This window comes from Equus caballus, chromosome 2, assembly GCF_041296265.1.
Source record: "Equus caballus isolate H_3958 breed thoroughbred chromosome 2, TB-T2T, whole genome shotgun sequence".
NCBI lineage: Eukaryota > Metazoa > Chordata > Mammalia > Perissodactyla > Equidae > Equus > Equus caballus.
Genome location: NC_091685.1, coordinates 107,275,232 through 107,347,320, shown reverse-complemented (window position 1 = coordinate 107,347,320; position 72,089 = coordinate 107,275,232). Strand labels below are relative to the sequence as shown.

Genomic DNA, 72,089 nt, shown 5'->3' with positions numbered 1-72,089 from the left:
GAGAAAATGCACAAAAGAGATCCATCCCAACAACCGTATGTGAAACATGAATATTCATGTACACACGTCTTAGGTCATGGCAAATTAGGGAGAATGAGAGACGTGCAGCATGCATTAGGAGGTCACCACTAAGTATGCTAGGTGATACATCATGTGGAATAAAAATTATTAAATCTAATTCATAACAAGTAAAAGTTCTCATATTGTTTGATTTATCTGATATTAGTCATTATAAGAGAAACTTTGTATATCACAAAGGTTTATCAAGGAGTAAACTAGGTATTTAAAATGTCTATTTGAGGCCTCTATATCTATCATGTTAGCCTTCCTAGTTTTAGAGATTACCACGTGGGTTTATGCTTAAACAGAGGCTTAGCTTCTCAGCACATACACCTTTCCTGCTTTGGTAAAGAAACGGAGCCAGTCAGGCAAATCTGTGATTCTGAATTCACTTCCATGGCAATAGAACACGTTCCCTTCAATACAGGATAGTGAGGTAATACTATGACGAGGCAAAAACAGCATAGCAAGGAAGCAAGTTAAACCTGGATACAAATCTTTCAATAAGACAACTAACATAAAGGAAAAAAAAAGGACTGAAGCAGAAAATTGTTTCTTGTTCTTTTTGTTTTCCTGGAACTATCTTTATGGTACCTTGACAGAAAAAAACTGGTTCCAATTTCTGCTAACTAATGAAATAACCAAGAGTGGCACCAGAAAATATAAATGATCCAAATCATTCTACAAAACACAAAGAAAATGAAAGGTCTTTTATCAGGAAACATAAATATGCTGAATTTTTCACAATCACAATGTACAGTTTCTCTCTTTAAAAAGATAGTCATTCGGTGACAGCCCAGTGGCGCAGCGGTTAAGTTCGCATGTTCCACTTCAGTGGCCCAGGGTTTGCTGTTTCGGATCCCCAGAGCAGACATGGCGCCGCTTGGCAAGTCATGCTATAGCAGGTGTCCCACATATAAAGTAGAGGAAGATGGGCACAGATGTTAGCTCAGGGCCAGTCTTCCTCAGTAAAAAGAGAAGGATTGGCAGCAGATGTTAGCTCAGGGCTAATCTTCCTCAAAAAAAAAAAAATTTAAAATAAATAAATAAATAAAACGATAGTCATTCTATGTAACCACTTGTCACTTTTGAATGTAATGGAAGGTGTTATAGACCAAAGGCGCTCCCCTCTCCAGAAACAACACGGTAATCTGAACAGTATGGCAGGTCACTTGGACATCTGTGAGTCTATGCATCCTTACAGGGGAAAGAATCCATCAGAGCCAGTCAAAATGTTTTGTCTTGTTAACTCAGACTTGAACTGAGTACACTGAATCAATGCATACATTTTACGATATCTTGAATTTTGGAAATTATGCTTTGGTTACTTAAAGAGGCAAATGAATTTTTCCCACTTGGGTAAGGATGTATTTACTTTGCCTGACTTAGATCAGAGCTTATTGGCATCATAATTATAAACATCAGTAAATAGCATTCATACTTATAGTGCATTTTTACTAGAATTTCCTCAAATAATTGTGTTTATGGAATTTGGCAGATTGACATATTTCCCTTTCCAACCCTCTTCTACCTCTAGCACGCTGAAAAGATCTGAAATATAAAAACCTAGTACTTCAAGCACACAGTTCCATTAATTCAGTGTTTGTACTGTATACAAAGCTGGAAAATATTTTTCCTTCATGCAACTAAATATCTGTCATTGAGCACATCAGTCCCAATTTAGGATTAGCATATGGAGGTGACTTTCCTTCATATTTCTTCAGTTCTAGTACAGACTCTGATGGTCAACCTTCTAAACTAAAAAAAATCTACATCTTAGTCAAAAGCAGCCTCAGATGAAGCAGAGCCACACTGCTCAATACAGAACACTCTGAAACTCCCACGGGAGGTCGGGGAGAATATGGAGAGAGGGTAATATTTGCTCTACCACCATCTCTAACTCTCTCAATGACTTTTTTTTTTTAGGTAAATATTACACACAATGAAATGCCCAGATCTCAAGTACACAATTAAATAAATTTTGGAAAATGCATAGACCCACGCAACCAACACCACAATTAAAATATAGAACATGTCCCTCAACCCCAAACAGTTCCCGAGGAACCATTCCAGTCAATCCCTATGCCCCCATAGGCAACCACTGTTCTGATTTCTAACATCATATATTAATCCTGTCCATTCATGAACACTTTCCTATGTCTGGCTTCTTCTGTTCAGAACAATGTTTTTGAGATTCATCCATACAGTTTCATGTAATCATAGTTTGTTCTCTTTTTGTGAAGCTTGGTGGACATTCCACATGTACTTGGTATTCTGCAGTTGTTGAATGGAAAGAAAACACCCAGGGAGAAGTGAAAGAAAGAGAAAGAGAGAGGGAGAGGAGAAGAGGAGGAGAAGGAGAGGAGAAGAAACTGGCAGAAGGAGAGAGAGGAAGAAAGAGAGAGGGAGAAGAGGAAGAGAAGAGGAGAAACTGGCATACTAATATTAAAGTGGTAGACAGGAGGATAAGATTTATAAAGAAAATATGGCAGCATTTGGAAAGGGAGAGAAGAATCTAAAGTAGGAAAGAATTTTAAAGAATGATCAATGTTGTAATATGCTATAAATAGATAAGGAAGGTAAGGACTGAAAAGTATCCATTACATTTGGCAGTTCAGCAGGTACTAGAAACCTTGGTGTGAGTAATTTCAATGGTCAGATGAAGGCGAAAGCGAAACAATCAGTGAGTCATGAAGTAGTAAATGGGACGTGATAAAGTTTAGATAACCTTTTTGATAAGCTAGGATATGAAGAAGAGAGAATTGGAGCAATGGGTAAATGGAAAACCAGGGTAGAGAGAGAAGTTTCTAATACGAAACCGTGGGTGTATAGTTGAGGGGTGGAACCCTAAGCTCTAGGGTTGATGGTACAAGATCCCAGAAGAGAGGAATCTCAGCTGGAAAGAGGTAAGGTGTAAGGAATGAAGCTGATATCTGTTGATTGTCTGCTGGATTCCAAGCACTCAGTTATGTATATAAATGTATTATCTTATTTAATCATTCCCATCAAATTGGCATTATCCTCAATTTAATTGGTATTATCCTCAATTTGAACATGAGGATACTTTTTAGACTAGAAATAATTCACACACAGTTGCTCAGCTAGGAAGTTGCAGGGCCTTGTTTCAAATTTTGTCTGCATGGTGCAAAAACATATGGTCCACCCTGCACTGCCCTTTCCTCTAAAACAGGAGAAAAGCATCAAGACAGATGCATGTGGAAGAGTGATTATAGGCAGAAAAGAGGAGGGGTGAACATGGGGATATGAAACTCTGAGAAAATTACTGACAGGGGTTGGAGTGGTGATGGAATGGGACCTTCAGGGTAATAATGAAAGCTAGGATACTGCCTCTAGTTTTCTGAGTTCAGACCAGAATCTTGGCAGTTTGGAATGTAGCTAAGGAGAACAACAGGAAATCTGAAGTGATTCCAAATCTTATCATTTTAAGATATTTTCCCCTTGCATTAAGAAACTAAAACGTAGGGGTGGAAAATGTAGAATATTATATACCAAAAATCTCAATAAAACTCGGAAATAAGTCAGCTATCAGAAAAAAGAAATAATGTTTGAAAGGAGACTGCTGTAGGCAAAGCAAGGGCTAGCGACCCACTCATGAAATATTATTTGAACAACAGTCAATAGGTAAATCGGGGACGTGGCTAGATAATTCAGGGGCATCTGAAAGAGCCCCAGTGCTACCTGAGAGTGAACAGCCCAATGAGGAATAGAGGTTAACGTGTGTGAGACACTCCCAGTGGTTCCCCTCTTTTACCAGCAGAGGAAGGAACTTGGATGTGGCCAGGGGAGCTAAGTAACTGATCTATTAGAGTTTGGCCTCCTGACTTATATTGTTAGGCTGCTACAGACTGAGGGAAATACCTCACAGGGTCATACTACTTCAAGGATGAGGGATCTCATAGTGTACCTGGGGAAGTATAAATAAGTAAGGGATAAAAAGAGGAAGCAGTGCTGACAATTCACAGGAATTAGAAAAGAGAGAATACATACCATAAGGGTGTGAAAGAGCTGAAAAAGTTTACAGGTGTAGTTCTATATCAAGGCTCCCAAACTTTCCTAAAGGCTTTCTGACGTTCTTAACATCCTATCCCTACTCTTTCAGAGTTCCCAGCCTCCCAGGGTCTTCAGATCCTCAATATTAAAAGAGCACCCTAGTTTTCCCTTGTATGCCCAACTTCTTAAAATTACTTAAGACAAAAGTCTAACAGATATGACAGCAGTCAAGAGGAATGAAATGGAAAAGAGGAGTATCCCCAGGAGTAGAGAGCACGGCCTTTGATAGGAGAGAATGGAAGAAAGATATTGGGAGGACTATGAGGAGATGAAAGTGAATGTGTGTCCATATTATACAACAAATTTAAGTTGATGAACATGTGTCCCAGGGCCTACATTAAAAATAGAATAAAGAAGACATCATTACAGCTATATACAAAGGGGTTATAAGAGATGGGATGCCTACACAAACTAAGGGAATAGGAATTAAAGGGACAAGATTAAATATATATACTCAGTAATCTCTGCATCTTGCAGCTTTGTGCGTGAATACAGTTCTACTTTCATCAAATTACAAACTATGGAAAATACTATAATAAGTGCATTAGACTCTAACAAGCTTGGTACTGAAATTGTGGACTCTCTCAGCATGTCAGAGTGGCTATAAAGCAGGAAGTCTTGCTTTAAAAGGGAAGGCTAATAACCAATTTGTGCCGCAAGCAAGACACAGGGAGAAAATGCTCTGTAATCACAATCAATTCAGTGCTCGCCCATAATGACAAATTGGAATAAAGGGGCCAGATCCCACATGGATAAATGCAGATGCCAAAACCCAACAAGCTGCAAAGTCTGAGCTATGTTAATTTGAGCTACGTTAATACAGACAGGCAAGTTACTGGACTAGAATAGTGGCAGCCCTAAGATTTTTATATACAAAGGGCTTAAAAGATTGAATCTGGAATCTTGAAGTAGAGTTTATATAACAAGCACATTGGACTTAGAGGATATGTTTATGTGGCGTGGTTTCTTTGGCTAATTGGAATTGAGTTGAAACCTCTTTCTAATCCACCTTTTTATTTTTTTTGCAAGAAAGATTGGCCCTGAGCTAACACCTGTTTCCAATCTTCCTCTTTTTGCCTGAGGAAGATTGTTGCTGTGCTAGCATCTGTGCCAATCTTCCTCTATTTCACGTGGGATGCTGCCACAGCGTGGCTTGACAAGCAGTGCTAGGTCCGTGCCCAGGATCCGAACCTGTGAGCCCTGGGCTGCTGAAGCAGAGCATGTGAACTTAACCACTATGCCACCAGGCTGGCCCCTCTAAACCACCTTTACATATAACTACAGAACTGGAAATAGTATCAGCAAAATACTATTATTTAGTAAATACAATGAGCGTCAACTTTTAATCATCCACATCCACTTTCCCCACTCAACAAAAGAAAGGTTTCAGGCCTCAAGTTCCAAATACTTACTGGCTTCATCACTTTTCTGAGATAGGATCTAGACTATGCTTACATATTAAGCATTAAATGGTCCATTGCATGATATGCTTGAAACTAACATTAGAGCCCTATGATAATGTCTCAGCAACACTGTCAGAAAGAGCAATTATTTGTAATCCCTATGTTTAACAGAAAAATTTTTTTTTCTGTGATGTTGTCTAAAACCTATTAACTGTCAGTGATACCACTAGGATTTATTCGTCAGTAGCACTGAATTAAGAAACATTTGTAACCACTGTTTAGCTAACATCTTGCTGTAACTCCGTATGATTCAAGGAAGAGTAACAGTAACAGAAACCTGTATAACATGTGAAATTCAAAGGCCCACATCATCAATGGTGGTTGCCAAGGCCCAAGTGAGTTAATGCTCCAGGGAGTAGCATCAAATCACAGATGCTTAGCATCCCTGAAAATTGCTGTGGTAGCCAGCCCACAAGGTAGACCAAATGATCCTCAACTCCTGGTATTCACACTGTGTATGGTCCCCTTCCACACCATGTCATGGCAGGCCTGTAACACCAACAGAATACTAAAGAAGTGCAGGTGCGTTACTTCCAAGGCTAGATCATAAAAGACATTAGAGTTTCTGCCTTGGTCTCTCTTGGATAACTCACTCTGGAAGAAGTCAGCCTCCAAGACCTGGAAATGCTCAAGCAAGCCTGTGGTAAGGCCTCCATAGGAAAGAACTGAGGTCTCCCACCAGCAAACAGTTTAGACTTATAAGCCACGTTAGTGAACCACCTTGAAAGCAGATTCTCCAGCTCCAGTAAAGTCTTTAAATGACAGCAGCCTAGGCTGGCATCTCAAATACTACCTCATGAGAGACACCTGAGTTAGAACTGCCTGGCTAAACGCTCCCAAATTCGTGACCCAGAGAAACTGAGAGAGGGGGAAAAAAACACGTTGTTTTAAGCCATTTGTTTTATGGCAATTTGTTACACAATAATCAATAACTAATACAAGTGGGTTTTATCCTTTCCAACCTGACAATCCTACAGTCTGAGTTAAGTGATCCTCCTCTGTATTTCCCCAGTATCCCATGTTTATATCTGTTGTGTCATTTACCAACTTCTGTTGTAAATGTTTACTTATATGCCCCCTCTCTAAATTGTAGGCACCTTGAAGGTAGGCACTGGATTGCCCCAGAGCAAAGAATTTCAGGTGCACAATAAATGCTTGATGAATGTATTTGTTGCCTACAAGAAGATTACTCTGTTGGATGAAGTATGGAAAAATAATGAACAATACTTGGTACCAAGTCAGGTACTGAATGCCAGGGAAGACATAAATGTTGACAAAGCAGCAAGAACAAGTAAAATTAATACTTGAGGCTGGTCGCAGTTTCAGGAATGGTCTCACTATAGCAATAAGCTTCAAAGAGCAGCTACAGATGCTAATTCAAGGACAAATTCATTTTGAACTCAGTCGGAAAGTGCCTAGCACTTAAAAATGGACTCAAAATAAAGGTTAACTGAATGAACACTTATTGAACAAATGAAATAAGTTGATCTCAAAAGGTTTTTGGGCCCACCTCAGACTGCAGTATTTGTTGAAGCATAGCATGCTAAAATGAAGGACGACATATAGAACATTTACATTTCACATGAAATGCATTTATTAAAAACAACAACAATTGCTCAGAAGGGCAGGTGCCTATTATAGCAGCACTATCATTAAGCATCTGTCTGCTGAACCACCATATCCCCAAAACCAGGCATCGTGCCTGGCGCAGAGTAGGTGCACAAAAAGATTTGTGGAATGACTCAAAGAACATGGAAATGTTTTCAATTTCTTTCACTTGGCTTCTTCCATGTGATTGGAAGGAAATTACATCCAGGCTTCCAGAATACCAGGCTAATTCCATAAGCACTATAGTGTCAGGCTTGGGCCTCAGGATTATCATTTACACATCTCTGATCACAGTCCTATCTGAATGTCCAATCTAATGTCAACCTAATATCATCCTGTCTATGATCACATCTTGCTTTGAGAATCTAAGATACATGACTTACAACAGGGAAAACAGATTTTATACCTCTCAGAAATGACTGTCTTTCCAAAGGGCTACATGAAACCCTCAGGCACCTCTGCATGTGACTCCAGGCATCCAGGCCAGATGTGTCTGGCATTGTGAAGCCGAATGCCTCCTCAGTGCCATCCTCTGGCATTTCTCCCAGAATCAGACATGTCCAAAACAGGATGACCATGAAAGGAGACACTTTAAATGACAGTTTCATTTATTTTACTATCTCTGAATCCCTCACTGGGGATACAAGCTGATAAATCAACACATAAGTGATTCTTTTTTACTTTAATTGCCAGACTCCTAAGAAGACTTGTTCATTTCTCTCTATGGCACCTAGTCTCTCCAGCACTCAAAAAAACCTGTACAAAAATGAATATTTTTCCATCACTCATAGCTGTTGCAATATTGAGAACCATAAATACTAACATGCTCACTTAGTTCCCAAATTCATGATAATACTATTGTACCAAATTATCATTCTATGTAATGCTCTCAAAACTTCCCCTGTGTATTACATAAAATAAGAATCTAGTCTGATATCCTGTTTTTAAACATGGGGACTTTTGTCTAAAGATTTCAAAGCATGTTACAATGGAGGTTAAGTGATTTCTTGAAGGCTACCCAACAAGTCAGCAGATTAGCTCCAAATTACCTAACTCTAAATTCTACTTTTTTTCAAAGCACAATTCTGGGATTTGTTATAATAGCACTAGAGGAACTGTATGATATACTCATTAGTCAATGATTCATTCTTATCCATTCTTATTAAAAAAATGACCACACACAATCTCACCTCCTCCACCAAAAACAGAAAGTTATTTCTTTTCAGCAAAAAGGCAAAAGAATTAGTCTAAACCCACTAGAGAGCAAGTATCATCTGGCCTCATACAAAAAAGAATGTGTTACATTAGAAAAATAAAGTCTTGAACAAAAAGCCAAATCTAAGTGGACTTGCTTCCTTCTAGGCTGAGAGAGTTCCTATGTTTGAGTCCAGTATACTCATAAGTATGGCTGTTTGGTCCTCTCAGTTGCCTTGATACATAACTAAAGGATTTAATTTGAAATTACTATCAGTAAAACTTGGAGCCATAGACACATGAAATTATGTTTTCTTATTTCTAATTTCTGAGAAGAATTCTCTACTTTACTCATTCCATATAATTTTCCCCAAAATAATAACTTTTAGCATGAATTATACTATTATACTTGGTCTTTTTTTTTTTTTTTTTGAGGAAGATTAGCCCTGAGCTAACTACTGCCAATCCTCCTCTGTTTGCTGAGGAAGACTGGCCTTGAGCTAACATCCATGCCCATCTTCCTCTACTTTATACGTGGGACGCCTACCACAGCATGGCTTTTGCCAAGCAGTGCCATGTCCACACCCGGGATCCGAACCGGCAAACCCCAGACCACCAAGAAGCGAAACGTGCACACTTAACCACTGCGCCACCGGGCCAGCCCCTATACTTGGTCTTGGAAAATACAAAGTTGTTACCAATCTGGATGAGTAACTCTTCCAGATTTTAAATGACAATTTTGAAACTTATTCTCTAACAAAGAATATGATAGAGCCAGCTGATTACAAAGATCTGGATTACCTGGTAAAACTGCATTCAAAAGACAGATTGCAACTCTGAACATCTTAGACCAAAAAAAGTCCTTCTGGCCATCCCTGAAATTTGAGCTTTCAAATCAACCTATTCAAAAGGAACCCAGTTCATGTACTTGATCAAAATGTCAAGATAAACTTGCAGCAACAGACAAGAAAGCCCTAGAATAAGATGAATACTCAAAATTTCTAAGCACTACAATTTCTTGAATTTTCCAACAGTCTCAGACTCAGTCAACAACTTTTGTCAATCAATTATAAAAAATAGGGAGCATATATCCAAATATAAATAAAATTTTGTCATCTGGATATTCCCCATTACATGGAAAGAAGATGTACTCTATACACACACCTGAAATATAATTCTTATTGGCAGTAAATACAGCAAAAGTCTTTCTTGGACAGTTTTGAGGGTTTGATACAAATTCCAATGGGAATGTTAAAAATATGTTAGTGCTAATGTTACTTACATCTACAATGTGTCACTTTAAATTAGCAGTAGCTAATGTGTTTTGTTCCCAAAACTTCTCAAGTGTACATTTAAAAAATGGTATAAAAACATAATGGCAAACTGAAATGAAATGACTAACAGAAAATGTGATGATATCTTAAAATTCTTATAAAGCTAAATAAAGCATCCAGGAATTCAAGAGAAATGTATAGTTTTGAACTAGAATGACTCAAGTTATTAAGTCTTTATAGAGTGGTCTATCCAAGCTACAGTGAGTTCATGAAACTTAAGTTTTCCACTGAAGCACTTTTTTCAAAAATAAATTTAAAGGCAACAGCAAAAAATTGTTAGGATAGTTTTCATCTAAAAACAAATGTTCCATTTTTTAATATTTGTATCAATTAGCTTTTACTTTCATACAAAATTACCCCAAAACTTAATGGCTTGAAATAACAAACATCTTTATTTGTTATGATTCTGTGGGTTGGCTGAGCAGATCTTCTGGTCTACACCAGCTTGGCTAGCACTGAATAATCTACAGTGGGTCACTCACACGTCTGAAGGTTGGCAGGCTCGTTGATCTAGGGAGATCAGATCTAGGACAGCTTGTCTCTGCTCCATGTGGTATTTCACCCTCCAGTAGGACATTCTGGGTTTCTTTATTCAGCACTCTCAGGGTTCCAAAGAACAGCAACATAGAGTAAGCTCCAACATGCAAGTGCTCCTGAAACCTCTGCTTGAATCAAATTTCTGAGTGTTCTGTTAACTAACATAAGTTACATTATCAAGCCTACAATCCAGGGTGGAGAGAGTAGACTCCATCTTGTGACTTCTTTTTTTCAACTAACCACAATGTCTTCAACTTCAAGTATCAACAGCCTTATTTAGGATTTAAGATACAGGGAAATTTTTCTTATTCCAATGTTAATGTTGCTTCTCCACTTCTGAACTGATGCTATAACCTTTCTTCTTGTTTCATTTAGTCTTCATTTCTTTTCTTTCCCAACCTTCCACAGAATAGAGATGTACTTTGGGGAGTGAAGAGAGCAGCTCACCAGGTATGGGAAATATCAAGATTAATGCGAAAAAAGACAGGACTGTTATATATCCCTTTATTTATATCTCAAGGCAAAAAAAAAAAAAAATCTAGAAATTTCTAATTTGCTTTATGTCCCATGGATGTGACCTAAGTGTAGGTCTGGTATTCAGAAAAAAATGATACTGGTAGTTGAAATTAACAAAACAGATCAAATCTGAGATCTAGGGTGAGCAATTTATTTTTATCTCAAATAATGAAACATAGGTTTTTTCTTAACTTTACAAAAAATATATGTTATCCATAATATGGGAAGCTAAGGTAATCCAACTTAAAAAAAATACTATTTAGAGGCAATAACTCAAGAGCCAACGTCAAACCTAATCAGCTTGCTCTCTAGCATTATTAAAGTAATGAAAATTTAGTTTTCATAAAGAACATCTAATATGATGGCAACCATTTTGTTTAACACAATCTGATCAAGAACACTTCATCATGGGTAAGTGACAAGAAAGAGTTTCATTACCATCTTAATGGCAATTAAATAACCACTGACATCATTGATAGGAAATGTCTTTCAGCACCATTTCAGATTTCTTAAAATAGCAGGAAACGTGATTTTGTTATTGTAGTGTTAATGCAGTTAGAGTGTATAATAGTCTCATAAAAGTAAAAACAGAGCTTGAGATCCAATGACAATCACCATCACTTTTTTGTTTAAAAATAGTAACTATATGCATTTGATCAAACCCCCAACCAGACTTTTAAGACATCTTTTTCTTATCAGTGAAACCATTTTTACTCCATCATAGAATTGATTATTCCAACCTAATAATAAAGGCAGTCAGCAGTGGGATTTAAAGTAGAACTGTGCATGTGGAAGTAAGAATAATTCATAAGTTTTTCCACTGGTATCTTAAAATATCACACTTCTTATGTTTGCCTTTAAACCCACTCCTAGTCTTTTTCTCTTATTTGATCAATGCATAATAGAATCTTCATGAAATGCTTTTACCTTAAAAACCCAAAATGCAAAATAACATATAATTTTGTGATATTTCATTTAACGCAGTAATTGTTTCCATATTTTTTGGCTCTTTCTGGCTAGTGTCAAACTGTTTTGATTATTAGCTGATGAAAATGAGGAAATTTTTTTCCCCTCTACACTGCTGTTCAGCTTTCACTTAATAGCAGTTATTTCCTCTTATATCACAGCTTGCAAGTACTGCTTAACCATTTAATTCACGTGCCTCAGATTTCTAACTTTACTGCAAAGTAATCCTATGTGGAAGCTTATCTCTACTCCTAGAAAAAATTTTATCCATTGGCAGCTATGGTGTCTTCCAGAATTTAAAGAAAAATGGACCACCATGATTGCAAAAAATATTATGGTGCCCTCATTCTCTTACAAATGTAAAAATCCGTAGACAAAGGAGTGGATGGTACATTGTAATTACTCTTCCTAAAGTACGGCAGAGTATTTGCCAGTCTTAAAATTTTTTCCTCACCCAAAGAATCAAATAAGTTAAATATGACCAGAAATAGTTGAGATCTTTGTTTACTTATTTATTTGTATTTGGTTTTGTCCCAAAAGTTTAGAACAATAAGCACAGAAAATTTTACGACATCTCAGGTAGGCTTCAAATTCCTTAGGAGGTTAATCAGAGTTGAGAATTTTTTTAAACTTCTACAAAAGCCAGATCAAGACTATAACTTACAAAAGCACTCAATGCAAGAAGGAAAACAGCCAAGAAGATACCGCAAATCTCATCTGGATCTAAATTTCACTCTCAAGTGCCTGTGACAGAACCACCTTTTCTGTGTCTATCCCCAGCAATTAACCTTCTATTCCCTTTCTTGCTTCCCTCACCTCAAAAGATAATAGCACTGAAAATCAATTTTAAATGAAAACTCAAAAGAAATTACTACAACCATCCCAGCTTCTTGATTAAGACACCCCATTCACATATACACACACACTTTACTGAAAGTTGGGGCCACTGAGGCTCACTCTTTAAAAGAAAAGGTTCCATTCTTATCAGCCAAACCTGATTACATGAAGGTATGGCTGGCCAATTTATGCCTGCTCTGGCCTTAATCTGGAAGAGACAATATTTAGGCTCTTGGCTGCTTCCAAAGTGATCTCCAAGTTTTTGACAGATCATTATTCCTACTTTTTTCCTCAAAGCAGGTTTAGAATTCTGCATTCAATACTGCCACCACCTGCATTCCAGGGCATCCTTTGACCTGGGAATGTTCCAGAGTCAGAGTAGTTAGCCAATGCCCATGGAAGACAAAAATCTACTGTTCACAAATTTGAACAGCTTGTGAGGAGTACAAATATTAGGGCAAATTCCATGGAGCATCCACCTCAGGGGCACATTCCATCAAGAGAAGCCAAGGAAAAAGGCTGGTAGAGGAAAATTAAAGGCTCTCATCTCATTCTAACACTAAACCCTATCTACTCGCACAGTTTCTTGTGCCAATGTACAATGTCAGTTGGATATAGATTGCACGTTTTAATTCCATTTTGAGCTATGTGCTGAATGAATTCCACTAATATCTTATTGTGGATAAATACGGTAAAATGGAATCATAAAAAGTGTCATCCCTTTTCACCTAACTTATTTCCAGTACAAAGGGGAAAATAAATATCATTATGGGGAAAGAAATGATAAGAAAGAAAAAGCAAACATTTATTTAATATGCAAAGAATAAAGAAGACACTTAAGCATTGAATGACCCCTAAAAAGACTTCTCTGAAAGTACAATCCACAAAGTCTGAGAAAACCAAGCTCAAATAGTTATTTCAGATATGGAACTTTTAAAATAACGTTTAAGTGATGGTATCTTCATTCTTTCTTAATGTTCATGTGTACTCTGAAAGGGAAGTTAAATATTGTGATTTTTCAATGTTGTTTTGATCCAAAGAGTTCAATTTACCGAACTTCCCCTGAAAAGTATCTGTTGTCCCACTTTCCTGAGAATAATTTGGTGTGTGTGAGGAACTGGAAGGGATTATAAGAAAACCACAAGACATAGTTCTCTTCTGGCTATTATTATTATTTGGCAACAGAACTTGAGCCTGAAAGGTTTATTTCCGTAAAGTTCAAAACACATCTTGTGTGCACTATGTAATTATCATATTATATGTTATATGTTTTACCTCCTTGAGGGAAATTTGCTCTTCTAATTTGGTTCCCAGATGGCATAATTCCCTAGGTCTATTGTGTGTGTGTGTGTGTGTTTACAAATTCATCTTAAAGCATATGTGTGATAGATGTGACAGTCCTCCAGACAAGCCCTCAGCTGGCTCTCAAGCAGGACAAGTCAAAAGTCACACTGGTTGGCCCTCAGCAGTTTTGGTATTCATGTCCAAACTTCTGTCTTCAATATTCACATAATCTTCAGCCAGTTTCTTGCAGCTTGCCTTGTTGGGCCACACGGCAATGCTACCATCTAGTGGAGCTTTTCTATCCTTTGGTGAGCATACTGCAATCTAACCCTATCAAGGAAGTCCCCACTTGTGGCTGGGTAAGTGGCCTTCTCCCAAGAACCTCCTTCCCAAAAACATTCCTTCCTATGGCAACTGCCACCCATTGATCTGTTAAGAAACTCCAACATTAGACTCATTTTTTGGAAAGTCAGCCATTAAAGAATGTATCATTATTTCCCATAGATTGTAATTTAAATATATGTAATACCTAGGAAGGAAAATTGTTCAATACCCACAATTTTCTCAAATTAACAGATTTTTTTAATGTAATCGTCAATTGAGAAGTCATTTAAGTGTAAAAGTATAGTTATACTCAGAATATAATCTGAAGAGTATACACCAAAATATTGACAATGATTACCTCTGAAGGGTACAGATGAAAGCAAAGGGAGCAAGATGTGGTGTTTTTCTTGGTTTTGCAGATTTTCTGCATTGAGCATGTACTTTTGAAATTAGACAAATAAATGTTATTCTTTGTTTATATACTAGCCAGGCAGAATTAATCAGGAACCAAGTTTTCAAGGTGATAAGGAGCAATAGCCTTTTATTACAGACAAGGAACCGAAAGCTTAGAGAATTTAAATGACTTTTCTAAGGTAACTGTGATGGTTAATTTTATGTGTCAACTTGACTGAGCCATGGGATGCCCAGACAGCTAGTTAAACATTATTTCTGAATATGTCTGTCAGGACGTTTCTAGAAAAGAGATTAGCATTTGAACTGGTGGACTGAGTAAAGCAGATGGCCCTCTCCAATGCTGGTGGTCTGATTAGAGCAAAATGCAGAGGAAGGTTGAATTTGCTCTGTGCCTGACTGCTGAGCTAGGACATGGATCTTCTCCTGCCCTCAGTGCTCCTGGTTCTCAAGCTTTCTGACTCGGACTGGAATCTACACCATCAGCTCTCCAGCTCTGAGGCCTTCTACTACACCACTGGCTTCCCTGGATGTCCTGCTTGCAGATGGCAAATCGTGGGACTTCTCATCCACCATAATCATGTAAGCCAATACCTTATAATACATATCTTTCTAGATATATGTATATATATCCTATTAATTCTGTTTCCCAGAATCAGAGAACCCTGACTAATATAGTAACACAAACAGTCATTGGCAGAATCCCAGTTTCTCAGCTTCAGTTGCAGTACTTAAGCCACTATATCATGACGCCTCTCCTCCGCCTCTTCTCTGGTTGGACTTCTTATAAAGCCTCTTTCCACAGTGCTCGTCTCACACTTATTGTGATTTTTCCTATGAACAAAAATTTAAAGTCAGGTATTTTTGTATGAAAGTGGAACTGATGCGGGGTCAGTGAGCCGAGGAGTGGAAAGAAAGATTTCTTAGGCTCTTAAGATCTGGCAGTAGTGCTCTTTTATTTAGAGAATAGAATAGCATGGGGACAGGACCCATGGGCAGTCAGAGCTTCTGCTGCTGCCGCTTCTGCTGCCCCCGCTGGCATGGGGACAAGACCCATAGGCAGGCAGAGCCGCTGCTGCTGCCCCCGCTGGCATGGGGACAGCACCCATGGTCAGGCAGAGCTGGTGCATGGGGACAGGACCCACGGGCAGTCAGAGCTCCTGATGCTGCCCCGAGTTGAAGGTTAGGGCTAATTTTATAAGGCATGGGTATGTGAGTCATCTCTTTACAAGACAAAGGAAAGAACATGAAAAAAAGTTAAAATGGTATCAGTGCAGGTGGGGTCTGGTCATTGGGTGATCCCATGACTTTTAGACAAGAATCAAATCAGATTAAGTAAAGGTTAGAAAGGTTAGAAGCCACCCTCCTAAATCAGTTACATGAGATTTCCAGACAGCAACCAACTTAAGTTCTTGCCTTCCCCATTAAGAGTTTCCAGGGACAAGGTCATCTCTCTTCTTCTTCCTGGTACAGAGAGGGAGGCACCTTTTACAGATAGAGATTTACCTTACAAATGTAAATGTGTCCCAACAAGGGCAAGTTCCATTCCTCAGAGCCTCCTTCCCTGTCACAGTTTATCAAAAGCAATCAGCCCCAAACAATCCCAATGGCAAAGAGACATATCCTGGGGTGGCCAATTTCAGGTCCCTACAAGGTCATCCCCCCTTCCTTCACAAATGCAAACGTCTCTCAAAAGGGCAAGCAAATTCCAGTCCTCGGAGCTTGCTTCTCATCTGCAATTTTAAAAGTAACCAGCCTAAAATCCTCATCAGAACATTGAGACTACAAGCAATGACATGTCTTCTGTGATGACATTCTACATAAGTGACAAGAATTGAGTACAATCTCATGCATAAATTAGTGTGCGACATCCAATTACCAGTTGATCAAAATACCCCTGACAAACTAATAATACTGGAATATTGACTAATATTTTCAGACTTTTTTATTAAAATAGTCTCAAGATGATATAACATAAGGATAATATATAAGATAAAATGTGAAAGCTCTAACAAAAACCTAAAAATCTTTCTGAAATATCAAAAAAGCAATAATTCTACCCTAACACTGACTTTGTAAAACCCATGAGATGTTCACTTTTGTTTCCCAGAGCCTCCCACCCTTGGCCTACTTGCAAATAAGCAGGATATAACCCAAAAACACTATTGACCAAATAAATATAGCAATTATTTCTATTCATTTTCAATTAAAAAAAATTCCTATCTAACTTTTATCACTACCCCTTGCTATCATTTGTTGAGTACTTACTACATTCTAGGTGCTTTGCAAACATCTCCAATTCTCAGAATAAACCTACAAGATGGGTGGTGTTACCATTTGCTTAACTAATGAAGAAGATGAGGCTCCAAGAGCTACTTGCCCAACTAACTCACACAGAGACACTTCCATTTCTGTCCTCATGAAGATTAAACATTTATGTCTGTAGTTGCATTTAAGTACTTTGTATGATAGGTGCTAACAAGTTATATCTAGGAGCATTTAAGTACTTTGTATGATAGGTGCTAACAAGTTATATCTAGGATCTTGTTTATAATAAGCCAGGTCACCAAACCATTTCAGCAGTTGATCAGTCGCTCACTTTACAAGCATCTTCCTTTGCAGACAAAGTATACAGACATGAAATTAATTAACTGCTCCCTCTTAAAAAGGCTCAGTCTACTCAAGGACGCAGCAGGAGGGCCGTATGAGAGACTCCTCAGAAAGAGAAAACATTTAATCTAGTTCTTTGATAGAATTTCCTGAGTGCGAGGTAAACCGCCCAGTCTCCTAGAACATCAAAACTTCAGCTGAAAATGAGCTAATCTTTCAATCAGCTCATTTGGGCTCTTTGGCAGAGGCAGAGGAAGCTTGGACAGTCACAGTCTGTTGTGAGACCTGGGATTTTCTTCCTCAGTGCTATTATTTTGGCACCTTTCACAAGCAATAAATCCTTTAAAGCCTAACAAGTAATTGTAGAGAGATTGAAACTAAAGCTGCTATAGTTGCAAAGCTTTTAATGTGTCACTGGAGCAAACCATCATGTTCACTGTTCTGAAGAGAAATGTCCTTCGATACTTTGGGGTTATTTTTTACCACCTACTATATATTTGGCACTGTGTTAGAAACTGCAAGGACTATACACACATATACACACACATATGCACACCCAAAACAGTAATTCCTGTCTCAAGAAATTTAATACAACAAGGAAGGGGCAAAATGTTTACAAGTAATAATCACAATTTTTTACTGAAATTTCCCTAGTATCTTTGCAAGAAGAGATTCATAGTTGGGACAGTCCAAACTTATCAAATCCAAATATAAAGTTATAGGATTTTGTATGGGTCAAGGTCCCACCAGAAAACGGAATTCTCCCCAGATGGTTCAAATGAAGAGATTTTAATAAAGGTACCAACACAACAAAGGTGTGGGAAGAATTGAGCTGGCAAACAAGGAATGATGAAGTGTCTAGAGACCCCATCATGAGAAGGCGTTACCATTCCTAGGGCTAAAGGGGTAAGAGGAGAAAATGGTATTAAAGAAGCCCCATAAGAGCTCAATTGCAGGAGAGGCTGCCCAGCAGGCGCTGAATCATGAAGGAGCACATCTACCGCAGGAGAAACAGCTATATGGAAGCAGGGAGGAAGCAAGGAAAAAAGATACCCACATCTTCTTTCCTTCTACCCATTCATGTCCTCCCAGTGTCTCCTCTGGCTGAACCCAAATGGAATTCAGCTGGAAAGGGGGCCCAGGTAATGCTGTTCACAGTCAAGAGTCAACTGTCAGAGAACAAAGGAAGAGGGAGGGAGGACAAATACACAATATTACCGCATACGCCAATGAACTGTTGTTATTATAAATAGTAAATACAAAGGACTTACTATGCCAGACACTGGTCTAAGTGTTTTACATACATTAATTATTTAATCCTCACAATGACCTTATGAGTTAGGAATATTATTATCCCCATTTAAGAGGCACAAGGAAGTTAAGCAACTTGCCCAAGATCACGTAGCTGGGAAGAGGTAAAGCCCAGACTGGAAGCTGGGTGATCCGGCTCCAAAGCTCCAGGCCTTAAACATTATGTTTCACTGACTATCCTAAGCCAAAAACCCTCTCTCCACAACAACACCCTGGAGCAGCATCTCTGGACATGGAATCAACAAGTAAAACCAAATTTGATGCCTCAGCATTTCACCAAATACTTCTTGCTAATGAACACAGAGAGTAAATGTTTGGGATGTACACTCCTCTACCATACAAGGAAAGAAAATTAAGTATCATTTAGATTTTGCCTTTAATTCCCATAGATGCAGGAATTCTTGGAGGAGTAGTGGGAAAATAATCAGAAAACACTCCATTGCAAAGGAGAAAACCAGTGGCGGAAAGGAAAAAGACATGATTTAAAGCCCGAAGAGAGAAGTTATTTTCACAAAGAGCAACTACCGCCATTGCTTTGCCTCTGGTTCAAGCTGAACCTGGAGAAATGTTGATGTTCTTGAACTAGTAAAATTGTAAAGCTCCTCAGAGACGTTTCTTCTTGGAGGCAGAAGAAAACTGATTAGCCATTTAACCTGAGGTAGGTATGCCACTCAAGTTTAAAAGGAAGCAGGCATAAAGAAGGACTTATTCAAACAAGTCTGCCATAATCACCAGATTGTTGTTGCAACTCATCACATCCTTCCTGAAAAATATGGAAGAAATGCTAAGCTTTCCCTGGCCCCTAATAAATCACTCCGGAGCTGCCACTCCCAGGCTAAATCTTCCGGTCCGCTCCCTACCTCTCCCTTTTTTTCTTCATATTTTTCCTCTCTCATATTTCCAGTCTCAGTTCAAGGGGATGAGAAGAGAATATGAGCAAAAGTAGACCATTTTTGGCCCTGTTGTTACCCTAAATAACTAAGAAAATAAGAGTATGACTCTCCTGCTCCTGCTTTTGCTCAAAATTTCTGCATCAGAAACCATAGTGGACAAGTGTCCACCAGAAGGGCATATTATTTTGGCTTGTTACTTCAAGAGAGTAGGTGGCCACTTAAAAAGATGCAAGTTTTAAGATGGATCAGAAGACTCTCTTGTCCAGAGCTTCTCTCCCACTATCCTGTACCAAGGCATACCATTTTCTGAAGATTTATTTCTTGTAACTATCCATAAAAATATTAGCTTAAATGTATATGTTTAAGACATTTCAAAGGCGATTAGAAGCATTACCCATTTGATCTTCATAACAAACCTATGATTTATCCAACTTGCTTGTCTCTGTTTGTGTCACCACCATTGTTTATGGTGGTGCTTCTTGACGATTTGAAAATTAAATGAGGCAGAGCATAGTCTGAAAAGGGAGAAAAAGAGTAACTTTACAGCAGGGAAACCTGACAAACACTACTTCAGCCAGGTTAAACAGGTTAACATCAAGAGTGATAACACATGTTAATAGTATGTACTCTTGATGTTACGAAAATGGCACTTTATCTCTGTGGTTTTCTTCCCCCAAACTCATAAACCCAGTCCAAATCATGAAAAAAAATATCAGACAAATCCCAAATGAGAGACATTCTACAAAATCCCTGGTCAGTACTCCTCAAAACTGTCAAGGTAGGGGCAGACCCAGTGGCATAGTGGTTAAATTTGTGGGCTCCACTTCAGCGGCCCAGGGTTCACAGGTTTGGATCCCAGGCATGGACCTAGCACCACTTGTCAAACCACAGTGTGGCAGCATCCCACATACAAAATAGAGGAAGAGTGGCACATATGTTAGCTCAGCAACAATCTTCCTTAAGCAAAAGAGCAGGATTGGCAACAGATGTTAGTTCAGGGCCAGTCTTTCTCACCAAAAAAAAAAAAAAAAACTCTGTCAAGGTCACCGCAAACAAAGAAAGTCTGAAAAACTATCACAGCCAAGAAGAACTGATACATGACAACGAAAAATAATGTGGTATCCTGGGTGGGATGCCGGAACAGAAGGACATTAGGTGAAAAATAAGAAAATCAGAATAATGTCACTATTGTTAATTTTAATATAGTTAATAATATATCAGTATTGGTTCATTAATTGTGACAAAAAACCATACTAATATATTAATAATAGGGTAAAATGGGTGTGGAGTATATCGGAACTCTCTGTACTATCTTCACAATTTTTCTCTAAATCTAAAACTGTTCTAAAAAATTTAGTTTATTTTAAAAAATGAAATGAGGTAATGTATAGAAAGCTTTTTGTAAACCACAGTATATTATTAGGGTGCTAATGGTGGTAACGATTAGAGCTGTCTTTTAGTGACAATCTGGCAGTAGCTGTAAAGTGGATTAGTGCAGTATTCACAAAGGATTTTCCTTGGCTCAAATTTCTGCTACAATACTCAAGATTTCAGTTCTTTAGAAATCATAAATTTTCAGATACATAACTTTTGAAAGCGGTTCTGCTTATCATCAGATAGACCTCAGAAATTATCCAATAGTTCCTTAATCATTCTGCAAGTCATTTTTTTAGGACCCACCATGTGTCAGGCACTATCCTAGTGGGAACACAAAGGTGAGCCGAGCTCCCAACCCTCAAGGAGTGAAACTGTCAAAGAGAAAAGTAAAAGAAACTAATGTTTATTGAGGGCCTATAGCATAACAAGAATTTTACCTACAGTGCCTCATCTAATACTCACAGAAACCTTCTAAAAAATCTTCATTATTGCCCAAAGGAGAGGCATTTGTTCCCATAGCATCCAGTCCTTATCCCTATTCTGGCGCTTACCGCATAGTGGAGCAATAGCCAACAGACTGTCCACACCCTCAGCTAGAATGTCAACTCCTTGAGGACAAGTACTTGTTCGTTGTTGTGGCTCCAGCCACAACATATTACCTGCCCATAACTGGTGAAGACAATGAATGAGATTTTGTCAAGACTCTTTCAGTTGAAGTGATAAAAATCTAAATCAAAAAGTAATTTATCAGCTCAGGGACCTGAAAAGGCTGAGGGGAACTTCTGGTGCTCTGCCTTCATGTGGACTGTCTTCTGCCTGAACAGTCCTGGTCTCTCCCCAAACCCACTCACTCATCCTGTGAGAGAAGGAGGGACTTAGAAAGTTGGCATATTTAGGAGAGAGTCCTGCTCAGTTCAGCCTCTTCTGCTCCCCAGCTTAGGGCACAGGGATCTGCCTCCCTACGTTTCTGTGGGCAGAGAATTCTGGTCTGTATCTACCATGCGCTAAACTTACTATGTGGGATTTGGTTCTGTAAATCCAATTCAGGAGAGAATACTAAGAAGTCCACTGTGCCTGCACATCTAAATTATGTTTACTAATCCAGCTTTCATTAGTGTTATACAGTTGATATTTTGATCTCCATCTATCTAACACCTGTTGCTATCACTCCATTGGTTCCCAACTTAAAGGGGGGAAAATGGGAAGTTGTTCATTAGCCCCTAAAATCCCACTAGAAAATACAGGAGTACTGGGTCTCAGGTGTAACTGAATTCAGGCACTCAGATCATGGCAGAAGAATTCAGACTCTCCATCTCTCAGTTCTGCTCTTCCCTGCATTGGTTTCACTCTTAGGTGGGCTTTCTTCAGCGGCTTGACACCTGCTGGGTCTAGGATTATAACTCCTCAAGCTTAGCAACGAGGGAAAGTGAGCTGCTTCTTCCCAATTTTTTCAATAAAAATCCTGAGATTTACTCTGCTTCAAATGATTTAGGTCCTGTGTCTATCCCTGAACCAATTACTGTGACCAGGGGGTCAGAAAGCATTGATTAGCCAGGCTTGAGTCACAGGAAGCCAGGGGAGGGGTCAGCACCTTCAAAGCACGTGTACTTAGAGCACAGGAGGTGTGGTGCTGTTACCAGAATAAGGGGGAGAGGCTGAAGCAAAAAGAGCGGAAGTCTACCACAGTTATTACTAACTCCTTTTTACAGAAAGAAAAACAGGGCACACGGCTTGTATGGGGCAAACATATAATTTAAAATTAAAAGTGTCTGCCCCCAAGTCTGTGTGCTTTCCTTTACACGAAGATGCCTCCCTAAGTTTCCATCAACAAATCTCACTACCCTTACAAATGATCTAGCTGAAGAAGTGGTAGAAACTCTTAAAAAGATTCTAGATCATATTGGTGGAAGAGAACTTACTCGATTTCTTATCATTTAACATGCCACTCTGTGTCCTATGGTAAGAATCACTCCTGCTGAATACCTAATGGGGCAACACCTCAATGCTTTTCTGGACCAGCTCTGCTCCAATTTAATGAGTCATCTAAGATAAACTGGGTCATATTTGGAAGACTGATTAATGTGCACCTGTTCTTTGCTTTTTTTCACCTTGATTGTTAATACTTGCTAGGAACTGTATGCAATGAGTCCAAGATAAGAAGTGTACTTTTTTTCTGAAACTCAACTTACTCTCCACTCTGCCTGGTAGCAGAAAACTTAAACTTACCAACTCAGGTTAAACTCAGTTAATTTGGGACTTTCCCAGTCAAATCAGAGTAAACTCAATTTAGGGGTCCCCCTCATTTAGGCTAGTTAGTTTAGTGTCATGGCATCAGGGTAAGGTACCTGCTCCTCAATCTGTGCTGACTTCTGCTGATATGCACCTCATTCATCTGATTCATGGAAGGCATCATATCTCCGTGCTGGCATCTGCTGAGGACATCTACCTATCTGTGCTGCTTTCCAGTGGTGGTCCCTTGTTACAAATGCAAGGCCCTTCACTGCCTTCTTTCAAGGCCACATCCACACCACTCTTGGCTGTACAGAAAAAGATTTGGCTACTCCTCACACCACATATGAGAACAAGGAGATTCTCTATAAGACTCTTCTCCTAGCAACCCTGTGCTGTCTCCAGCTACTCTGCGGATCCATGGATAAGGATTGGGGCAGCCCTGGGCAACCAGGCATGGAGTAGAGCACCTAACCCCTCTCCTCTGAGTTCACCCAGCCCTGGGGCCAAGACTGACACTGGGTCAAGTGTAGGGAAAAGCAGAGGGCCCCTTTCCAGAGACCTCTACCAGTGTCTGATGCCATTCCTTTCCAACTCTTTCTCCATAGCCCAAGGAATCTTTATCAAGTCTATGAAAGGAAAAACACTCTGTTGCATTATGAGTTCTTGCCAATCTTCCAATCTTTTCCTTCAACTACTGTCTCTACCAGGAGTTTTAAACATAGAAGCTAGGATCAACTGTTTGGTTTTTTATTTCAGTTGTTCTGCCAGGCCTCCCTTCTCTTAAATAGTGAGCTCAGGCTGCCTGAAATGGAGATAGAGGCAATTTGAAAAAAAATGACTAAAAATGAAAATGCTCTTGTTAATGTCAAAATTCTCCCCGTGACAAAAGTATAGAATGCAATTAGGAAAATATAATGTTCTCAAGTTAAATAGACTATGAATACTTGCTTTCAGAATGACTTGACAAACTCCTTCACAGCCATTTCACAATAATCTTTGGGCTACCCTAGGAAATGACCAGAGCAACCAACTGAAAAGACCTGTGTGTGGGGGTCCTCCCTGGCTAAGCCCTTCAGTGTATGGGAACTAAGGCAGGAGGAGAGGTCACCCCTCATGCTTAGCAATCAGAGACTTTTACAAGAAACATTATAACTTTATCATTGACTTTATAACTCCAAACCACGCCAAGGATCAAGAGGACACCACGTGGACAGAGGTTTCCAATTTCCCCCTGCCACTATGACATCACTCTCAGACTCCATCTTAAAGAAAAGTATGAAAGGAGATAGAAATCTGAAGGGCCATGAGTTATATCTAAAAAACATTGAGCTATCAAGAGACTACACCAGAGGAGAGTAAAAGTTTATAAATTGCAAAGCATAAAGTTTATTTTTTCTTAACTACCCAGTGAGATTGTCAGCAATAGGAAAACATGCTATATTTTCCTTGCACTTCTGAGAGTAATGAGAGTGACTGCTGCTCTGCTAGCCAATCCTCCAAAATCAATCTTTCCAACAGTAGTATATAGCAAAATGGAATGAAGCAAGACAGTAATAACTGCTCCCAGGTAGCAAATCACAAAATTCCAAATCAACTGTCACAAAAGCTCGTACTCTGTTTACTACTTTGGCTGAGTTGTGGATATTGAGGTGATTAAGAAAAAAATACATGGAAGGAAGCAAGGAGGGGATAGGGGGTAGATGGACAGAGGGAAGGAGGGAGGGAGACAGGAAGGGACAGAGGGAGAGAAAGAAAAGGAAGGAGGAAAGAGAGAAACAAAAATGATGTGTTGTACATAATAACTCTATGGTAAAATCATTTCCTCAAGTTATGAGTGAAATGAAAGCTGATGATAGTGCCAGATTGTTCAAATAAGTAATGCTTCAAAAATTTCCCTTCAGTATATCCCCAGGGAATTTAAAGCAACAAAGAAAAAAAAATTAAAGTTTTCTTATCTTTACATATCCTCCTGGTTTGAGTTTCTTCTCCAGAAGAACTTGAAAACTTTCTATGCAGCAGATGTAAAATTACCTATTTATGAAATCTTATAAAATGTTGCATTTAAAAATAATGAATGGGGGCTGGCCCAGTGGCATAGTGGTTAAGTTCACGCACTCTGCTTCAGCAGCCTGGGGTTCACAGGTTCGGATCCTAGGCGCAGATCTGCACACAGCTCATCAAGCCATGCTGTGGTGGTGTCCCACATACAGAATGTAGGAAGATTGGCACAGATGTTAGCTCAGGGACAATGTTCCTCAACAAAGAAAGAATGAATGAAATAAAGAAAAAGAAGGAAGAAATAGAGGGGAAAGGAGCATAAAGCAACCTAAAGCCCTTGAACATCTACACATTAATGATTTTTCTTAATGTCTCCAAAGCTTCATGTACTTACAGGTAAGTTCTAAAACCCAGATCCATTTACCACCTGACTTCTATGCTACTGCTTATAGCTGGAAAAGATACAATCCTCTCAGCAGAGTTGTAACCCGTTTACCAGACTACACTGCAAATGAGCCTTCTTTCCTCCCAGGTTCCCCAGAAAGGGTGTAATGGCAACTCCAGTCACTATAATTGTTCCACAAATGCCTTCAAGGAGATTTGAGAAGACCCAAAAGCCCACAAAGCTTATTGGCTTATATAAAGAATGCATGAAGGAGTTTTATTTTCAATTCAATTTCTTAATTTTTTTTTATTATTTTCCCCAGCACAGAGTAGTCTTTGTGCCTGTGAATTCCCTAAACGTTTATATCCCAAAGGACACAGAAGTGTGAAAACTGTGACTCATGTTCTTGATAAATTCATATTATAAGACATGGCCTTGAAAATGAAAAGCAAATGAAATCCTTCTTTCCTCTAAATTTTCTTTCATGTCAAAGGTTAGTCTTGCTTATTCAACAACTTAGACCTCAGCACTTGAAAAATAAGGAGTCTATCCAAGTGGTATCAACAGCTAAGATTTTAGAAACATGAACAGAATGTCTTTAGAAAAATAACTCAGGGTTAGCAGTTAGAGAAAAGTTCACAGTTTTACTAGTTCAGAAATAAATTACTGCAAACTGAGTAACTGATACAACATGCTCATTTGTTAACTCCCCCATAACCCACCAAGAAAGTTTAAGAATGAGGATGTTTGACATAAACTGCCTGACTCACTCTTAGAACACACTGAAATCTTGAGTATTCATCCTATAAAATAAAACTGTCAAGAATGTAACAATCAAAAAATAAATTCAACTCTTTTCTAGGAAAAGTATAATAATTAGACCTATACTTTAAGCCAACAACAAATCCCAACCACAGATTACCCACTGAATAGAACATAAATTTTTTTAATAAATTTATTATTTGTTCTTTCTCCCCCACCATTTGCAGTTAATGAGAACAAATCTCTGACAGGCCACCAAAGAATTTAGCTTAAATAGCAGATAACTTGCATATTGATCATACCTCATTCTGTTTTGGAAAAGATTGGGACTTCTTTTTGTGTTTAGCTTGCACATGGAACATTATGAAGTTGTGAATGAAAATAGGAAGGTCACAAAATTTACCTGCCAAAAATGCCTTTAATTAAGCTGTCTGTTAACTTGGACTATCTCATCTACTCTATAAATTCTTGGTCTGTATTAAGGTAAAAATAAGAGCTAACATGTAGTAAGTGCTTACTATGTGCCAGGCACTGTTTAGAGCATTGATAGAAATTAACTCAAATTATATTCATAAGAATTTTTCCATCCTTTGGAAGAAAAACTAAAACCAATCGGGAATATGAAAACAATCTGATTTGTTTGGATGGCTAGATCATTAACTAATTTTTTCTCTCATTTTGATTTCCATTAGTGTTCTTCGTACATTCACAGAGTAAATACAAACGTAAAGTTTTTTTAAACATCTTCCAAACATTATTTGCCAACTGGAACATGGGGACAAGTCTTCACAGGGCTGCTGCATTAGTTTTACATACTGCAAAAATCTCTCCAAAACACCACTTGTATTCATACAATATTTAACTGTTTACTGGATCTAATCCAACTTCTTAGCTGGCCACGTGAGTCACTTTTTTTAAATCTCACCACCTCTCTGTACAACCCTCCATCCCAGTCGGGCCCAGATTCACAACTAAATACTTCCCATTGCCTATCTTAACTCACCTTCCCTTCTCTCCTCCTTACAAATAGACTCATCACTCCTCTCTGCTAACCACGTCTTCCCCATCCTTCACCTTCCAGGTTACATTTCCCTATCTCCTTGTAAGTCTTCCCCAGCCTACACAGATCTAACTGAAATGTACAGGGTACCTACAATGTGCTTGGCACTTTTTGTATGTTATTTAATCCTTTAAACAATTCTAGAGATAGTTAATAATATCTCTATTAGATACACAAGGATTAAAAAGATTGTGATTTATCCAGGGTGGTAGAACTAGGGTTCACACTCGGTTATGCTGATCCACCCTGCACTTAAGAGCTTATACCACACAAATAAGTCCTTAAATTTTTATTTTCTTGTAATGTTCTCTAATTTCTTAATATATATGAAATCCGTGTGATCCCCTAAGTTCCCTGAGGTCCAGGTCTCATGCAGGGCACACCATAAGTGCTTACTTAATACTGCTGACTTGAACTGGCAGAAAAGGAAGACCTCAAAACTGATAAGAAGTTCCCATTAAAAGGTTACTCTTTAAATATTAAATTATCCCAAAATTTCCTAAAAGAACAGTAAGCTACCAGAAGCTTCAGACAGCCTGGTAGTAGCTTCAAGAAAGCACCATCATAGAGAAACATTCAATGCGTGTTTGAAGATGATAATGAGAAACTCTAGAGGGAATTGGTCCTCTGACAGAAAGGAGCAGAAGTGTCAGAGAAAGATCACAGTTGTCCTGCAAAATGTTAAGCATCCAAACACTTAACTTCCAAAGAGTGTTCTTAAGAATAAGTAGGAAAGATAAATAGGGTGTTTCCTTCTATCACTTTCATGTTCCAACACATTTCCTTTTCTTTTGACCCCAGAGGTCCACGTCAGCCAAAGCAGTTTAGAAGACAACTAAATTGGGTTGTTTCATCAGCACTAAGTAAATTCTGACATAATTCTTTACCCTCTGTCCAGAGGCCCAGATCCAAATGGAAAGGAGGTAGAGCAATGCCTGGACATGTCTCAACAATCACTCACCCAGCTCCTACTCTGGCACCACCAGGGAAAATCCAGCCAAATACCCTAAGTTGCCATCTTGCATCCCTCCTACACCAGGCCCTCCAACTGTATTACAGAATTTCAAGCCCTGACATGGTGCCCTGAGGATGGAGCTAACACCCAATAAGCTCAGAGCCACAGAGCTATCCGGGTAAAGCAAACCTTTGATAGCAGTGGCTTTCAACCTTAGCCTATGGCTAATGGCCATACCTCTAAAAGCGAACTCCTACCCAACACCTTTTCAAGCAGTCTCCTTGGCAATCCTTAAACAGTAATCATTTCCATCACCATGGCCCTTACTGCTTCTTCATAATTAGTCCTTTGGAAACAGTGAACAAACCAGCAACTAAAAACTCCTAGCTCCTCACTGCAGTCCTGTTCAGCAGCGTGTATGAGTCTCTGTGTGACTTTTATTCTGGGCATGCGGCAGCTGCAGCACAGCTGACCCATCCTTCAACAGCCTCAATTGCCTGGTTTTCAGGGGTCAGAGACAACTCTCCAGCTGCCACGTCTATGCCCAATGACAGGGTAAAGGATCTTTTCCACAGATAAGCAAGGTTAATAAACAGCCCAAATCACTGATTTCTTATTCTTTCTAATCTCCTTCCCTCTCCTGTGCCAATGAACCTCCCTCAGCTATGGACGGCCTTCTGTCACCAACACTATTAAGCCCACTGCCATGTTCCCCCATGATTTATAGACAATACCACTGTAACAAGACTTGGGGCAGTGGAGGAAAGGGGTATGATACCTTATTGAGAAAGTTGGTTCACTAAGCCATTCATCCTTTCAAGAACTGCTTTAAATACTCCTAAGAAAAGTAATAAAGCATTATTACCTCCTCAAGCCTCCAGGCACACTTATATAAAACACTATATCAGCCAAGAATGTATTTTCTTTCGATTTAGTTTTTAAGGAATTGCTAGACTATCTTATGAAACATTTCCAAAATATAAATATATACGTATATTCTTATTATACATAGTGTTGTATATAAACATATAACCACAAGAATTTAGAAATATATATTTATATATAGCTATATATTCATTATATTTTGAATTTCATAAATTATGTATATTTATATATTTATTCATACATAAATATATTTATCCATACATAAATATACAAATACTGTATAATATATATTTTTATGTATGTATATATTTTCATAAAATATGTTAATATAAATATATAGTAACAAATATTTCAAATAACACATTTATATAAAATCTATTCTATATATAAATATGAATGTTTTCTAAAATATAACTATATATACCCTCACCTTGAACAAGACCCTGTGAGAGTCATTCAAATCCACAGTGAAAGACCCTGAATAGCCAAAGGATTCCTGAGAAAAAAGAACAAAGCTAGAGATACCACACTCCCTGATTTCAAAATATACTACAAAGCCATAGTAACCAAAACAGCATGGTACTGGCACAAAAACAGACACACAGATCAATGGAACAGAATCGCGAGCCCAGAAATAAACCCACACATTTATGGACAGCTAATATTCGACAAGGGAGCCAAGAGCATACAATGGAGAAAAGAGAGTCTCTTCAATAAATGGTGTTGGGAAAACTGGACAGCCACATGCAAAAGAATGAAAGTAGACCATTATCTTACACCATGCACAAAAATCAACTCAAAATGGATTAAAGACCTGAATGTAAGACCCAAAACCATGAAACTTCTACAAGAAAACATAGCCAGTATGCTCTTTGACATCATTCTTAGCAGCATATTTTCAAGTACCATGTCTGACCGGGCAAGGGAAACAAAAGAAAAAATGAACAAATGGGACTACATCAAACTAAAAAGCTTCTGCACAGCAAAGGAAACCATCAACAAAACGAAAAGACAACCTAACAATTGGGAGAAGATATTTGCAAACCATATATCAGATAAGGGATTAATACCCAAAATATACAAAGAACTCATACAGCCCAACAACAAAAAAACAAACCAATCAATTAAAAAATGGGCAAAAGATCCGAACAGAGATTCTCCAAAGATATACGGATGTCCAGCAGGCATATGAAAAGATGTTCAACACCATTAGCTATCAGGGAAATGCAAATCAAAACTACAATGAGGTATCATCTCACTCCAGTCAGAATGGCTATAATTAATAAGGCAGGAAACGACAAGTGTTGGAGAGGATGTGGAGAGAAGGGAACCCTTGTTCACTGCTGTTGGGAGTGCAAACTGGTGCAGCCGCAATGGAAAGCAGTATGGAGTATCCTCAGAAAATTAAGAAAAGATCTACCATATGATCCAGCTATTCCACTGTTGGGTATTTATCCAAAGAACTTGAAAACACAAAGGCATAAAGATACATGCACCCCTATGTTCACTGCAGCATTATTCATAATAGCCATGACATGGAAGCAAGCTAGGTGCCCATTAAGGGACGAATGGATAAAGAAGATGTGGTATATATACACAATGGAATACAACTCAGCCATAAGAAATGATAAAATCCAGCCATCTGTGACAACATGGACGGCCCTTGAGGGTATTATGCTGAGTGAAATAAGTCAGAGGGAGAAAGTCAAATACCGTATGATCTCACTCATAAGTAGAAGATAAAAACAATGACAAACAAACACATAGCATTGGAGATTGGACTGGTGGTTACCATAGGGGAAGGAGGAGGGAGGGCAAAAGGGGTGATTAGGCTCACATGTGAGGGGACGGACTACAGTTAGTTTTTGGGTGGTGAACATGATGTAATCTACACAGAATTCAAAATATATTACGATGTACATCTGAAAGATATATATTGTTATAATCCAATGTTCCTGCAATTAAAAAAAAATTTAAAAATTTTTTAAAAATCCACAGTGTAATTTTCTCCACTCCTTATTTTATTTTTTGTTTTTGCTTATGTTATGAACGGGGAAGGGGTGACAAGTACAGAATCACCACATTTAATGAAGCCTGGCTTTGCTATCAGGTCAAACAAAAACATCAACAGTTCTATGACCTTTAAGTTCCTCACTGTTTAAATAGAACTCTCTCATTTTCAAGAAGAAGATAAAGGGATAACCAACAGGAGTTTCACTCCTAAATATTGACTAAAACAACTATTTTTTATGGATTTCATAGGTCAATATAACCAATTCAAAGTCAAGACTAAAACTGGAGAGGAAAAAAATTTTACATAAAGCTAAGACAATGATAATATTTATTCTCAGATACACAGATAACTATCATGAAATAATACAGCATAAATCCTTGGAAAAGGGTTCTTCCTCAGTTTCAAAAATGTATATGTGGGAGGCCAGCCCCGTGGCTTAGTGGTTAACTTTGTCACACTCCGCTTCAGTGGCCTGGGTTTGCAGGTTCAGATCCCAGGTACAGACCTACACCACTCATCAGCCATGCTGTGGCAGCAACCCACGTATAAAGTGATGAAAGACTGGCATAAATGTAAGTTCAGGGCTAATCTTCCTCAGCAAAAAAAAAAAAAAAGGTATATGTGCATATCTAACTCACAAAAATTTCTGAGTACTGAGGAAGACACAAATGTGAAGTTGTTATTCATTTATTTTTTATTTATTTACTTCCACTCAACTAATTTCAAAAAAGGATTTGAGGCAGAATTCCTTTCCAAACTAGTGAAAAGTGATGGCAGCAGTTGAAGAAGTGTTAATATGGCTGCTGCTTTTCCTGCCCTTCCCTAGGCCAGGCACTTTCACACCAGGTCAGCGCTGTCCTCCTACATACCCTTGATTCAAAGAAAGAAATAAACATTGTACTACTTGGCAGTATGTCTGACTTTTTAAAAGCCATTCCATCAAACATTAAAAGTAAATAATTGTACAGTTTATGTATACAACTTGCATTGTTTATGGCAATTATGAACGAAAAAAGGCGGAAAAAGAGGAAATATTTTCTTCTGGCATCTCAAAGCAGCTTCTGACATAACAAGTTATTGCATTTTAAGAATATAAACTGCCTCAGTAAATTCTGGTCCCCCTAGGAACTGCCAGAATTTCATTCTGCAAACACTAAAAAAGAAGAACAATAATACTTCCGCCAAATACAAAGATGGTATCTATTAATTAAAGAGTTAAGAAAATGATAGAGTTCTGAATAGATTTCCTTTTCATTCTAAATATGTTGTAAAATGTCTTAGCAGCTCAGATGCATGCATTTAGCACCTTACACCTTGAAAGCAATTTATGAATGTCACTACAAAAGTTTACTATCAATGCTATAGCACTTTTCCCAAACATATTGTATTAGGGAATTGTTTCATCAGATACCTGTTAATATCTTGTCAGATGCTAACATTCCCAGAGCAGAGCTTAGAAATCAGTTATACAAGATTTAATAATTTATTATCCAACAGTATTGATAATAGAAGTAAATACATGTGCTCAAGAAGGGAACAAAGGTATTTATAGACAGATTAGGAAATGCTCCTCAAATACCATCCTCAATAGTCCTGACTCCTACTTTCCCCGACCTCCCATCCAGTCTTAGTCAGTTTCTCTACCTTTTTGATAATTCCTTTCTCTCTTCCTAATTTTCATTTTCCAAAAAAGTTCACAACTATCTTAATCAATCTTACTTAGATTTTTATTTACAGATAAAGGAAAAGCCAAATATAACTAACTAAAACTTCATTGAGCCTGTGTAAATAATAATGTAAATAAATATATTATTAAAGTAACAAAAAATATATGAATTAAAACAAGATGTTCCCCCTTTTCAAGAACACTACAGTTTTAACTAAAGTAAATATGATAGAGAAAAGCTAGAGTATGAATAGAATAATTCTGAAAGGGTACACAAAAACTGATAAGTATTATTGTCTCTAGGGAAGAAGACTAGAGGACATTTTACTGTATATTCTTTTGTAGTGCTTGAATTTTTCATCATATGTATGTATTTCTTTTTCAAAAAATAAAAATACATATTAAACTTGTTTAAACAATAAAGATATTTAGACTCCATACAGCAAACATAAGATGGTGGGGTTTGCCATCTACCTCATACATGGGAATCTCATATTTAGTTAAAAGTTAAAGACTAAATATGAAAATTATTTGTGTAAATCTTACAACTGATAAGAAATATTAGGGTTTCTAGAGAAAAAAACAATTCAATAGCTATCCAAAACAAAAAATAAAGCTGATGTTGGTGGGTTATACTTGGTTTAAACACCTGACTCTTTATTCAACATCGGTAAATCTTCAGTAATGTGTGGATTCAAATAAGTACCTAAGAAATTAAAATTACTGAATCCAACACAATACCATTCAAAATCGCAACAAAAAGAATAAAATACCTCACAGTGAATTTAACTAAGGAAGTGAAAGACCTATACAACGAAAATTACAAGGCTTTTCTGAAAGAAATGGATGACGACATAAAGAGATGGAAAGACGTTCCATGTACATGGATTGGAAGAATAAACATAGTTAAAATGTCCACTCTACCTAAAGCAATCTACAGATTCAACGCAATACCAATGAGAATCCCAATGACATTCTTTACAGAATTAGAACAAAGAATCCTAAAATTCATATGGGGTAACAAAAGACCCCGACTTGCTAAAGCAATCCTGAGAAAAAAGAACAAAACGGGAGGCATCACAATCCCTGACTTCAAAACATACTACAAAGCTACAGTAATCAAAACAGCATGGAACTCATACAAAAACAGGTGCACAGATCAATGGAACAGAACTGAAAGCTCAGAAATAAAACCACACATCTATGGATAGTTAATCTTTGACGAAGAAGCTGAGGGCATACAATGGAGAAAAGAACGTCTTTTCAACAAATGGTGCTGGGAAAACTGGAAAGCCACATGTAAAAGAATGAAAATTGACCATTTTTTCTCACCATTCACCAAAATAAACTCAAAATGGATCAAAGACCTAAAGCTAAGACCTAAAACCATAAGGCTTCTAGAAGAAAATGTAGGCAGTACACTCTTTGACATCAGTATTAAAAGGATCTTTTCGGACACCATGTCTTCTCAGACAAGGGAAACAACAGAAAGAATAAACCAAGGGGACTTCATCAGACTAAAGAGCTTCTTCAAGGCACAGGAAAACAGGATTGAAACAAAAAACAACCCCCTAACTGGGAAAAAATACTTGCAAGTCATACATCCAACAAAGGCTTAATATCCATAATATATAAAGAACTCACACAACTCAACAACAAAAAATCAAACAACCCAATCAAAAAATGGGCAGGAGACATTCACAGCAACGTGGATGGACCTCGAGGGTATTATGTTAAGCGAAATAAGCCAGTCAGAGAAAGACGAACTCTATATGACTCCACTCATAGGTGGAAGTTAGTATATTGATAAGGAGATCTGATCGGTGGTTACCAGGGAAAAGGGGGGGCGGGGGGAGGGCACAAAGGGGGAAGTGGTGTACCCACAACATGACTAACAAAAATGTACAACTGAAATCTCACAAGGTTGTAATCTATCATAACATTAATAAAAAAAAAAAAAAAAATGGGCAGGAGACATGAACAGACATTTCTCCAAAGAAGATATACGATGGCCAATAGGCACATGAAAAGATGCTCATCATCACTGATCATCAGGGAAATGCAAATCAAAACTACACTAAAATATCACCTTACACCCATTAGAATGACAAAAATAACTAAAACAAATAGCAACAAATGTTGGAGAGGTCGTGAAGAAAAAGGAACCCTCATACACTTCTGGTGAGAACACAACCTGGTGCAGCCACTATGGAAAACAGTGTGGAGATTCCTCAAAAAATTAAAAATAGAACTACCATATGATCCAGCTATCCCACTACTGGGTATCTATCCAAACAGCTTGAAGTCACCAATTCCAAAACTCCCACGCACCCCAGTGTTCATCGCAGCATTATTTACAATAGCCAACATGTGGAAGCAACCTAAGTGCCCATCAACAGATGATTGGATAAAGAAGATGTAATATATATATACAATGGAATACTACTCAGCCGTAAAAAAGAACAAAATAGTCCCATTTGCAACAACATGGATGGACCTTGAGGGATTATGTTAAGTGAAATAAGCCAGATAGATAAGGACAATCTCTGTATGACTCCACTCATATGAAGAATTTAAAAATGCAGACAAGGAGAACAGATTAGTGGCTACCGGGGGAAAGATGGGGTGGGCACAAAGAGTGAAGGGGTGCACTTACAACACGACTGACAAACAATAATGTACAACTGAAATTTCACAAGATTGTAACCTATCACTAACTCAATAAAAATTAAATTAAAAAAAATTACTGAATCCACAGTCAGTGTCTGATAAAAAACGCATTTCAAAATATAAGAGACTTGCAAGGAGGAACATTAAGCTTTCCAGGCACTGACACCGTGACACAAACAAAAGACTCTCAGGGAAAGAGAACGATTCAGACTTAAAATAAAACTTTAGGGGAATATGGTTATATAAGTATTGAAAAATAATCCATAAGAAGAAAAAACATATATTAACAATCATTACAATTTTATTTTAAACTGGGAAGAAATGGAAATAACCTAAACGTACATTAAGAAAGGAAGTGTACAAAGTTACAGCATATGCCCTCAATCAGTATCATTAATTTCCACCATAAAACTGTGGAACTACATGGAAATTATTATCTAATGAAACTATAATATAAAATTGCATATATTCCATCATCAAAAATATGTTTCTGTGCCACATCTGTGGTAATTGACTGCTGCAGCTCCAAAAGCATGGAGAGAAAAAAGCTAAACGCCAAGAGTCCTAATGTTCAATCAAACACACAAACATCTCTGCCAGGCCATCAGAGGTCCTGTCACCTCTTTGAGGCTTAGCATGAGAATGAACACATATATCTGCCACATGAAAAGTACTTCCAAAATATTGTCCCCTTCCCCAACCTTGAGGAAATTCCCAAAATAATGCATATCCTTCCAGGATTAGACCCCTTCTACCTATCTCAATTTAAGCATGGCTTCTACCTCCTCCCCTTTTGGAAGCATAATTCCAAGCTTCATCCTCTTCACTGGACCTAAAACCCTGAAACACAAAAGATTTTGATCTCCTCTCTGCCAGCTGACAAGGGATAACATTGGGAAGGAGACAGAGAGGTTAGGAAGTGGAACCAGATTAGTTGAGGTAAATATAATTCATTTATTTATTTATCCAACAAAAATACACAACATTCATGGAATGTACCAGACGGAGGTGGAGAACATAGTAGTAAATAAAATAAACATAGGTCGCATTCTCATCTGGGGTAATTAATGATGAGTTCTATTTTGGACACACTGAATTTGAGTTATTGCCCAGATAATCTAATGGATAAAAGCTTGTAGATAGAAACATAGTTTTCGAAAAAGTGGAGGCAAGACTCTCCACAAGGTTAGTTTGGGATGCTAAGCTGACAGAAATGGAACAGACAGGATTTAAAAGGGTTGAGTAATTGAAAGTTTAACTAAGAATACAATGTAGGCTTGGTGGAATGGGCAATAAGAAAAACATCAATCTCATGAACCTGAGAGACTCAGAGGTGGAAGTTTACTTGCCATGAATGATGAAGTCTAGAGAACAGTCACACTAGATCCGAGGTAAGGTGGAATGGAGAAGGAGTCAGAGGCCTCAAGGAGAGCCAGGCCCAGTAAGCTGGAGGAGTGAAAGAAGATCATTTTCATTAGCTGAAGATTTTTCAACATATGAGCAATTTAAATCAACATAAGAGAGCTTGGAATAAATTTTAATAATATCTCCAAAGATAATTATTCTGAAGGAAAAGGAAAGCTTAAAGGAGGTTGACATGCCTTAAAAGAACTGAGGGGGTAAAATTCTCATTAATACAAACAATAAAATGACCTGGAGATAAGCTGAAAGAGAAGAAAAATTAAAAGTTGTAAAAGCTAAGTATATGACTCACAAAATATATTTTAGGGGAAAAAAAGTCAAGAAAATGAAAAAAGAAGATACAGCTTCAAAGAGCACCGAAAAACTTAGAAAGAAAAAAAATAGAGGTAAAGAAGACAAAAAAGAGCTAATAACCATATCCAACTTGGCTCAAATAATAATGTCAAGAATTTTAATTAAAATAATAAATACCACCAAAATATGAATATTTTGTAGCCACCAGTGACCTGATTTTCCCTTTTCTCATTCAGGCTGCAACCATAAACAATAAGCTACACATGTGGAGACCATGAAATAATCAAATTAAAAGTACCCTTTTGGGAGGTAACATTGGGTAATACTGCCTTATCCACAAAATAAGCAGCAATAAATGAGAATGAGCCACTCAAAAGAATAAAGAACTCCAAATTCTCTACATCAATAGAGAAAATATTTGGTTAATGTTACTGTGGTATTTAGAACAGCATAATTGGTCAAAGGGTACTTTTCAGCAAACCTGATGTTGTTAATTGCATTTCAACATTTCTTCTCTGACATCAGTTTTTAAAATGAGGAAATTCCAAAGTCAGTCAGAGAGAATTAGTAATTATGTAATTTATTAACTTGGTGGGGGGGTGGATAGTTTAATGTTTCATTTCAAAAACTTACCTTTTTTTTTAAGAGCTACAATGGATTGAATCTCAGGAAGTTTTCCATATTTTTATGAGGACAAAATGCTATTAAGACCTACAAACAAAACGTATTTTTATTAAAAATGACTAATGCCTAGTGAAAAGTTCAAAGGCTGGAAAAGAAGCACTAAAAAGAGTTTTAAAAGCAACAGTTCAGCTCACTCAGTTACTGGAAAAGTCATTTTCATAGTTAACCTTCAGGGCTATGCAGCAGCTGGAAAAGCAGCTTATTTTATTATATAGTTAATAAACGTCATGTACTCTTCTTGAAAGAATCAAAATATGTTATCCTTAAAGACTGCAAATGGGGGAGGGGTTCAAGATGGTGACATAGGAAGACCCTGAACTCACTTCCTCCCACAGATACAACAAATTTACAGCTACATAAAGAATAGTTTTCCTCTGAAAAAAACCTGAGAACTAGATGCACAGCACCTCCACAACAAAAATTAAGAGATGGGCAGGAGAGGCAGAGACACGGTCTCACCCCGGACTCCACCCCAGGCACGGTGACCCACAGTGAGGAAGGGATCCCAAAAATACAGAATTTTCTCTCAAGGAGTGAAAGCACTGTATCCCCCATCAGCACCCCTCGACCCTTGGGTCCAACACTGGAGAGCCAAGCCCCCAAAACATCTGGTTTTGAAAATCAAGTCCAAGGGAACCACAGAACTGTGGGAACGGAGAACCTGCACTTAAAGGGCTCCCATGCAGACCCACTCACCCTGAACAGTTTGAAAAGTACCCAGACCATAAGTGAGGGAGACCAACTTACTAATCCTAAAGTGGCTGCTGGACAGGCAGGAACTTACACTGACTGTCTCCAGAGCTGGATGTGCTGGTGGGTGCCATTTTTGCAATCTCATTCTGACTAGCTGGTGAGAGAGCATTTTTGGTGTCCTCCCTCTGGTCTGCTAGCACTGGTAGGCATCCTCTACACCCTGCCCACCTAGCACAGCAGCCCACTGCAACCAGACTAGGGGGATGCCCTGAACCCAGCACATCCCATGCAGCAGCTGTACCACAACGTAGCCAGGAGAACACACCATGGCCCTGTCCACCCAGCTGCAGCCAAGGCCTGCCACAACTGGCAGGTGCACATAGCCCACATAACGGAAGCCCCTTGAGCACCTGGCTCTGGAGGCCAGGAGAGATTGCACTTCTAGCCCCACAGATCATCTCCTCCACAAAACCACTCCTTCAAGACTGGCAGAGGTAGCTATTTTGCCTAACATAAAGAGACAAACACAGAGAGTCAGGCAAAAAGAGGATACAAAGGATTATGTTCCAAACCAAAGAACAAGACAAATCCCCAGAAAAAGACCCCAATAAAGTGGAAATAAGGAACCTATCTGATAAAGAGTTCAAAGTAATAGTCATAAGGATTCTCACTGAACTCAGGAGAAGAACAGATGAACACAGTGAGAACTTCAACAAAGATAGAAAATACAAGAAAGTACCAAACAGAAGTTATAACTGAAATGAAAAATACACCAGAAGGGTTCAAAAGCAGAATGGATGAAGTAGAAGCACAAATACACAAGCTGGAAGACAAAGCAATGGCTCTCACCCAGGCAGAGCAGCAAAATAAAAAATAAAAACATTTTTTTAAGTGAGGATACCTTAAGGGACCTCTGGGACAACATCAAGTAGGATGACATTCACAGTATAGGGGTTCCAGAAGGAGAAGAGAAAGAGAAAGGGCCCGAAAAATTATTTGAAGAAATAATGGCTAAAAATTTCCCTAATCTGGGAAGGAAACAGATATCCAGGCCCAGGAAGCCCAGAGAGTTCCAAAAAAGATGAACTCAAAGAGAACCACACCAAGAGACATCATAATTAAAATGGTAAAAGTTAAGGATAAAAAGAGAATCTTAAAAGCAGCAAGAGAAAAAAAATCTTATTATATACATGGGAAATTCCATAAGGCTCTTAGCAGATTTTTCAGCAAAAATTTAGCAGACTAGAAGGGAGTGGCATGACATACTGAAAGCACTGAAATAAAAGAAATCCAGTCAAGAATTCTCTACCCAGCAAGGTTATCATTCAGAATTGAAGGAAAGATTAAGAGTTTTCCAAATAAGCAAAAGCTAAAGGAGTTCATCATCACTAAACTGGCCTTACAAGAAATGTTGATGGGACTTTAAGCTGAAAATAAAAGACACTAGTTAATAACAAGAAAACATATGAAAATAATAATCTCATTGGAAAAGGTAAATATATAATAAACGTAGTGAATCAATTATTTATAAACCAAGTATGAAAGTCAAAAGACAAAGTAAAATTAACTAAAATTACAATTTTTAGTTAAACTTTGCATAAAATGTAAAGGTGCAAAATGTCATCAAAAATAAAAGATGTTGGGGGGAGTAAAAACGTAAAGCTTTGGAATGTGTTCAAATTTAAGATGCTATCAACTTAAAAGAGACTGTTATACGTGAATTCATGGTAATCACAAAGAAAAACCTCATAGTAAATATACAAAAGAAAATGACAAAAGAATCTAAAGACAACATTAAAGGAAGTCATCAAACCACAAGAGAAAGAGAAGAAGAAAAGAACAGAGAGGAACTACATAAACAGCAAGAAAACAATTAACAAATGGCAATAAGTACATAGACCTAAAGGGAGAAATTGAAAGCAATACCATAATAGTAGAGAACTTTAACACTCTACTTACATCAATGGATAAATTGTCTAGATGGAAAATCAATAAGGAAATAGCCTTAAATGACAAATTAGACTAGATATATATAATAGATATATAAAGAACATTCCATTCAAAAGCAGCAGAATACACATCCTTCTCAAGTGCACATGGAACATTCTCCAGGACAGATTACATGTTGGGCCACAAAACAAGCCATAAATTCAAGAAGACTGCAGTCATATCTAGCATCTTCTCTGACCACGGTGGTATGAAACTAGAAACTAATTACAATAAGAAAACTGGAAAAACCACAAAAACATAGAGATTAAATAATATGCTACTGAAAAACCAATGGGTCATCAAAGAAATCAAAGGAAAATTCAAAAAATATCTACAGATGAATGAAATCAGAAATACGACATACTGAAATCTTGGGATGCAGCAAAATGGTTCTAGGAGAGACATTTGTAGCAATACAGGTCTACCTCAAGAAAAAAGAAAAATCTCAAATAAACAATCAAACTTTATACCTAAAGGAATTAGAAAAAGAAAACACGAATTCCAAAGTTAGTAGAAGAAAGGAAATAATAAAGATCAGAGTGGAAATAAATGAAATAGTGACTAAAAAGACAATAGAAAAGATCAATGAACTAAAAGCAGGTTCTTTGAAAAGATAAACAAAATTGACAAACCTTTAGCTAGAATAACCAAGAAAAAAAGAGAGAGAGCTCAAATAAATAAAATCAGAAATGCAAAAGGAGAAATTACAACTGACACCAAAGAAATACAAAGGATCATAGGAGACTACTATGAACAATTATATGCCAACTAATTGGACAACCTAGAAAAAATGGATAAATTCCCAGAAACATACAATCTTCCAAGACTGAATCATGAAGAAACAGAAAACCTGAAAAGATCGATTACTAGTAAGGAGATTGAATCAGTAATCAAAAACCTCCCAAAAAACAAAAGTCCAGGACCAGACGGCTTCACTGGTGAGTTATTCCAAATATTCAAAAGAGATTTAATACTTACCCTTCTCAAACTCTTCCAAAAAACAGAAGGGAATGCTTCCAAACACATTTTATGAGGTCAGCATTACCCGATACCAAAACCAGACAGGGACACCCCAAAAAAAGAAAATTACAGGCCAATATCACTGATGAACATAGACGCAAAAATCCTCAACAAAATATTAGCAAACCAAATTCAACAAGATGTTAAAAGGGTCATTCACCACAATCAAGTGGGATTTATTCCAAGGATGGAAGGAAGGTTCAACATCTGCAAATCGATCAACGTGATACACCACACTAACAAAATGAAGGATAAATATCACATGATCATCTCAAGAGATGTAGAAAAAACATTCAATAAAATTCAACATTCATTTATGATAAAAACTTTCAACAAAGTGAGTATAGAGGGAATGGACTTCAACATAATAAAAGCCATATATGACAAACCCACAGCTAACACCGTAATCAATGGGGAAAAGCTGAAAACTTTTCCTCTAAGATCAGTAACAACACAAGGATGCCCACTCTCACCACGTTTATTTAACATAGTATTGGAATTCCTAGCCACAGCAATTAGGTAAGAAAAAGAAATGAAAGGCATCCAAGTCAGAAAATAAGAAGCAAAACTGTCACTATTTGCAGATGACGTGATAGTATATATAGAAAGCCCCAAAGACTCCACCAAAAACTGTCAGAATAAATGAATTCAATAAAATTGCAGGATACAAAATCAATATATAAAAATCTGTGGCATTTCTATACACTAACAACAAACTATAAGAAAGAGAAACCAAGAAAACAATTCCATTTACAATTGCATCAAAAAGAATAAAATATCTAGGAATAAATTTAAGCAAAGAGGTGAAAGACCTTTACACTGAAAACTATAAGAGATGGATGAAAAAAACTGAAGACACAAATAATTGAAAGATATTCCATGCTCATGGATTGGAAGAATTAATATTGTTAAAATGCCCATACTACCCAAAGAAATCTACAGATTCAATGCAATCCCTACAACATTACAATGGTATTTTTTCATAGAAGTAGAAAAAACAAACCTAAAGTTTGTATGGAACCACAAAAGACCCTGAATAGCCAAAGTAATCCTAAGAAAGAAGAACAAAGCTGGAGGCATCACACTTCTTGATTTCAAACTATACTACCAAGTTATTGTAATCAAAACAGTATGGTACTGGCACAAAAACAGTCACACAGATCAATCAAACAGCATTGAGAGCCCAGAAATAAATGCATACATATATGGACAACTGGTTTATGATGAAAGAGCCAAGAACATACAATGGAGAAAGGACACTCTTCAATAAATGGTGCCAGGAAAACTGGTCAGCCATATGCAAAAGAATGAAACTAGACCACTATTTTACCTCATACTTAACAATTACCTTAAAATGGATTAAAGACTTAAATGGAAGACCTGAAACCATAAATTTCCTAGAAGAAAACATAAGCAGTAAGCTCCTTGACATCATTCTTAGTGATATTTTTGTGGCTCTGACTCCAAAGGCAAGGGAAACAAAAGCAAAAATAAACAAATGGGACTATATCAAACTAAAAAGCTTTTGAACAGGGGTTGGCCCCATGGCATAGTGGTTAAGTTCGTGCACTCTGCTTCAGGGGCCCAGGGTTCACATGTTCGGATCCTGGGCACAGACCTACACACCGCTCATCAAGCCATGCTGTGCTGGCATCCCACATAAAATAGAGGAAGATTGCCACAGATGTTAGCTCAGCAACAATCTTCCTCAAGCAAAAAGAGGAGGACTGGCAACAGATGTTAGCTCAGGGCCAATCCTCCTCACAAAAATAAACAAACAAATAAATAAATAAAAAGCTTCTGCAAAGCAAAGGAAGCCATCAACAAAACAAAAAGGCAACCTACTGCATAGGAGAAGGAAGATATTTCCAAATCATACATCTAATAAAGGGTTAATATCCAAAATATATAAAGAAATCATACAATTCAACAACAGAAAAAAATTGCTATTAAAATACGGGCAGAGGATCTGAACAAACATGTTTCCAAAGAAGACATAGAGATGGCCAACAGGCACATGAAAATATATTCAGCATTACTAATTACTAGGGAAATGGAAATAAAAACCACAAAGAGATATTGCCTTACATCTGTTAGAATGGTTATTATCAAAAAGACAAGATAAAACAAATGTTGAAGAAGATGTGGAGAAAAGGTAACCCTCATACACTGTTGGTGAGATTGTAAATTGGGTCAGGCACTATGGAAAACAGTATGGAGATTTCTCAAAAAATTAAGAATAGAACTACCACATGATCCAAGTATTCCACTACTGGGTATTTATTCGAAGAATCTGAAAACGCCAATTCAAAAAGATATATGCACCCCTATGTTCCTTGTAGCATTACTTACAATAGCCAAGATATGGAAGCAACCTAAATGTTCAATCATAGATAGATAAAGAAGACTGGTATATGCATACAATGGATTACTACTTAGCCATAAAAAAGATGAAATCTTGCCATCCATGCCAACAACATGTATGGACCTTGAGAATATTATGCTAAGTAAAATAAGTCAGAAGGAGAAAGACAAATACTATGTGATTTCACTCAGATGTGGAATCTAAAAAAAAAAATGAACAAACAAAAGCCAAATCCTGCATACAGAGAACAAAGAACAGATTGGTGGTTACCAGAGGGGAAGTGGGTCGGGGGTGGGCAAAAGGAGTGAAGGGGATCAGTTGCAGGGTAATGGATGGTAACTAGATTTTTGGGGGTGATCGCTTTGTAGTGTAGACAGATGTCAAATAATAACAAAAAAAATGGAAAATAAAGACTGCAAGTGTCTCTATAAGAGCAGACAAAATATACAGCAGATTTAACACACAGTGCATATCATATTAAGACATACCTCTCAACCAGATGCAATGTATGATTGTTGACAGACTCCTGGACCCAAAAATATAAATAAATCAAAGGCTATAAAAGACATTTTTGTTATAATTGAAGAAATTTGAATATAGAGTCTATACTAAATTAATATTATTGACTTGAAGTTAAATTTCTTGAGGTTAATAGTATTTTAGATTTAGGCACGAGAATATCCTTCTTCCTTAAAGATTCATGCTGAAGTATTTGGGGGTGAAATGTCTGCAACTTACTTTCATATGTATTTACTAAGTGTGTGTGTGTGTACATAGAAAGATAAAGCAAACGTCTCAAGAAATGAAAAATTGGTAAATCTAGATGTAGTATATATGGGCATTCTCTATACTATTATTTCAATTTTTCTGTAGGTTTTTAATTTCTATAAATAGAAAGCTGGAGAGGGGTACAAGATATCTCAGTCTCAATCTAACATTGTTTAAAAAGTAGAATTTCTATAAAGAGACAAAGCAAAACTAAATAGGAAAATATCACCAAAAAATAAATTATTTAGCATCTTAAATACATATAGTATACTGTACTAGCTGTTCTAACAAAAAACTAACGTAGTCTCTCTGGCTTTTAAAAACATATAATCTAAAAGCATCACTGTTGATAAACAAAGAACATTGAAATTGAAAAAATAATACCCATATAAATCTAAACAATAAAGTAAGCATATTCCTAATCATTGCCACTTCTCTAACAACACAAGGAAAAGCTCCCAGATTTGGCAAAGCTCATATCAACCTTTAAGACTCTATAAACATTCTACCACCTCATTGGGCCTCACAGGATATAGAAAATTCAACCAGAGTCACTCTTTCAAGAAATGAGAATGGCCTATTAAGGAGGGACTTGTTTTTGTGAGGGAAAGAAGTTCATTTCTGTTTATAAAATTAGCTTAGACACTGTAACAGAGTATTTTGTGTTAAACTACAAATTTGCCCTCTTCCTAACCCCTGCCTTCCTTCATGAGTCAGTTCAAACATTCTTTCTTAGAAGCATTTTACGATTGCCCTAAGCTGAGTGAGACATCTCTCTTTGTTCTCTTATTTATCCCATGGCATTATTGTCAATGATTTTTCCTGTCCACACTGACCGTGCATTTGCTAGATGCTTGAGATACAAGAATGAATAAGATACTTGCCATATCATACCTCAACAAGCTCCTAGCCTGGTAGTGGAGACACTTATGCAAACAAATAATTATGTAAACCTATTTCTGTTTACATATGACGTGCTCTTATATATAGAAAATCCTAAAGAATCCACTAAAAGACCTATTAGAACTAATGAACAAGTTCAGCTATGTTGCAGGGTACGAGACAAATATTAAAAAATCAATTATATTTCTACACACAGCAACGAATAATGTAAAAACAAAGTTAAGAAAATTCAATTTACATAACATCAAAATGAATACTTAGAATACTTAGGAACAAATTTAACAAAAAAAGAACACAATTTATACTCTAAAAACTAAAAACGTTAAAAGAAATTTAAGAAGATGTAAATAAACAGAAAGATCTAAATAAACATTCATTATTTAGAAGACAACATTGTTAAGATGGCAAGACTTACAGATTCAACACAATTCTCATCAAAATCCCAACTGGCTTTTTCACAGAAATTGACAAGTTGATCCTAAAGTTCATATGGAATTTCAAGGGACCCAGAATGTCCAAAGCAATCTTGAGAAAGAAGACCAAAGTAGGAAGACTCTCAATTTCAAAACTTACTATAAAGCTACAGTAATCAAGACAGTGTGGTACTAGCATAAGGATATAGACATATACATCAATGGAATAGAATTGAGAGTCCAGAAATAAACTCTCATGTTTACAATCAATAGGATTTTTATAAGTGTGCCAAGACAATTCTATAAAAAATAGTCTTTTCAACAAATGACGACAGAACAACTGGATATACACACTCAAAAAATGAAGCCGAACACCTTCTTCACATAATACACAAAAATTAACTCAAAATGGATCATAGACCTAAACGTAAGAGGTAAAACTACAAAACTCTTAGAAGAAAATATAAGAGTAAATTTTCAGGACCTTGAATTTGGCAATGGTTTCTTAGATATGACACCAAAAGCATAAGCAACAAAAGAAAAAATAGGTAAGTTAGACTTTATCAAAATCAGTAACTTTTGTGCTACAAAAGACACCATTCAGAAAGTAAAAAACTCTTACACTCAAAAATAAAACGACAACTCAACTTATGCACAAAGGATCTGAATAAGCATCTCTCCAAAGAAGATGTAGAAATTTCCTCCAAAGAACATTTCTCCATCATTAGCCGTGATTAGCCATCACAGAAATGTAAATCAAAACTACAGTTTTTTGAGTGGTTCTGAGATACCACTTCATAGCCACTAGATGACTAAAATCAAAAAGACAGACAATAACAAATGTTGGTAAAGATATTATACTGCCACTCCCATCTGCAAGTCAACTGATTGTTAAAGCTCTGTACTTAATTAAAATTATAAAATAGATATGAGTCAGGCATTTTTCAGGAAATATATTCTGAAATTTATTGTCGTGTCATACCTATAACAAACTCAGTAGAGAGAAATAATATTTATGGAGGATTATCTGAAGAAAACCCCATGCATCCATTATTCTTGCCTATGCTTAGACCCTACTCAAGACCAAAGAATCAGAATTTTGAGGGGTGGGCCCAGGCATCTGTGGTTTTCAAAAGCATACAAAGTGATTCTAATTTGTAGTCAGGGTTTAGAAATACTCTACTCTAAAAGTTACCCTTGGATTAAACCAGACCATCATAAAACTGAGTATCCAAATGCATTATGTTAGATTCTACCATATACACACCATAGAATTTATTTTCTTGAATAGTGATTTGAATTAATGTCAGGCCACATTGTTGGATTTTATTTAAATCCCTGTGAAGTTTCTTACTGTATTTATCGTAAATAAGATACTGAAGACATTTGTTTTTACCATATCTCACAGGGTCCTCCCTATGAAGTCTCACGGGAGATATTTTACTCTGATCTCACCAGCAAAATAAAAAATCTCTCCTGAACTATTTTTATGTCATGAATACTGTGAGTCATGTAACCGATCCTGTTTTCTACTTTGGGTTGGCTATTATACAGCTTGGAGCAAAATTTGTTTCCACCCCTAATAAAAGTACATGACTTTCCAGCATAAGCTTCATGTACTAACCTTACCCTTCCCCTCATCTTACTTATTCATCACCACAGCAATGACCCTGAATCTATTCCTGTACCCCTGGGTGCTATAAAATATCAGTTTCTATGTTTGCCATGATATAATAAACATTGGGAAGCACTGTTTTAGGGTGTCAGCAATGCATAATAGTTTGTGGTAAAGTAAGAGAAAATATTTCTCCTAAGTTTATTAGGAAAAGGGATCTAAATCCTGTAGCTATTAATAATCTTTTTATACCTGTGTCATTCCTCTACACTCACATTCTCCATTATACGAAGATATGAAATATTGGGCCAGAACAAAAATCCAAGTGGAAAATATCATTCAAAAATTAGGATTTCCAGGGGCTGGCCCCGTGGCCGAGTGGTTAAGTTCGCGCGCTCCACTGCAGGCGGCCCAGTGTTTCGTCAGTTCGAATCCTGGGCGCGGACATGGCACTGCTCATCAGACCACGCTGAGGCAGCGTCCCACATGCCACAACTAGAAGAACCCACAACGAAGAATACACAACTATGTACCGGGGGGCTTTGGGGAGAAAAAGGAAAAAATAAAATCTTTAAAAAAAAAAAAATTAGGATTTCCAGGGGCTGGCCCCGTGGCCAAGTGGTTAAGTTCGCGCACTCCGCTGCAGGTGGCCCAGTGTTTCGTTGGTTCGAATCCTGGGCGTGGACATGGCACCGTTCATCAAACCACGCTGAGGCAGAGTCCCACATACCACAACTAGAAGGACCCACAACGAACAACATACAACTATGTACTGGGGGGCTTTGGGGAGAAAAAGGAAAAAATAAAATCTTTAAAAAAAAAAATCAGGATTTCCATTTTACTCAAGTCATCAAAGAGATGTTTACCAGAGGCTTCTTGGTGTCTCTGTAAATAAATTTCTGTTAATCCTTTTGAATCAGCTCACCAGGCATGCGTAGGACCCTGTTGGACTTGAGGTGAGACCTGTGCTACCCTGGCTTCCATGTATTATACACTCTGGCGCTAAAAATAAATTCTCATTTAATCCTTACAATAACCCTATTCAAAAGGCATTATCACCCCATTTCACAAATGAGAAAACTGAGTTTCAAAGAAGCAAAGACCTATCTGACACCCAAATTTGAAAACAATTCGATGGGCTCTGTCTGACTTCAGATCACATACTCTTTGAATTTGTAATGCTTTGAGGTCTTTCAATCATTATGACTTTAACCCCGTTATACTATCATTGCCACTCTAGCATGTCCAACACACAATTCCCTATTTTATGCACCAACAATAAGCACATACTGTCACTTGGTTCATTTTTAAGATTTTCAGTACAGTGAATATGTACAAGTTAAGAGTTCATTAAGACTCTAGATTCCCAAAAACAAACCACCAGTACAAAATCAAAATGTCAAATTCTGGACCATCAGGTAAACTCTTTCAAAAAGGACCCTATTCCCTTTGTATGTTGCAACACAGGAGCTACTTTTATTTATCCATTTGTTTAATTTTCCAAAATTAACCATGTACATACTCTGCAGCAGACACTCTCAGTGGCAACAGAATAGAAAGCTGATTAAGATGACCCTGCCCCCATACACTTCACAACCCAGTGAATATGTTAGATAGTATTTGTGTCCATGAGGAAAGGAGAAAGGACCCCACTGGTCTCTCTCTCACTCACTGTTTTTGACAGTAGTTTGCTTCTTTTGGGCTCTGTGATGGTTAATTTTATGTGTCAACTTGACCAAGCCATGAGGTGCCCAGATGTTTGGTCAAACATTATTCTCAGTGTGTGTGTGAGGTTGTTTCTAGATGAAATTAATATTTAAATCAGTAGACTGAGTAAAGCAGATTCCCTCCCTAAGGTGGATGGGCCTCATTTAATCCAGTGAAGGCCTAAACAGAACAAAAAGGTTGCGTAAAATAGAATTTCCTCCCACCTGACTACTTGAGCTGGAACACTGGTTTGTTTCCTGCCTTCAGACTCAAACTGAAATATCAGCTCTTCCTGGGTCTTGAGCCTGCTGGCTTTCAGACTAGAACACATTGGCTCGCCTCATTCTCAGGCCTTCGGATTTGGACAAGAAGTACACAGTACTCTCCTAGGTTTCCAGCTTGCCAAGCCACCAATTACAGATCTTAGAACTTGTCAGCCTCCATGGTCACATGAGCCAATTCCTTGTAATAAATCTCTCTTTCTCTCTCTCTCCATACATATATATACATATACACACATACACTTCATATATATACACACACACACACACACATATATATTTATAAAATATCCTGTTGGTTCTGTTTCTCTGGAGAACCCTAGGATAATCTCTCACAGGATGAGCAACTAATCTATGAAAGATTTGATAGTTCATTTTAACAGTGTTCAGGTTCTTGGAGAAGGGTAGGTGCCATTATTATTGTTCAAACCTTAAGAGTCCCCAGATAAACACATTGCTGTTATAGAAAGGTAGTGAAGACTTCTAGTCTACCACAACTAAGATTTATGTACAATAATCTCCCAGTATTAACATGAACAAGAAGACCCCGTCCTGTATAAGGGGCGTAGATTAGTATTCAGTTTTTATCTAATAATAAAGAAGTAGATTCATTCTGAAATCATGTTTAAAATGTAAAATCAATGTTATACCACCAAACTAGGATATCTTCTTTGTTGTGTTAGTGGAGCATACTTGAGAAACAACCTGGAGGTGAAAATGACAGACTAAAATAACACTTGAAGCCAATCTGAAAAGAATACATACTGTATGATTCCAACTATACGATACTCTGGAAAAAGCAAAACTATGGAGACAGTAAAAAGATCAGCAGTTACCAAGGGATCGGGGGAGGGAGGAAGGGATGAATAGGTGGAGCACAGGGGATTTTTAGGGGCAGTGAAAATACTCTGTAGGATACTGTAATGGTAGATCCATGTCATTATACATTTGTCAAAACCCATACAATATACAAGACAAACAGTGAACCCTAAGGGGCCAGCCCCGTGGCGTAGTGGTTAAATTCAGCATGCTCTGCTTCGGTGGCCTGGGTTCGTGGGTTCGGATCCTGGGCACAGCCTACACCACTTGTCAGCCATTACTGTGGCGGCAACCTACATATAAAGTACAGAAAGACTGGCACAGATGTTAGCTCAGGGCTAATCTTCCTCAAGCTAAAAATGAGGAAGATTGGCAACAGATGTTAGCTCACAGCAAATCTTCTTCAGCAAGAAAAGAAAAAACAGTGAACCCTAATGTAAACTATGGAACTTTAGTTAATAACAACATTTCACCAATTGTTACAAAGATAGCACACTAGTGAAAGATGTTAATAATAGGGGACATTGGGTGGGGATGGGGAAAGTCAAGGGGAATATGGGAAGTCTGTACTTCCTGTTCAACTTTTCTGTAAATCTAAAACTGCTCTAAATAAAGTCTATTAATTTTAAAAATAAAAATAAATAACAGTAGGATAGGCTTTTGGTAGGACAGGACTTTTTATTAAGTGGCAGAATATTTTGAACTTGGTAGCATATAGCAGCATATATTGGGGTACTGGATTGGGTTTCTTTGGTTTTATCAGTGATATAGTTGGCTTTTAACTATTATGACTGTTGTGACAGAAGGAGGTCACTTGAGGCCTCAGGTGCCGCCACATGGATTCCCACTGCAGCCCATGGTGCCTTGTCTATACTGAGTGGCTGTTCATTAAGCTGGTACTATATGGATGAGTGACTTTTGTCACAGGCCTCAGACCAACAGTGGGGACTCAGAGAACAAGGTATTGCGGCTTGATCTTGAACTTCACAGGTATAGCTTGAATATGTTGGAGTCAGATAAAAACTTCTCAGAAATAAGGAGGTAGAACAAAATTTGTTGCTTTCAATTGCAAGAGTCCCATTTCAGAACACTAGTGAGGTTAGCTTTACATCATTAAAAAATGGTTATAAAAAAAACTATCCAGACCAGATACCCAACCAACACCAACATGGGCCTGACCAGTAGACCCTCCCTAAAAGGCAGGTTCCACAACCCTAAACAATTCCACAGCACAAGACAGTGGCCCAAGACTGCAAATGCCCCCTTTCAGGCACCTTGGAAGCTCCGTCACTAGACAGAGCCTACAGAAGATGCGCCACAGGATGCCAGAACTTGGGGCTCAAAGAGGATATGGAAAGTAACAGGTTTTGATAGTGTATTAACAGGCTTTCAGTGAGGCGAAAAAAAAAATACTTCAGGTGGGCCTTGGTGATTAGGGCTGCCAGCACTGCAATTTTTAAACTCAGCAAGAACACACAAAAGTCTCTACAGCCACTTTCTGAGGGTGAGAAAGTATGCAAACCCCATTCAGGTCTAGGGGTGATAGCCTCCCGATTACCAGGCCCAGGAATGTACCCTATTCCCTGTGACTTCTCACTGCCCAAGAAGCTTATTAAACTTCCCTCAAACGATCTCAAGTAGAAGCGCATCACCTATTTCCCACAGGGCCCCTGGATGACAAAGATAGCACTGAGTTTCTGGCATGGACCTTAAGAAACACTAAGTTTTAGGGAACATAATTTTGCCTGGAATAGCTGTTTTCCAGACTTAGGATCTACCTGAATGAGAAACCAGTGCTGTGATAATGTTAGATGGCCTATTGGCCCTTTGGAATTTTTTTTAAATAAGGTTTATCAGAGATTTGATTCAGAATCAATAAAACCTCCAAGAACTTGAAGAAACTTAACCAATTCCAGTGAGAAATAATATAGGCTACCACTGCAGAAAGAAAAACAACTTTTTCCTACCTTTTTAACCATTTTATTTTATTTCTTATTGAGGTAATATTGGTTTATAACATTATATAAATTTCAGGTGTACATCATATTTTGATTTCTCTGTAGACTACATCATGTTCACCACCCAAAGACTAATTACCATCTGTCACCATCCACAGACATTTTTTCAAAGAAGATATACCGATGACCAACAGGAACATGAAAAGATATTCAACATCACTAGTTATCAGGAAAACGCAAATCAAAACTACAATGAGATATCACCTCAAGCTTGTAAGATGGCTTTAATTAAAAATACAAGAAACAACAAGTGTTGGAGAGGATGTGGAGAAAAGGGAACCCTCATACACTGCTGGTGGAAATGCAAACTGGTGCAGCCACTATGGAAAACAGTATGGAGATTCCTCAAAAACAACTTTGCTGAGACATCAAGAACCCTCTAGCTGAGACCAACCATAAGAATTTGAGGTTAATATAAAATTTCAATTTCTTTGAATTTTAATTCACAAGTCCAAAAGAATTTGATACCTGACCTTAATTCCTCTGGACTCTTAACTTGAAAGGGGGTGGATCTTTGAACACCCATTTTTTTCCCAATAAATTTATAATGGGAGTATGTTCATCTTCAAATTTAGGGCATCTTTTCTGACATTTTGTTTTAGGAACATCTTAATGTAGTTTCATTTTATTTAATAATCTGATTTCATTTTATAATTTCTAAGCTATGCTGAACAATATGCAGATCATAGTCTTTTATGGGAACTAGCCGAGGGTGTGAAATCTCAGTCTTGTGTACAGAGGAGCTTTGGAGTCCATTTATTTAATGTGCTGTTCTAACCCATTTCAGAGCCTGCTAGGAGCAAAATCTATGTTGCCATCAAAATAGCTCAAAGAGGATCCACCCAGTAGTGGTGAATCGCAGTGAGGGAGTGGTCTCAGGAGGGTAAAGCGGGGATGCTCTTGACAGAGTGCTGATCTCTTCCTCACCCCACGGAGTAGACATAACCCAGCAGGTACGGTTCAGGGTGTCTCTAGGGGGCTTTATTGGGGCAATTTTTCATTATAAGGGACTGTTCTGTGCATTGCAGGATATTTAGTATCCTTGACCCCCACCCACTAAACATCATCAGTACTCTGCAATCACTATTACAAGAAAAACTTCTCTAGGGGAAGATAACAATCCTTAAATCCACTGAGTTAAAAGAACAAAAATCTCAAAGAATACTTCTTTCCTGCTCTTGATGTTTCCTTCTAATGTGAAAGGAGACCCACTAAAGTAACATTCTTGGGCTCTTGCCAAAACTTTACTCCCTCCTCCCCAAGAGAGGCACACAGACTTACTGATTGAAAATTTTAAGAAAAATAAAATGGCATGTTCAACTCATTTCCTCTTCCCTTCCTCCTGGAAACAAGTTGACTGCAGAAAGCAAACATTCAGCGCTACCTCCCCGAGCTCTTGCCGGGCAGCACCTGCCTAGTCCCGTGCTGCATGAGACTGGGTGAGGAAGGCTGCCTAGCTCTGGAATCTGTTTTGAGGAAATTCATTGCTTCTACAGCTAAAGCACAATCTCCAACATCAACTTTATGAAACATAAAGGTGGCATTTTGATCTCCCATCTTCCCTTTTTCATTTATCAGATCATTCAAAACATTAAAAGAGGGACCCAAACAACTACCAAGCTTCTACCTGTCTAGTCATCTAGCTTTCTTTACCCATCACACACATCCTTCTTTAACAAAACTTCTCACCATCTAAATCAAGCCCATGTCTTTTGAAAAGCCTAGTCTTCTCACCCTCTCCCACTCATATGCAAAGTCTATGTGGCTAAGAAGATCTGGACACTTAGAAATAGTTTGGTATTAAAAGCTTTGGGAAGCACAATAACAGCAAGTGCCATCTAGGAAAACCTTAATTCACAACCATTTTTCCTCAAATATTTACTTATTTTTTCTCTGTCCCTAAAATTCCTGAATCAGATTAATCTTCTTCTAAAGAATCTTAAATAAAATAGTTTTTATGACTAACATTAACCTTTAGCAACCCAAGAGATTAAAAATTCATTGTTAAAGAGAAGTTTATTCTCTCTCATTCTTTTATTAGCAGTACTTTCATTGCCAGAAACATTTTCCACAAAGATATCCCAATTCAAGTCTTTTGAGCTCCTCAATTGTTCAACTATTTGAGGTTTTACAGGAAAATAACAGACATAATTTTTTCAGCCACGTTTTCCTCTTAATCGCTAAACATGTATACTTTAAGAGAACTTTAATCCAGCTTCTTCTGGTTTGTTTCCATTTAAACCACTAAAATGTTATTTTTTAAAAGTCATTTGTTGTCCAAAAGACTTTTTAAATTAGCTTCTTTGCTTAAAAATCCAAATTGGCCATAAGAACATGAGCTCTGATGCCAAAAGGTTCAGGTTTGGAACAAAAGTGTGAGCCCCAAGTTGGAAATCAGTTTTAAATACCGGCTATGACATAAAGGGACCATGTGGACTCCTTTCCCCACTCACTGAGCCTTCTGCGGAAGCAAACATTACAGCTAAGGTTACCAAAAGGTCTTCAAAATAAATCCTGTTCAGTAATCAGTCAGAGCTTCTGAAAACTCTAATTTATGGCCTTAAGTGTCTTATGCTAATCTCACGTGATTTCTCCTCTACATTGTTTAAGGTGAGAAATGCTTTCAACTGAAGTTTAATTCATAAAATAATGAAATGTGTTAGCTCCTTTTTTTTAATATTTACTGTTTATTTTCCTTCAAAACTAGTAAAATCCCTTCAACTAGAGGAGAATGTGTCCCCCTTGAGTAACACCATTGTTTGAGGTCATTTTACCTCCTGTTATCCACTAGAAAAAACTCTATCCTCCTTGAAAGTACCATTACCAATGGGTGGTAGATTTTTGTATAACTCTGTTGCAGTATCATAAACAAGGAGAAAGCACATACTTCCAAATATAAAACAAGGTACCAAACTGCCATGTAACACTGAAGGAGGTGACAGAATCCTGGAAAAAGCTTTCTGCTTTGCTTATTGGTTAGAAGAAAAACTCAAGTTTAACTTCCTTTCTGCACCAGTTTTCTGGTTTTCCTAATAATAAAAGTGGTTTTTACTAACTTACTTATCACTGACTTTTTAGTGTTAGAAAGATATATAACTCACTTTTGCCTACCTTCTCCTTCAAAACAATCAATCTGGAAATATATTTCTACTGTGAAGATTAGAAAAATGAAAGCAATAATTTTCAAAGATATCAAAGGTATTTTCTTGTTTGTGTCTTAACATACAGACAATTGGAAGAGACAGTTCAAAGAAATAAAAGATGGAGAAAGAAGTCCACAAGTTTAGACTAAAGACACAGCTTGACTAAGGGATATACTGCTAGTTTTCACAAGGCTGTTCTTTGGTGAAATAGGTAATAAGCATTCAAGAATATATCTAGTTTTCCACACTGACTAACACTTAACAAATCTAGGCCCAGCTTCCAAATTTAAAATACGATGTCAAAATGTCTTTGAGTATGCTTCAATGACTTTTATGCACACCTATCTATCTACTTCCTGAAGGACTAATACTCCAAAGTCATCAAACAATTCTCTATTGCTTTGCAGTACCTTATCAGTCCACTGAATCAATACATTAAACTGCCAACCTATAAACCATTATTCATCAAATAATAATTTATATATCAATTATTCACTGAAGGTTTATTTACGATGATATCTTAATGAACTATGGTCAGTAGTGGCACCAAATATAAAAGATGTATAAACTTGCCTAATTGAAAATTCTACAGTAGGTTTACTTTGAAATTTTCATAATTTATTAAGTTTTTAAGCAGCACAAAGGTACCCTTATCTATTGCTGCAACTTATGCTTTTAAATTGATCTTTTGTCGCTTCTCTTTAATTCTCCATCCAATACTCTATAATCCTAAACATAAACAACACAAGATATAGGAAGAAAATCATTGATTAATAATAGCAAAATGTAGTCACTTTCAGGGTTCTTAAGTAATCCTTAAGCTATTTGCATAGCCCAATGCTGACATCTGAAGAAAGTTAATACGTTGTTCAATTAAGAAACTGTAAGCTTATTCTTCTTTTACATAAGCCACTTTTAAAGGTAGGCAGACTGCATTAATGAGTTTACTTGGTGAATCTGCTATAAGGCAGATGATTTGACAATTCCAAACAAGGGTCATTATATATCCTGAAAAAATAAATCACATAAAAAAGACTTAAATTACTTTAGACATCACTCATATAATGGATAATAAATTTTTTAGGTTTATTTTTTAATATTATGACCCATATTTTGAAAAGTATCATTTTAATCTGAGAAGTCCTAGAATTTTTTAAACATTGGTATTTTAGAGAGGGTAAACATAATTATACATTCATAACCCACTCTCACAAACTGAGTACAAGGAAACAAACTCACTAGTAAAGAGCCAGACAGATCATAGGAAGTGCCATGGCTCAGCTATTCTATTCATTATAAAGCATAAATAGTATTACCTACCTGCCTCACTTAAATTAATAACACTTTCCTGATAGTAAATTCAATGATTTTTTAGGAATTTTCTCTTCCTTTTAGACTTCATCTATTGGCATCATGAAAGGACTTGGAAAATAAAGATTATTTTCCCATTTGCATTTTTGTTCTTTTCTTATCAACACTTTTGTTTCCTCACAACTGAAATGCACGGAATTCTTGCATTGCTTGTAGATTATTCAATAAATCCCACTCAACATTTGGCATGGTTCACCCCAACCTATCTTTAAGAAGGCAGCAATTACTTTCCTCAGAGGTGTTGCATCATTCTGACAATCACTGCACTGGTGTAATTTCCTTTGCCAACATGAAAAAACAGGGAACATTCTGCACTGCCTCATGAGCAGCAATCCAGCAAGACCATGAGCTGAGCTCTCTCATGGCAGAATAACCACTGTGAAAAAATAAAAAGTCCATGTAATAATTTTTAGGTTTTACAGATTCTCTATGAATTTTAATATTAAGAATCTCATTTAGAAGAAAATAAAAATTAATCCAAAGGAACAACTGATTACCTTTTCCTATTAGGTTCTTCATTTCACAACAGGCTACTCCAGAAAGTCCTCTTGATTGATTCTCCAAATCAGGATCAAAGTGACATCCACTAACAGGTCCAAACAAAACTCCTATTTCCAAGAAGCCACGTTACAAAAACATACGAGAGAATTCACTTTTTTGCTGGATGTAACTGCAACAACAAGAAAGGCTGGTTAGGGCAACACTATACTTGGCTCAATCATGCAATGGTCTCGGCTTGGGATAAAATTGAATTTATAATGTACGACAGAAGCAAAGTTGTAATGTACAATTATATAATTTACTTGAACAGTTGCTTTCCATATGGGAAGTAACAGATTGCCCAGTTGCATTTTGGCTAAAACTAAACCTACCATTATTCAGGGTAAAACAATTTTGTTGAAATCTGGAAATCCTACAGAAAGCATCTCTAAGTCTCTCTGACAACTTCTGACATTGTTTCTTTTTTTCCTAGGAATAGTATACAGCTGTATCCTCCTTTCTAAATGCTCCTGACCCACATTTAGCACACAGTATTTTCTGGGAAACAGAACCATAACTATGCCCTACAGATTCAGCCAGATTTCCATGATGAAATAAAAAAAGTAAAATTCAGTGATGAAGAAGGGATAGAAAAGCAAATCTTTCTCTGCATATTCCTTTCTAAACATTTAATATTACAAGGAAAGCATACTTCGAAGGAAATAGGTCTTTTTCTCTCTCATTTTATATCTCAGTTGAATATCAAAATAGAACTCCTACATATTTAATAATATTCCCTCCCAGTTAAGTTATACTCCAGGAGAAGTACTTTATGGGCTGTAGAACATTCTTATTCATGACCTTAACATTTTAGAATAGGTTGATGGATAAGCAATGTATTTTCTATATTGATACATAAATGATCTGGATCCCAGGATATATCTTCAAAGTTTGAAAATTTACATTGTCCAGTAAAAATCTGTCATTGTCACTCTTTGAAAGGGTCTTGAAATTGCACCTATCTATGGCCAAATATCATTTTTGAAATCTGTCCCCGTGTGCATGGATTTATGAGTCCCACGGTTGGACAAAGGGAAATTATCCAAAGCAAAGATGTCCAAATAGGCAATTATCCAACAGACTGAAGCCAACACAATCCTCTAGAGGTAACGGCACAGGTTCAACTGCAGCTGTGTGGGAAGTATAGACACCAATCAGCTCTCTGAAGAGTTTGGGTGTCTCCAGGAAGAACAAACTGGAAAGATTGTTTTTGTGTCCTAGTCTATTGGTTTATACTTAAAAAAAAAAAAAAGTGGGGTGGAGGCGTAAAGCTTTTGCATATCTGTAATATTTCTGCCTCTAAATAATTATGTTACACTGTAGTATTTCTACTTCTAAATAATTATATCACATTATATTATGTAATATTACAATTATGTTATAATATCATTAACATTTTTGTAGCTCTGGAGTATTCAAACAGCAAACCAAATATTAGAAACATAAGACTGGAAAGACAATGCAACAATTCAGACATTTCCATGTAGTGCCTGCAAAGAATAATAATAGATTTTCATGTGTAAACTAGCTGCACATATGCAATCTCATTTGATCCTCTGGATAACCCAAGGTGTACATAGGGAAGGTTATTATGATCCTTTTACAGATGAGGAAATGAAAGCTCAGAAAGGTTGGGACATATTCAAAGGCACCCAATTAGTAAGTGAGGAGTAAGGATTCAAATCAGGTGTTCTCATTTGAGAACCAGCACTCTGTCCACATATGCCTTTTAGGGCAAACTCTATATGCGAGAATGGAAGGTAGTCACCAACCATGCATTATTAAGAACACAAAAAAAGGTCTGCCTCCCCAGCTCCCTCAAAATTCCTGCCATATCCACTATCACCATTTCTACCCTACTGATACATAAGCACTGTTCTCTACCAAGTCTTATTTCTTGATGAAAGAATTCCTGGGAGTTTTTAACATTTTAAGTTAATACTCTTTATTATGAATTACGTATTTTTATCAGATCTCTTTTTTATTCCACAGAATAAGAGAGACAGAATTGGCAATGTCTGCAAGACAAACAAAGCAAAGAGAATGGGTGGTGAAAAACAGAGAAGTCAAAGAAGCTAAAATTGAAAATATTTACCAAGGTTGGCCCATTTTAAAATTATACATTGAGAAGTACCTAAACATATTCCCCTTTCCCCAATTGCTGTGAAATCCAAGCATGATTTAGAAGAAAGTTCTTATATAATGAAGAGAAATCAGCTATTTATGCCCATGCTGCCATACGTTGAGTCTGTCACTTAACCAGAGCAAATGTATTATGTTCGTTTAACACTTGTTTATTGAATTCCACTGTGAGTCAGATACTGGGATAAATTCTGGGATTAAAAGTACAAATAAGAAATTCAAGGAACTTGTAGTAAAGCAAGGAAGACAAATAACATCTGACACTACATCCTTGGTAGAAACTTAATTTGTTAAAAGACAAAAAACTAATTAATCGGACACTGTCAATAATCTCTCCTTGACACTCTCTCTTCCATTTGCTTATATGACACAAAGGTGGGTACTTTACCCTGTTACCCATCTGTCAGCTTTCCCTCAGATGCCTTTGGGGTTCCTTGTTGTTCTACTCATCTCATAAATGCCAGTGTTCCTCAGTAATCTGTCTAGTTGCTCTGTTCTCCCTGGGCTCTCTCATATTCATAGGCTGATGACTCCCAATCAATGTTGTCAGCTCATTTCCAACTCCAGAGACCAGTCTAGTATATTCAGCTGCTTACCAGATATCTCCATGTGGATGTTTTCCATATCTCATTCCTGAAATGGTTCCACCTTCTGGATTCCCTTCCCCAGTGACTGGTAACATCAGCCAATTTGGACCTCAAGCCCATATATTAGCTTTTTTTTTGTCCCAAAATTTCATTAATTCTATACATTTAACCCATTAAAAGTCACTCTATTCCTTCACTTATTCATTCAGTCATATGTTAAGTGTCTACTTAGTAGCGTGTAGTGTGCCAGACACTAAAGTGCCATGCTGACCTAGTCACTGCCCTTACAATCTAATCCATGATAGAGACAAACAAACACTAAATACAATACATTGTTATAAATGCCATGATGACATAAATACAGGGTGTCCTAGTACCTACCCAGACTTGAGGTGGGGGTGGGAAACAAAAGGAAGGCTTCCTAAAGGAAGTGATATCTAAGGTGAAATCTAGAAAATGGCTAAGAGTTAAACAAGCAGGAGTGGAAAGAAAAGAGCATGTGCAAAATCATGAAAGCAAGAGAATATGACACTGAAAAATGAATGGAAAGAACTTTAGTATGTCTAGTGCTTAGAATAAAAAAGGCTAAACGGTGAGTGTAAAGAAGTAGATAGAGCCTTATAAGCCATGCTTAAAAGTTTAGGCTATAAGAGCAACTAGAAGTCACCAAGGGATTTTAAACAGATGAATAATATAATAATATGTGCATCTGAATAGACTGAAAGAGGGAAAGATTAAGGCATGGAGATGAAATAGAAGGCTCCTGCATTAATCAAGACGACAGCTAGATGTCAAGTTAAACTAGGAAAATAGCAATCAGGATAGAGAAAAGTTGGCAGATCAGAGAAAAATTTAGAAGGTGGAACAAATGGGATCCAGTTATCTTTAGATATGGAACAAAAGGGAGAAGGACAAGTCAAAGATGATCTTTGTTTCTCCTTTGAATAACTGGATGATGTCATTTAATGAGATTAGAAACAATAAGGATAAGCAAGCATGTGGGAAGAAATGATAAGATGTGTTGTTTTGAAATATTTATGATAGCCAAGTGAAAACATCTAATAGGCAATTGGATATACTGGTTTAGAGTTCAAAGCTGATTTTTGAGAAGGAATCAACTTGGGAATCATAGCTTCCCATGGCTGGTATTTTAAATTATGGGAATAGACAATCTAGTAAAAGAACTACAAATGAAAAAAGAAGGCTATAGGAGAGACTCCTCAGGGAAAGAGTCCTGCAGAGATGAATAAGAAAGAACACCCAAAAAGGTTAAAGGAAATCTTTTACCTAGGATATCATGGAGCTCAAAGGAAGAAAGTGTGTCAACATCAGAAGTGTAAAATACTAGAAAGAGGTCAAATAACAAGAATTGAGGCATGTCTCTTGGCTTTAGCAAGGTCACTAGTAACTTTGGAGAGAGGAGTTTCAGCTAAGCCAAGGAACTAGTCAAGCAGTGGAGGGAGATGCTAGATCACAGCGAGTTAAGGAAGAATAGGAGGTGAGAGTGGAGGCAACAAGTATAAGCAACTCTTTCAAGATATTTGGCTGCAAGTGAGTGAAAAGAGATCAAGAGAATCCAGAAAGGGATTAGAGATCTAAGTATGGTTTGTTCACAAAATAGGACAAACTTATGCCATATTTAAATTCTACTAGAATCTATCAGAAGAAGAAAGGGAATAATTCATTGAACAAGGTCCCTGAGAAGATGGCAGGGGATGAGATGCAGAGCTCAGGTATAGAGACCATACTTAAACAAAAGAAAAGGTACTTTCTGAATTACAACAAGAGGGAATGAATAAAAGATAGGTATAGTGTAGATTTCCTTTGCGGTATACTACATGTTTATCTGTTAAGAAAGGAGTGGTTGGGGAAGGGCATAAGTGGCTGAAGTTCAAGGAGAATGGAAAGATTTTTAAAGAATTTCTTTACAGAACTAAAGAAATAGCATAAAAATATTGCCAAGCCATGTAAAAATGTAAGGAAGTCTAGGAAACTGCTTAAGAGTGATTGAAATGATGAACCATAGAAATTAAACTGGATAACACAGAAAGTAAAGAAAGTGACCAACAGACAGAAGGCAGATGAGTCAAGGACCAGAGGCCCAGATGAGAAAAAAAACTACTGAAATAGGACTAATACAAGGATAGGAAGTAATGATGGATAGGAAATTGCAGAATGGTTTAAATTTCCATTTATAAGGAAGAAGTGTTAGGTTATGACACAGTCCACAGTGTGGTCAGGGAAAAGAGCAAAGAAGTAAAATGGAAGTGAAGTTGTCTGGAGCCAAGTAACTGAGAGGAAGAGTGTTGAATTGTCTATAGACATGAACACTGTAGTCCCCTAAGATGATGTCACACCTGAAAGAAGAAAAGACACAATGAGCCAGCAATGTGAGTTTGAGGCCTCAAATGCCATACTCAAGCAAGAATTATATCCAATGGTTTTTTTTCTATGCAAATATATATTTTTCAAATGTTTACCAAAAAATGGGAGTGTGTTTAATACACACAGTTTAAAACCCTTCCCAGGGCATATCTTACAGGACAGTAGTGTTCCATTCATACAAGAGGGAGGAATTGGTATCGATATTTAAAAATTTTGAAATTTCTCCATGTTTGAAATTTCTCTACTGCAACGCAGAAAGGAGTGACTTTACATTATTAAATATTAGCTCAGTAAAAAAATTTATTAATTTATAATGAATATGCATTCCTAAAATAACATCAAAAGTAGACACTGGTTGCTTAAATAACCATCATTTTAATTGCTGGAATGTTCAGAGACATAATAAAACAAACCAAGCTCTATCTTTCGGTGTTTTTGTTTTCCTTTGTTTTTGCTGGGGAAGATTTGGCCTGAGCTAACATCTGTTGCCAATCTTCCTCTCTTTTTTTTTTTCGCCTCAAAGCCCCAGTACATAGTTGTATATTCTAGTTCTAAGTCCTAGGTGAGCCACCACCACAGCATGGCTACTGACAGACGAGTGGTGTGGTTCCACACCCAGGAACTGAAACTAGGCTGCCAAAGCAGAGCGTGCCAAACTTTAACCACTAGGCCATCAGGGCTGGCTCTGTTTTGCTTTGTTTTTCCAGCAGTTTTTATGTGTTAGGTTGCCACTAAAACAAAATAATTATATCCATTTTTGGATTTTTAAGACCCGCAATGTAGAATCCTGATATTTCCACCCATACATTTGAACTATAAAAAGAAAAAGACATGGGGGGAAAAGCATTCTTACCTGGAGATCATGAATTAAATAATATGTATGAGTAGGGTGTGGTTAGGGGCTGGTCCCATGGCCGAGGGGTTAAGTTTGTGTCTTTCACTTTGACAGCCCAGGGTTTCGCCAGGTCAGATCCTGGGCGTGGACATGGCACTGCTCATTAAGCCATGCTGAGGTGGTGTCCCACATAGCACAGCCAGAAAGACCTACAACTAGAATATACAACTATGTACTGGGGGCTTTGGGGAGAAGAAGAAGAAAAAAAAAAAGATTGGCAACAGATGTTGGCTCAGGTGCCAATTTTTGGGGAAAAAAAAAGATATTCAGCCAATCCAAGAACTTTGGGAAAAAAAAGAGGGGGGTATCTGGTTAGTGATAAGTAGGAACCAAGTATAAAAATGAAGGTTCCATTTTCTAAAATTCTTTTTGGCAGGGGAGGGATTAACTACCCAAATACCATTACCTAGTCAACTAAGATTAATTCTAGGCCAGTCATGAACTTCTTACATATCCTTAATCTTGAAATTATGAAGAATAAAGTAATCCATAGTTACAAAATAATCTGTGGCCCTGAGCAACTTACTGCAAATTCTGCAGTTTATCTTGGCTATATATAAGGGGTATTCAGTCATCATTCTCAGTATGCCATTTACTGTCCTAGCTACAACAATTAAGTAAAGATGGTTTCCTGCCTCAAGAAATTCAGACTCTCGAGGAGCAAACGAATATGTAAACAATTAAGTGAATAAACTTTTATAGTTAGAATAATAGAAGTACATAAAAAATCAAGTATACCCACAGACCCAGAAACAGTTTCTTAAAGAAAATGAGTCTTAAATGGAGAATAAGGATTCAATAAGAGGGCCAGGGAAAAATGTCATTCCAAGCAGAGTAAAGAGACTAAATAAAGCAAAGAATCATGATATCACATGATAATTTACAGGATTTGCATGTAATTTCATATGACTCAAGCATAAAATACAAGGAAGATTATGGTAGGAAGTGATACACTGAAAAGTTTGTATCATGTCATGTAGTTAATGAAAAGCCATTGAATGATTTTTAATTGACAAGTAACATGATCAGATCTTACAAAGATTTACCTGCTAGCAGTACTTAGGATGAAATGGAGAAATATGAACGTAGATAAGGGAAATCAATTAAAGTAGACCAGGCCAAGTGATGATTGGCTGAACTACACTTGGAGCCATGAGAATGGAGAAGAGGGAAATTTGTATCAGTAGTGTTAACAAAGGAGAATCAGTTGGTCTTTTTTACTACACGTGACCTTAGTTCAGACCTGGCTCTCCCACCTACTAACTGTGTGAGCTTAAATAATTTACAGAATTCTCAATTCAAATTTCTCCTCGACTTAAAAATAATAAGAGCTCCTAACTCAGAGAGTTATTGTGAAAATTCAATGAGTTAATGACATGTTAAATGCCTATCATAGTATAAGATCAATTATTTTTATCATCATCATCATCAAAGGAATGAGGGGATAATTAGTTCCCAGGTTTCTACATTTGAATCTGTAGATGAGTATTTACTTACGGAGAGGAAAAATAAATGACAAGTTTTGGACATGTTAAGTGGCTAGCACATAGTAGGCCCTCAATAAAAATGTACTGAGTGAATGAATAAATTAATCCTTGAAATGTCCATGGCAGAACTGGAAAATTTCTGCCTACATGTATCAGAAATTTTGGAGGCAGTCCTCGATTATAAAAATAGATCTGGGAGTCAGGAGAGTACAGGTATTCTTTGAAATCACGTATGATTGACTTCAATCAAGTGACGCACGTACTATGAAGGACAGATGAGGAGTAAAGGAAGAATAGGAAATAGCAACATTTTTAAGATCAGGCAGAAAAGTAGACAAAAAAAGCACTCTGAGAAGATAATTATTTCCCATTGCCATACTTACTGTTTCGCAAAGGAAACTTATTTGTAACATGACATTTATCTCAAATCAGAAGACCTCTGTGAACATTTTCATACCCTTCATATAACAGTATATGTCAAGATTGTAAGGGGAAAAAAAGACAACCTATAAGATATAGGGGAAGTCTCTCTTTTCCATTCCCTTTACTGGAATTTTCATGAAAATATTTCTTAGTGAAGAAGCTCCGAGAAGATATATGTCAGATACTTAAATATAATTGACATGTGTGATAGGTGAGGCAGGAAGGAGGCTAATACTTCTCCTAAGATTAAAAATTAGAAAGTGAAAGTACGATTTTAAAAAAAACAAAATATATTAGGTCTTTGCCCACAGTTCCTTAAACAGAGTTCCTAAAATGTTTGTAATTTCCTTTTGTTCTACTATTTTTATAGACTGTTTGGTCTACTAATCATTTTGTTCCACTACTTTGTTTTGTTGTTGTTATTGTTCTAGTATTTGGCCTTTATCCCTGATTCCTGACCCGTAGCTCCTATGTCCCTTGGAATTTCCTGGTAATAGGAGCATCTTTTGTTTCAGTGAGGCCTTGGTGGGCCCCTAGATAGCTTCAGGATAGGTGCTGGTCACCAGAAAGACCAAGACATGATTCAAGGGTTGGAATTTTCAGGCCCACTCCTTGACCTCAGGGGAAGGGAGAGGGACTAGAGATTGAGTTAATCACCAATGGTCGTTACTCTAATTAATCAATTAAATCTCCATAAAAACCCCTAATTATGGGGTTCAGAGACTTTCCGGGTTAGCAAACACGTCAAGGTGCTGGGAGGGTGATATGCCCACAGAGAGCATGGAAGCTCCGTGTTCCCCTCTCTCCCCCGTATCTTACCCCCATGCATCTTTTCCATTTGGCTGTTCCTGAATTGTATCCTTTAAATTAAACCAGGAATAGTAAGTAAAGTGTTTCCTGAGTTCTATGAGCCATTCTAACAAATTATCTCATCAGAGGAGGGAGTCGTGGGAACCTCCCATACATAGGTGGCTGGTAAGAAGTAGAGGTAGCAACCCGGGACTTTCAACTGGCATCTGAAGTGCGGACAGTCTATGGAACTGAGCCTCAATCTGTGCGGTCTGTGCTAATTCTGGGTAGTTAATGTCAGAAATGAATTGAATTGTAGGACACTCGGTGTCAGAGAATTGAAGAATTCGTTGTTGGATGGAGGAAAAAGTTACTCAAAAGTGCTATGCGTAGAAACAGTTTAGAAGAGAAATTAGCTAATGCAAATGCTGAGGACCAAACAGAAGTTTCAAGGGCTTCAAGGTATTTTCTATTTGCATGGCTAATCTATTAATCCTTAATAGCTGTATGCTCTTCAAATGCTATATTCCACAAATATGATTCCTTTCACTCAATTTTGTTTTCAATCTTAACAGTACAAATAATAAAGAGAAAACGCCATATATTGACTAGCCCTTGGTCTGTCAAACAGACTTTCAGCCTGCTAATAGGGTAAATGCCATCCACAAAGTGAGAGAGTGAGCCCAAAAACTAATTAAATACTAAAAATTTCCATCATTTTTCCTCAGGCAAACTTACACAAGACTGAATAGGCTTCATTATTATTTCCTTTTCTTCACAATTAGCATCAAACTTATGTTGAAGGTAGTCTCTGCCTATCAACAAGATTAATATGGAAAAACTGCACTAGCTGAAGCCTGGCTCCAAACAGCAGAGTTTTTAAGACCAGTTCTTTTTACTGAGGAGCTGACAGAAAATCTCTAAAGATACTACACAATGTTCTTATGGAGCAAAGGATAAGAGATTGTGTAACCCAGATCCAAACACCTCTCTTCAAACGCATGTACAGGAATCCAACGGTAAAGAAGAAAAGGGATCGTGTTGGCCTCAGAGTAAGCATGACTATTGACCTTAACTTCCCCTTCTGACATTATTATGATATAATTCTTGTGGAGTTTTTTCTACATATAGTACTTTATATTTACAATACATTGCAGAATTTTTTCCCATTTAATCCTATGATCAATACTATTTATAGAACAGCCCCTTTTTTTTCCATTTCTTCTCATAACTCAGCAAGTATCATAAAGTGGAGGTCAGATCTTTGTATAGGAGAGCCCCCAGACCAAAGCTACTTTTATTCCATGTTTGACAGATATGGCAGTATACCTACTCTTTAAGCAATCATGTTTAGTACTGAATTCAGGTAAAATAACGTGCTTTTTCTCTACTATATATAAAACTTAAATTGGTATAGCCAGAGGCTGTTTATCCTAATAGTCTTCGCAGCCTAAGTTGAATTAAGTCTCTTCCAGTTCTTTTTATGCAGTGCTCTCAGTCTGGGTACCACGGCTCTAAATTCCTAATTGCTATAAAATAATTTTCTTCCCTTGAGCGAAGCCTGGTAATACGGCTCTAACAGATGACCTCCAGAATATAATTTGTAATATGTAAGGCCTGGTCTGAGAATAATTTTACATATTTTAATTGAACCTAATAGAAATCACAAAAGCATCTCTAGTTTTGCCAGGATAGTTAAAAAAAAAAAAAAGGCAATAATAATATGAATAAACTTTTAAAAAGCTTCTAAAATAAATCTTTCCTTCTAGTTATTTTAAAGTTACCCTTCCATCTTCATATATCCCCAGCAAATAATCATTGTTCAAGAATTCAAACCCAAAATTATTTCCCTTTAATTGGAGAGAAATTAACAAATTTGGATTCTGCTGGCTTTGTTATGAGAGAGTGTACTTTGAGATGGGGGAAGAAGAAGGCTCTGATTCTGTTTATGGCACCTGCTTCCTTCTTCAAAAAGTCATTTCAAAATCTTCTTATAAACTCTTTAGTTATTGGGTTGGCCTAGTGGTGCAGCGGGTAAGTGCGCACCTTCCGCTTCAGTGGCCCAGGGTTCGCCTGTTCGGATCCGGGTGTGGACATGGCACTGCTTGGCAAAGCCATGCTGTGGTAGGCGTCCCACATATAAAGTAGAGGAAGATGGGCATGGATGTTAGCTCAGGGCCAGTCTTCCTCAGCAGAAAGAGGAGAATTGGCAGCAGTTAGCTCAGGGCTAATCTTCTTCAAAAATAAATAAATAAACTCTTTAGTTATTTAAACAATCAAATCAAACCTAAAACCTGGTATATTTAAGTTTTAAAATATAAAAATAATTTGAGTTCTTCTTAAATAATTACCACTAAAACTGGCTAGTCATTCATTCATTCTAGACCCATTTTCTCAAGTAGATTAAGGCCAAGGCACAAAATAAAGTTACCTTGATAAAAACCACCCCAAGATTAGAAAATATCAACTAAAGATATATATTCCAGCCATAGCTAAAGAGAGTAAAATTGCAAGTGTCTTAAGATAAAGAGAGAAAACTAAAATAAACCCAAATTTTCCAAAAATATAGTAATAATAAGCTTTTCACTTATAAAAGGGAACTGTCTTCTGTATATAGGCAGCAAAAGAGCAATTCTCAGAGGAGCATGTTCCTACAGTTGTGGGCATTTTCCATAGTCAAGATGTTTTAATCCCAACCAAGCCACCCTCCCTCTCCTTTCTATCAAGAACATTTAAAACGACTTGGCTGGAAGATTGGAGAATACAGCTTGTGGTGGTTCTGGACATTTTTTCTGGTGAGAGTGCTCACACTAGTTAGCTCTTGAAAATATTCTCAACATATGGAACTACAGGCCAGTCTGCCCATTGTGTCCTAATTCCGTCTCAATTTATGGATAAGGCACTGATTCGTAAATGGAGCAGAATATGTACAAGGCGACAGAGTCTCTCAGTGCTTCATGGTGGCTGCATTCTTTAAAAACCTTCCCAAAATATAGGCATGACTTAAAAAGAGGAAGCCTGATGCACCCAGGAGAAATATAAAGGAGACAGTTGCGGCAGTAAAGGAGCCAGGAGAAACATTCGAAGAAAAAGGAAGAGAAAGGTGAAGAGTGCAGTGAAATTATAGCCATTGAATATTTAAAGAATTGGGGAAACGCTAAAAATAAGCATGAAGTATACAAATCAGGACAGGAAATTGTATATACCTCATGACTCCAATTTTGTGGTCCAATTGTGTACTTTCTTTACAAACATATACCAAATACTGAGGAGTGTTCCCCCAGATTAAGCTGTTTTTCTTTACTTTTTCATTCTACTTTGTTATATTTTTAACACAAATTGTGCCTTGTGAGGCTGAAAAAGTACACACTACACTCACCTGCTTAGTGAAAATGTGGCTCCTTCCTTTTCCATATAATTGGCGTAATGTGGCGCTGAAGCCCCCACTCTCAGGGGAGTTCGGAAGTACAGCTGTCGATTAAGGTGACTCCTTTCCTTCCGGTTCTAAGACACAATCCCGGAGTAGGATGGAACTTCCGGGAAATCGCGCCCTCTTTGGGGTCACGGCGGGTTGTTGAAGGCTTCTCGCCCCTCGCTCTCCAAGATGGCACCTGCGGAGCTCAGCAGGCACGCACGCCCTGTCCAGCCTCGCGGCGGCACCTGGCCCACTCCCTCCCGGCCTTGGCCTCTGTCCTCGGGAACCCACTGAGGACGTGCTGGGCACCCACGGGCTCCTCCAGGTGCAATGGACGACTGCCAGGGTGTCTCCTACCCCGTCAGGACTTGCGCTCCCAGGCGCCCCTGCGCTCCCAGGCGCCCCTGCGCGCTGTCGGCCGCAGCCCCGCCTTCCTCTCGTGTCTCTTCCTTGCTGCCTCTCTTGAGGTGATGTCCAGCAGTGTCGTGGTGCCTGAGCCAGGGCACGCACGGCCTGCGTGGCTGTCACTCTCTTTGAGGCACAGAGGTGCTTCTTGCTTCCCTTCCCCACTATCAGGTTTCCTGGGAGTGAAGCCCAAGCTTCCTGTGCCTTTTTTATTTTTTTTCTTTTTTGAGGAGGATTAGCCCTGAGCTAACTGCTGCCAGTCCTCCTCTTTCTGCTGAGGAAGCCTGGCCCTGAGCTAACATACCTGCTCATCTTCCTCTACTTTACACGTGGACACCTACCACAGCATGGCTTGCCAAGCAGTGCCATGTCCTCACCCCGGATCCGAACAGGCAAACCCCAGGCCACTGAAGCGGAACATGGGCACCTAACCCGCTGTGCCACTGGAATGGCGCCTTCCTGTGCTTTTTATCACCCACTCCCACAGTGGTGTAACCCTACACGCATGTCTGGCCATTCGCTTCCTCAGCCCCTGTCCACCTTTGTGTTTACTTGGCCTGACTTAAAACTTCTCTTAGTCCATCTTTCTCTTCCCAAGGCAGCAATTCTCCCCTTCTCAAGAACCATAATGGTGGAATGACTGCAGAGGCACGTTAATTTCAGGGGGTTTGAATAACAACAGTTTAATGTATACAACATACGCCGTCACATATTTTCAACTTCTATAATCCCTTCCCCCAAATATTATTTTTAAAGTGTAATAAAAGGAGTCCTAGGGTCATTCTGAAAGTCACAGACAGCCAGGTAATTCTCAATTATTGCCCACAAGATAACCTTTCTGGAAATATGTTCCATTTTGAATTCCCAAATAACACGTTGCCAATCCTGCTTAAGCCAAGAGAGCATGATGAACCCTGGGAGCACCCTGTAATGTAGTATATGATGTGCTTAGCCTGCCATATATATTGGTATTCAATAATGTTAGCTATGATTACCATGCTGCAGAAAGGGGGCAGAAACAGATTTGATAGGAGTGCCACAGTAGCAAAAGAACTGATGTTTAAAGTACTTTGAAGGGAGCCCGGTATCCACATGGGCCCATAAAAAGCTAAACTGGCCACTAATTTCACAGCCAATTTCAAATGCTACCCTAGTCTAGCAAACAAAAAGCACACAACACACACTTTTGATCTCCTTGTCCGTAAAGGAAACGATGACACTGATACTGGGGGGAGGACTTGCCACCACTATTTTAAATGTTCCGCCTTACAGTGAAAGGAATGAACCATACACGGAAACATGATTTGAACCCAAGTTATAGTAAGATGCTACATTACAAGGTTTGGCTATTTTTAGAAAATGTCACTCTAGAAATGAAAAAATAAATATATACACAACTGAAGGTACAGAGTTCTGCAGCCTGTTAGCCTGATTAGGGAGGGAGGGAAGGAATTAAAGAATCTTGCCAACATAAATTCTGAATTGAGGGAGTGAGGGGGATGTGAAGGGGATAGAGCTGAAGAATTGTTGTGAAGATGAGTTTGGTTAGAAAACTTAAGGAAATCAGTTTGGAGAACTGATTTTTGATAGATTATCTTCCAGATAGGAGTTGTAATAGAGCCTTTCTTTTTATTTTTTAAATATATTTTAAATATAATGTTAATATTTTATATTTTAAATATAAGATTAAGAGCCTTTCTTTTTATTCTATTTATTTATTTATTTATTTTGAAAAAGGAAAGAACATAGCATCTGATTGTTAAAGAGTCTATAAGACCATTCCTCATTTAAACCAAGTGTACTTAATAAGGCCAGAACAAACTCAAACTTAACAATTTGTGGATTTTTTTTCTAAACAACCTACTATGAGATGACAAACATATAAAAGAAAAAACTGGGTAAATCATCTACAAGTTTATCAAAACCAGCAGCTACCATTTTGAATGTTCTTGGGTTTTTATGTTGTGTGAAAGGAAATCATAGTTTAAATTGTTCAAAAAGATGCTACTTGATGCACTATGTGTGTAGTCCTCAGGATGATTGTTTTGAAGGGCAAAGCAATGCTGCTGACTAATCGCGTTAACCTGATCCCA

General features: G+C 37.6%; 1 long non-coding RNA gene across 2 annotated transcripts; it reads right to left on the bottom strand.

The window, feature by feature from the left end:
• Window positions 1-12,246: 12,246 nt before the first annotated feature.
• Window positions 12,247-69,971, bottom strand: LOC138922976 (uncharacterized). 2 transcript variants are annotated; one of them, XR_011436094.1, is made up of 4 exons: window positions 69,556-69,961; window positions 57,426-57,598; window positions 36,773-36,869; window positions 12,247-15,439 (listed from the first exon to the last, which is right to left on the bottom strand). It is a non-coding gene; the product is annotated as an uncharacterized lncRNA (long non-coding RNA). The 2 variants fall into 2 exon arrangements; XR_011436093.1 differs by lacking the exons at window positions 12,247-15,439; window positions 36,773-36,869 and adding an exon at window positions 55,253-57,304 and having other exon boundaries at window positions 69,556-69,971.
• Between the last annotated feature and the right edge of the window lie 2,118 nt (window positions 69,972-72,089).